General features: G+C 47.9%; 1 protein-coding gene across 2 annotated transcripts; it reads left to right on the plus strand.

Annotated features, from left to right (window-relative positions):
* The first annotated feature begins 2,913 nt into the window (after positions 1-2,913).
* On the plus strand, positions 2,914-27,657 carry CCDC97 (coiled-coil domain containing 97). Of its 2 annotated transcripts, none has more exons than XM_063937833.1 (5): positions 2,914-3,126; positions 15,419-15,916; positions 24,622-24,870; positions 25,018-25,144; positions 27,035-27,657. In XM_063937833.1, exons 2-5 carry the CDS (start codon positions 15,493-15,495, stop codon positions 27,180-27,182), a joined length of 948 nt encoding a protein of 315 aa, XP_063793903.1. In that variant the 5' UTR covers positions 2,914-3,126; positions 15,419-15,492; the 3' UTR covers positions 27,183-27,657. The 2 variants fall into 2 exon arrangements, with proteins under 2 accessions (XP_063793903.1, XP_063793902.1); XM_063937832.1 differs by lacking the exon at positions 2,914-3,126 and adding an exon at positions 7,612-7,795.
* The last annotated feature ends 44,432 nt before the right edge of the window (positions 27,658-72,089 follow it).

Consider the following 72,089-nt stretch of genomic DNA (forward strand, 5'->3'; position numbering starts at 1 on the left):
CTCTTCCTCAAAGCAGGTGTGGATATGGGCCTGAGATTAGGTTCCGTAAAGGTCCAGATTTCGGCCTTATCCATTTTCTTCCAGAAACAGTTGGCTGCCCTCCCTGAGGTTCAGACCTTTTTGAAGGGAATTCTGCACATCCAGCCTCCCTTTGTGCCGCCTACGGCGCCCTGGGATCTTAACATGGTGTTGCAGTTCCTCCAGTCGGACTGGTTTGAGCCTCTACAGGAGGTTGAGGTCAAGTTTCTCACGTGGAAGGTTGTCACTTTGTTAGCCTTGGCTTTGCTAGACGTGTGTCGGAGTTGGGGGCTTTATCATGTAAAAGCCCATACTTGATCTTCCATGAAGATAGAGCTGAGCTTCGGACACGTCCGCAGTTCCTTCCGATGGTTGTGTTGGCATTTCATATCAACCAGCCTATCGTGGTGCCAGTTGCTACTGACACCACAGTTTCATCAAAGTCCTTGGATGTTGTAAGGGCTCTGAAAATCTATGTGAACAGGACTGCTCGTCACAGAAAATCGGACTCTGTTTCTCCTGTATGATCCCAAGAAACTTGGGTGTCCTGCTTCTAAGCAGACAGTCTCTCGCTGGATCAGGTTCACTATCCATCATGTGTATTCTATGGCAGGATTTCCGTGTCCTACGTCTGTTAAAGCCCACTCTACTCGTAAGGTGGGTTCTTCCTGGGCGGCTTTACAGCTTTGCCGAGCGGCTACTTGGTCTGGGTCAAACACGTTTGCAAAGTTCTACAAGTTCGATACTTTGGCCTCTGATGATCTGAAGTTCAGTCAATCAGTTCTGCAGGAGCCTCCGCGCTCTCCCTCCCGTTCTGGGAGCTTTGGTACATCCCCATGGTACTAATGTGGACCCCGGCATCCTCTAGGACGTAAGAGAAAATAGGATTTTAATTACCTACCGGTAAATCCTTTTCTCGTAGTCCGTAGAGGATGCTGGGCGCCCACCCAGCGCTTTGTGATCCTGCAGTGGTTACTTAGTTCAGTACTGCTTAATTCTTGGTTAAGTACTGATTTGTTACTTGGTAAGTAATATTGGCCCTCATTCCGAGTCGTTCGCTCGGTATTTTTCATCGCATCGCAGTGAAATTCCGCTTAGTGCGCATGCGCAATATTCGCACTGCGACTGCGCCAAGTATCTTTGCTATGAAGATAGTATTTTTACTCACGGCTTTTTCCTCGCTCCGGCGATCGTAATGTGATTGACAGGAAATGGGTGTTACTGGGCGGAAACACAGCGTTTTATGGGCGTGTGGCTGAAAACGCTACCGTTTCTGGAAAAAACGCAGGAGTGGCCGGAGAAACGGGGGAGTGGTTGGGCGAACGCTGGGTGTGTTTGTGACGTCAAACCAGGAACGACAAGCACTGAACTGATCGCACTGGCAGAGTAAGTGTGGAGCTACTCTAAAACTGCTAAGTAGTTTGTGATCGCAATATTGCGAATACATCGGTCGCAATTTTAAGATGCTAAGATACACTCCCAGTAGGCGTAGGCTTAGCATGTGTAACTCTGCTAAAATCGCCTTGCGAGCGATCAACTCGGAATGAGGGCCATTGTTCAGCCGTTGCTGATGTTTCAACCTAGTTAGCTTGGTTTGCCTTGTGTGTGAGCTGGTGTGAATCTCGTCACTATCTGTGTAAAATCCTTCTCTCGAAGATGTCCGTCTCCTCTGCCTCAGTTTCTAGACTGAGTCTGGTAGGGGAGGCAAAGAGGAAGGAGCTAGCCCACACTCTCAAACTCTTAAAGTGCCAATGGCTCCTAGTGGACCCGTCTATACCCCATGGTACTAATGTGGACCCCAGCATCCCCTACGGACTACGAGAAAAGGATTTACAGGTAGGTAATTAAAATCCTATTTTAAGGCCCATACGCATTAGAAGGCTTGAAAGATGAACAATGTGGGAGATCAGCAATTTCCCTTGATCTCCCTGACAAACGAGATTGAGTATACACACTGATGGCCTGATTCAGACCTGATTGCTGCTGTGCATTTTCACACAGCGGTCGATTATCGATAGACTGCATATACACCGTAATGCGCACACACGTCGCAAAACAACAGGCATTGCCGAACAGCGACAGGATGGTGCGAAAATTTCAATCGCACAGCCATTCGCATGCTGATTGACAGGAAGAGGGCGTTTGTGGGTGGTAACTGACCGTTTTCTGAGAGAGTTTGCAGGGTGGGTGTCTGACATCAATTCCGGGAACAAAAACACTGAAGTGATCGCAAGGACTGAGTAAGTCCAGACCTACTCTGAAACTGCACAAAATGTTTTTGCAGAGCTCCGCAGCAAAGACGTTCGCACACTTGCAAAGAGAAAATACACACCCCTGTGGGCGGCGACTATGCGTTTGCACGGCTGCTAAAAGTAGCTAGCGTGCGATCAACTCGGAATGAGGGCCCATGTTCTTAAATAAGCACGATTGGAATAACAACACACAGCTGCTCGGAGATGCTGAGCAGGAGAATAAGAATGTGTGTGCAATTACTGCTATGTTGTGTACGGCTGTGCATCCAGCCATTATGACTTCTGTCAGTTATCTTAAACAGTTTTTATATATGATTATAATATAACATTACTTGAAGACATTTTCAGGCAGATAAATGTCAGTACATTTCCCAATGCTAAAGCCCTGTGACTACTGTGAAGCCAATTTCCTCAAATACTCCAGAAATCAAAAGTCCCACAGCACGCTGCCGTCGACCCACGAATAAAGCAAAATTAAAATCTAAAGTAAATGCAGAAGTCTTAGACCAGATTCAGTTTGCTACAAGCTTCTGTTATTGGGTTCAGTATGAATTCCCGGCGGATGGGGTGCTGGCGGTCAGAATCCCCACGCCAGCATTCCGATAGTTAAAATCCCGATGGGGGAGGTAAGACTGTTCCCCCCTCTACCCTACCCCTTACTTTCTGCAGCCTCACCCTAACCTCCCCGCAGAGGTCCCTAACCCCCGGGCACCACAGATTAAACCCCCCACGGGTGGTGCCTAAACCTAACACACCCTCCCCCGGCCCTACCAACCAGCTATACTTAGTCGGGACGCGGGTTGTCAGGATTCCATCTGCCGTCATCTTAACCGCGTGTTGTACAATGTATATTACGGTAAGCAAGAGATTGGTTATATTTGCTTGCACCTCTGTGGGGGGTGTTAGTAAAAACGATGTGGGGGAATTCAATTGCCAGCAAATCCATTTGCCCAGCTGAATGACCACACTGTACGGCAGCCGATCTCGCACAAATATGTTTGCTGCCTCATAGGGTTGCAAGCACTTTTGTGCAAATGTAGCATTCAGCCAGCCGGGTGAAGGGTGTGAGATAGGCTGCCGTTGCCCGCACTTAAATGCCTCAACAATGGCAATTTGCACCCTTCGCCAAGAACTGAATGTTCCAATGTCCCCCAATGTTTCTTACCTGCAAATTCCTGTGCAGTGATTTACAGAACCTCCTGGCTAATTGAGTCTTTCTGGTTGTTGCATTTGCATTTTAGGATGATCTACAGTGTACCTCACAGAGCTATAGCTAAGGGCGGTTCCAACGGGAAATAAATAGAGTCCTATATATTGAGTCATATTTTTACTCTTTATGTATGTTTTTAAATTCAGATCTAAATTGCCCCACAAATTCCTCTGAAATGGCACTACAAGTACCTGCACGCCCTGTCAGCTACTGATCCCATCCATACCACACCAGCAGTTGCAGCCCTTTGTTGCACTTGGTGCTGATCAGGATCTATGTTGTGCATCACTGATGCTCTGGCTCAGTGGTAGGCAATGTGTGGGACTAGACATCCCAGCATGCCCTGCCACATGTTAGGACATGCTAATACTTGCAGGGCATATGGGAATGTGTACTTTCACAGCAGCAGGAGTGCCAGACGTTGCCTATGGGTGTTCCAGTTAGTAACGTCCTAAAGCTGGTTTCCAGAGTCTGACAACTAAATGGAAACATGCGCTGGTCGCTATGTGCAATGGCCCTCATTCCGAGTTGATCGCTCGCTAGCTGCTTTTAGCAGCAGTGCAAACGCTAAGCCGCCGCCCTCTGGGAGTGTATCTTAGCATAGCAGAAGTGCGAACGAAAGGATCGCAGAGTGGCTACAAAAAAAGATTGTGCAGTTTCAGAGTAGCTCGAGACTTACTCCTACCTAGCGATCACTTCAGACCGTTTAGTTCCTGTTTTGACGTCACAAACACGCCCTGCGTTCGGCCAGCCACGCCTACTTTTCCCCAGCCACTCCTGAGTTTGTATTTGTGACACCTGCGTTTTTACACACACTCCCCGAAAACGGTCAGTTACCACCCAGAAACACCCACTGCCTGTCAATCACTCTGCGGCCAGCAGTGCGACTTAAAAGCGTCGTTAGACCTTGTGTAAAACTGCATCGGCTTTTGTGAAAGTATGTTGCGCGTGCGCAGTGCGCACCATACGCATGCACAGAAGTGCCGATTTTTAGCCTGATCGCTGCGCTGCGAACAACGGCAGCTAGCGATCAACTCGGAATGACCCCCAATGTCTTTTAGGAAATCAGAATGCACTCCTGTTATCATTTGTCCGACTCAGACCTCAACCATCAGCAGGGGTGTATCTTCCTATTGGCCAGGATGGCACTTGCCAGGGGTGCCAGTCGAGGAGGGGCGCCATCCAGAGGTGCCACCCGCAGGCAGTAGGTACTGTAGATTCACTTTTAGAGGTAGTAGCTATCCCCCCACCCCAGTGTAGTTCCTCACCAGCATGGATGCCCAGTAACGATCACAGCATGCAGCAGCAGCAGCTGGGAGGTGTAGTTTACAGTATGTAGAGTTTCTTGTCTGTATTGTGTTGTGGTGCTGGACCCTGGTGCCAATTACAATGGCTGTTGCTGCATTCTTTGATCATTAATGGGCATCCCTGCTGTTGAGGAACTATATGGGGGTGGGGGGATAGCTGCCACCTCTAAAAGTGACTCTACCTAAAAAAGCTGCCTTTAATAGTAAAATCAACATGGGGAATATGTGTGTCTGGCACTGTGGGGGCACATGTGTATCTGGCACTGTGGGGGCATACGTGTATCTGGCACTGTAGGGGCATACGTGTATCTGGCACTGTGGGGGCATTTGAGTGTCCAACACTGTGGGGGCATATGAGTGTCTGGTACTGTGGGAGCATACTGTATGTGTGTCTGGCACTGTGGGGGCACATGTGTATCTGGCACTGTGGGGGCATACGTGTATCTGGCACTGTAGGGGCATACGTGTATCTGGCACTGTGGGAGCATTTGAGTGTCCAACACTGTGGGGGCATATGAGTGTCTGGTACTGTGGGAGCATACTGTATGTGTATCTGGCACTGTGGGGGCATATGTGTATCTGGCACTATACTCGGAGGCATTATGTGTATTTGGCACTGCACTACTGTGGTCATTATGTGTAACTGGCACTATACTGGGGGACATTATGTGCATCTGACACTATACTTGGGACATTATGTGTAAGGAGAACTACTGTGGGTATTGTGTGTAAGGCTGCTAATTGTGTGTGTGCATGTGTAGGGGGTGTGATTATATATTTATAGTTTGATATCATAATATAAAATTGAGGCCATGCCCACTTTCCCAGGAGCATGCACGCCTCCCCATATATATGGGCACTACTGTGTGGCATAATGTGTATAAGGGGTAGTACTCAGTGGAGTATCTATAATGGGTGCAGTGTGTGCGGTGCACACGGGCCCCTGAGTCCTGGGGGGCCCACACCGCACACACTGCACCCATTTCTCCTATACTTACCTTTCCAGAGTCCATCGGTGACTGTGTGTGGGCCCCCTCCTCTCCTGTAGCCGTCACCACCGCTGCTAGCGAGCTGAGCACTAGAGACTCTGGCACAGTCTACAGTCTACAGCGCATGCATAGGACTTCAAAAAAATGGTGCGGTGGCCATTTTTCTGAGTCCTGCGCATGCGCTGTAGACTCTGGCACTGTGCCAGAGTCTACGGCGCTCAGAGCGCTAGCAGCAGCAGTGACGGCTACGAGAGAGGAGGGGGCCCAAACATGGAGTCTGCACATGGGTCCCCTCCTCTCTAGAGATGCCCCTGGTACTACTGTGTAGCATAACGTGAATAATGTACTGTACATTACTGTGCTGTGTAATGTGAGTAAGACACACTATTGTGGTGTCATTTGAATTGGGATACTATTGAGTGGCCACGCCCCTTTTTTTGCACACGTGCCTTCCCTGTTTCAAATATGGGGGGGCACCAATCCTTTACTTTGCCAGGGGCGCTCGGACCCCTAAATACACCCCTGACCATCAGATTCAAGTGTGAGATCAATTAAATTCTCCGCAATCTGCACTATGATGTGCACATTGCCATGAATATATAGGATTTGAAGTCTGGGTCAGCAAGACGCTGACAACGTGGCCGATTGCTGGCAACTTGTGGTCAAGCGCTTTTGCTTGAATTGTCGGGGTCGCTGCAGGGAGCAGTGGTGGTCCGGTGTTCCGGAATTTGGTCTGGTCTACAACTGAAAAGTAACAAGAGAATACATCTCAACTGGCCCTCACTGGCAATGCAGACCTCCCAACATGACCGTCTCCAGGAGAGAGACAATGCTCTGCTCCTGAACTTTTCTGCTCCTGAACGGCAATATGCCGTGTCGAAACGGGTCAGTGTGCGATGTGAAAGCACCTTTGCCGAATTAGCGGGTCGCCCGACCCGGTAATTCAACCCGGTTAAAAAGAAGGGTTATTATTACCGGGTTGAATACCGGGTCAGGTGCAGTGTGAATGGGAGCCGTTTCAATGCGACACGGCTCCCATTCACAGCATAGGGAGAGCCGGCGCAGGAGATGAGCTTATCTCCCAGCGCCGCCTCCACCCCCGCCCCTGCTGCGCCCCCCGCTGCTATGGCAACCGACCCAGTATATTGCCGTGTCGGAAAGCCAGCAGAGGAGAGCAAATGCCGGATCCCACCCGGTAAGGACACGTTTCTCTTACTGGGTAGGATCCGCCATTTGCGATCTGAAAGCAGCATAAGAGGGAAGTCCAGGAGCAGAGCATTGTATCCCTCCTGGAGAGGGTCATGTTGGGAGGTATGAGCAATGGCAGCCCCAATGCGCACCATACAATATTTTTTCTCTGCACGTTAGTTGTACCCGCTGGGCTCTATACATTGATATTTATGGAAATGAGGTGCAAAGACTAATTTAGAACCGGATTCAATGTATATGATATGATTGGGATAGCAGTGCCCAAATATCTATAGATGCCAATCTCATATATGTGGTGCTTGGGTGCGCCGACCCAACAGCCAATTGCCCTGAAAATCTTTTTCAATTGTTTATTTTTAATTTCTACACATTTAATTTTCACTCTACAAATAGGGTGATTACTAACCAGGCCAACTCACTGGTGCAGTCATACTGTGACAGCTGCCAATTATACGATTCTGACATTTGCTTTGGCCTTTGTATAAACATAGCCAAGATCACGTGGTTCATAATACAATAAGGTTCCTAGTTTTATAAATGAGTCTGACGTCACGCGAGAGGCTTGGGAGTACCAATATGGCCACGGACTACTTCCGGTAAGGCAGAGACAGCGTAACGTGCGTAGCAAGGAGGACGTGGTGGTGTAGCAAGATGGCCGCTCGAGACCTTCCTGTTGTGAAGAGAACACAGCTGACTTGTTTTAAAGGTAGAGAAAGATGGCGGCGCCCTGCGTGGTCTCCCAGGAGTCGCCTGGGAGATCAGCGTTAGAAGCAGCAGCTGCTGAGAGTGAGGAGAGGAGCAAGGGAAACCGTAAGTGATCATCTCTGATCAGTGTCTGTGTGTATGGTGCCCACGGTAACCCCTCTCCTGTCATGTATGCTGAATCCAATGCTTGCTCAGTGTCTGCCTTATACCTGTGACTGTGTACAGGGGCATGTGTCTATGTCTGTCAGTTATTTCTGTGTATCTGTAGTAGCATTTCTATAGGCCCATCCGGGATGAAACTGGCAATATACATATACGCAATTGGTCTCTCTGCTTGTCTGCTATTTATGTGTAGTGTTCCTTCTAGGCTGTTTCAGCAGGGTGCTGCACCCTGCCCATTTTTGAAATGTGAAAAAGCACCCTGCCCTTTTTCAGTGCACCCTGCAGGATCATAAATCGCCCCCTTGTCTACAGAATGCAACAGTCAGAGTGCATGTTACAATGTAGTTTTCTACTCCTTGTCCACCTCTGATATTGGAATACAATTTCTATTCGTAGTAAAATGGATGGCAGAGGAGAGACTGTAAATGGCATCACTGCTGTGGCTGCCTGCATAACACAGCACTCTGATATAGAGGGAAAGAACAGGGTAAGCAGTGAGCATGTACTGCTTACAGTGTTTCCCTAGTAGAAGAACAGACTTATTTTGTACCTATACTGTATATTTTAACCCTCTGCTTAACTTTTCTGTTTTATAACACACAGGGATTATAACTACTTCATCAGTGGAGGAGACATTTATATTATATATAACAAGTTACGCAATCTATGTTGCATTTACTGTGATTTTTAAACAAACTATCCGTGCTCTTCTAAAGCATAGTGGATACATTTAGGGAGATGAAAGCAAAAGCATATTTTTGATGTGCAAGTAAATTGTCTAACTAAACAATATTTCCCTTCAACACAATCAATGCAACACAAATGGCCTGAAAAGTGTGACTGTTTGGGTGAATCTCTCAGGAATAACCTCAGCACTCAATACGCTTTTCTCTCTGCACTTTTTGGCCTACATATTGATTTAATTTAATTGAGGTATAGGTCTGTATATTTTATTTCTAGAACGACATGGTACTAATACATATGACACAGACCTATAGACGTGGTACTATATAGATACACATATAGTGTTCATTCTAGGATTTTTTAGGGCAGGGTGCTGATCATTGAGGAGGGCACATTTTCATTTTGAAGGGCACATTTTTGATGTGACTGCGCACAAAGCATAGCGCTTATGTTTATATAGAGAGAGATATATATATATATATATATATATATATTTCTCTGACGTCCTAAGTGGATGCTGGGGACTCCGTCAGGACCATGGGGATTAGCGGCTCCGCAGGAGACAGGGCACAAAACTAAAGCTTTAGGATCAGGTGGTGTGTACTGGCTCCTCCCCCCATGACCCTCCTCCAAGCCTCAGTTAGGTTTTTGTGCCCGTCCGAGCAGGGTGCAATCTAGGTGGCTCTCTTAAGGAGCTGCTTAGAAAAAGTTTTTAGGTTTCTTATTTTCAGTGAGTCCTGCTGGCAACAGGCTCACTGCATCGAGGGACTTAGGGGAGAGAAGTTCAACTCACCTGCGTGCAGGATGGATTGGCTTCTTAGGCTACTGGACACCATTAGCTCCAGAGGGAGTCGGAACACAGGTCTCACCCTGGGGTTCGTCCCGGAGCCGCGCCGCCGACCCCCCTTGCAGATGCTGAAGATTGAAGGTCCAGAAACCGGCGGCAGAAGGCTTTTCAGTCTTCATGAAGGTAGCGCACAGCACTGCAGCTGTGCGCCATTGTTGTCACACACTTCACACCAACGGTCACGGAGGGTGCAGGGCGTTGCTGGGGGCGCCCTGGGCAGCAATGTATAATACCTTATTCTGGCTAAAAATACATCACATATAGCCCCTGGAGGCTATATGGATGTATTTAACCCCTGCCAGGTCTCAGAAAAACGGGAGAAGAAGCCCGCCGAAAAGGGGGCGGGGCCTATTCTCCTCAGCACACAGCGCCATTTTCCCTCACAGAAATGCTGGTGGGAAGGCTCCCAGGCTCTCCCCTGCACTGCACTACAGAAACAGGGTTAAAACAGAGAGGGGGGGCACTTATTTGGCGATATGTATATATATATTAAAATGCTATAAGGGAAAAACACTTATATAAAGGTTGTCCCTGTATAATATAGCGTTTTTGGTGTGTGCTGGCAAACTCTCCCTCTGTCTCCCCAAAGGGCTAGTGGGGTCCTGTCCTCTATCAGAGCATTCCCTGTGTGTGTGCTGTGTGTCGGTACTTGTGTGTCGACATGTATGAGGACGATGTTGGTGAGGAGGCGGAGCAATTGCCGGTAATGGTGATGTCACTCTCTAGGGAGTCGACACCGGAATGGATGGCTTATTTAAGGAATTACGTGATAATGTCAACACGCTGCAAGGTCGGTTGACGACATGAGACGGCCGGCAAACCAATTAGTACCTGTCCAGGCGTCTAAAACACCGTCAGGGGCGTTAAAACGTCCTTTTTACCTCAGTCGGTCGACACAGACACTGACTCCAGTGTCGACGGTGAAGAAACAAACGTATTTTCCTTTAGGGCCACACGTTACTTGTTAAGGGCAATGAAGGAGATGTTACATATTTCTGATACTACAAGTACCACAAAAAAGGGTATTATGTGGAGTGTGAAAAAACTACATGTGGTTTTTCCTGAATCAGATAAATTAAATGAAGTGTGTGATGATGCGTGGGTTTCCCCCGATAGAAAATTATTGGCGGTATACCCTTTCCCGCCAGAAGTTATGGCGCGTTGGGAAACACACCTTAGGGTGGATAAGGCGCTCACACGCTTATAAAAACAAGTGGCGTTACCGTCTCCAGATACGGACGCCCTCAAGGTTGAAAAATATCCTAAAAAGTATATACACACATACTGGTGTTATACTGCGACCAGCGATCGCCTCAGCCTGGATGGGCAGCGCTGGGGTGGCTTGGTCGGATTCCCTGACTGGAAATATTGATACCCTTGACAGGGACAGTATTTTATTGACTATAGAGCATTTAAAAGATGCATTTCTATATATGCGAAACTCTGGCATCAAGAGTAAGTGCGATGTCCATATCTGCCAGACGATGTTTATGGACACGACAGTGGTCAGGTGATGCAGATTCCAAACGGCACATGGAAGTATTGCCGTATAAAGGGGAGGAGTTATTTGGGGTCGGTCCATCGGACTTGGTGGCCACGGCAACAGCTAGAAAATCCACCTTTTTTACCCCAAGTCACATCTCAGCAGAAAAAGACATAGTCTTTTCAGCCTCAGTCCTTTCGTCCCCATAATATCTGCCCAGGGATAGAGGTAAGGGAAGAAGACTGCAGCAGGCAGCCCATTCCCAGGAACAGAAGCCTTCCACCGCTTCTGCCAAGTCCTCAGCATGACGCTGGGGCCGTACAAACAGGTGCGGTGGGGGGTCGTCTCAAGAGTTTCAGCACGCAGTGGGCTCACTCGCAAGTGGACCCCTGGATCCTACAAGTAGTATCCCAGGGGTACAGATTGGAAATTCGAGACGTCTCCCCCTCGCAAGTTCCTGAAGTTTGCTTTACCAACGTCTACCTCCGACAGGGAGGCAGTATTGGAAACAATTCACAAGCTGTATTCCCAGCAGGTGATAATCAAAGTACCCCTCCTACAACAAGTAAAGGGGTATTATTCCACACTATATTGTGGTACTGAAGCCAGACGGCTCGGTGAGACCTATTCTAAATGGAGTCACTCAGAGCAGTGATAGCGAACCAGGAAGAAGGGGACTATATGGTGTCCCTGGACATCAAGGATGCTTACCTCCATGTCCAAATTTGCCCTTCTCACAAAGGGTACCTCAGGTTCGTGGTACAAAACTGTCACTATCAGTTTCAGACGCTGCCGTTTGGATTGTCCACGGCACCCCGGGTCTTTACCAAGGTAATGGCCGAAATGATGATTCTTCTTCAAAGAAAAGGCGTCTTAATTATCCCTTACTTGGACGATCTCCTGATAAGGGCAAGGTCCAGAGAACAGTTGGAGGTCGGAGTAGCACTATCTCAAGTAGTTCTACGACAGCACGGGTGGATTCTAAATATTCCAAAATCGCAGCTGTCTCCGACGACACGTCTGCTGTCCCTAGGGATGATTCTGGACACAGTCCAGAAAAAGGTGTTTCTCCCGGAGGAGAAAGCCAGGGAGTTATCCGAGCTAGTCAGGAACCTCCAAAAACCAGGAAAAGTGTCAGTGCATCATTGCACAAGGGTCCTGGGAAAAATGGTGGCTTCTTACGAAGCGATTCCATTCGGCAGATTTCACGCAAGAACTTTTCAGTGGGATCTGCTGGACAAATGGTCCGGATCGCATCTTCAGATGCATCAGCGGATAACCCTGTCTCCAAGGACAAGGGTGTCTCTTCTGTGGTGGCTGCAGAGTGCTCATCTACTAAAGGGCCACAGTTATGCATTCAGGACTGGGTCCTGGTGACCACGGATTCCAGCTTGAAAGGCTGGGGAGCAGTCACACAGGGAAAAAATTTCCAGGGAGTGTGATCAAGTCTGGGGACTTCTCTCCGCATAAATATACTGGAGCTAAGAGCAATTTACAATGCTCTAAGCTTAGCAAGACCTCTGCTTCAAGGTCAGCCGGTATTGATCCAGTGGGACAACATCACGGCAGTCGCCCACGTAAACAGACAGGGCGGCACAAGAAGCAGGAGGACAATGGCAGAAACTGCAAGGATTCTTCGCTGGGCGGAAAATCATGTGATAGCACTGTCAGCAGTTTTCATTCCGGGAGTGGACAACTGGGAAGCAGACTTCCTCAGCACGACCTCCACCCGGGAGAGTGGGGACTTCATCGAAAAGTTTTTTCCACATGATTGTGCACCGTTGGGAAAGACCAAAGGTGGACATGATGGCGTCCCGCCTGAACAAAAAACTGGACAGGTATTGCGCCAGGTCAAGAGACCCTCAGGTAATAGCTGTGGACGTTCTGGTAACACCAGGGGTGTACCAGTCGGTGTATGTGTTCCCTCCTCTGCTTCTCATACCAAAGGTACTGAGAATTATAAGACGTAGAGGAGTAAGAACTATACTCGTGGCTCCGGATGGGCCAAGAAGGACTTGGTACCCGGAACTTCAAGAGATGCTCACAGAGGAATCAGGGCCTCTGCCGATAAGAAGGGACTTGTTTCAGCAAGTACCATGTCTGTTCCAAGACTTACCGCGGCTGCGTTTGACGGCATGGCGGTTGAACGCCGGATCCTAAGGGAAAAAGGCATTCCGGAAGAGGTCATTCCTACCCTGGTCAAAGCCAGGAAGGAGGTGACCGCACAACATTATCACCACATGTGGAGAAAATATGTTGCGTGGTGTGAGGCCAGGAAGGCCCCACGAAGAAATTTCAACTCGGTCGATTCCTGCATTTCCTGCAAACAGGAGTGTCTATGGGCCTCAAATTGGGGTCCATTAAGGTTCAAATTTCGGCCCTGTCGATTTTCTTCCAGAAAGAATTGGCTTCAGTTCCTGAAGTCCAGAAATTTGACAAGGGAGTACTGCATATACAACCCCCTTTTGTGCCTCCAGTGGCACTGTGGGATCTCAACGTAGTCCTGGGATTCCTCAAATCACGTTGGTTTAAACCGCTCAAATCTGTGGATTTGAAATATCTCACATGGAAAGTGACCATGATGTTGGCCCTGGCCTCGGCCAGGCGAGTGTCAGAATTGGCGGCTTTGTCTCACAAAAGCCCATATCTGATTGTCCATTCGGACAGGGCAGAGCTGCGGACTCGTCCCCAGTTTCTCCCTATGTTGGTGTCAGCGGTTCATCTGAACCAGCTTATTGTGGTACCTGCGGCTACTAGAGACTTGGAGGACTCCAAGTTGCTAGATGTTGTCAGGGCCCTGAAAATATAGATTTCCAGGACGGCTGGAGTCAGGAAAACTGACTTGCTGTTATCCTGTATGCACCCAAAAAACTGGGTGCTCTTGCTTCTAAGCAGACGATTGCTAGTTGAATGTGTAGTACAATTCAGCTTGCACATTCTGTGGCACGACTGCCACAGCCAAAATATATAAATGCCCATTCCACAAGGAAGGTGGGCTCATCTTGGGCGACTGCCCGAGGGGTCTCGGCTTTACAACTTTGCTGAGCTGCTACTTGGTCAGGGGCACACCCTGGCTGAGGAGGACCTGGAGTTCTCTCACTCGGTGCTGCAGAGTCATCCGCACTCTCCCGCCCGTTTGGGAGCTTTGGTATAATCCCCATGGTCCTGACGGAGTCCCCAGCATCCACTTAGGACGTCAGAGAAAATAAGATTTTACTTACCGATAAATCTATTTCTCGTAGTCCGTAGTGGATGCTGGGCGCCCATCCCAAGTGCGGATTGTCTGCAATACTTGTACATAGTTGTTGTTACAAAAAAATCGGGTTGTTATTGTTGTGAGCCGTCTGTTCAGAGGCTCCTACGTTTGTCATACTGTTAACTGGGTTCAGATCACAAGTTATACGGTGTGATTGGTGTGGCTGGTATGAGTCTAACCCGGGATTCAATATCCTTCCTTATTGTGTACGCTCGTCCGGGCACAGTATCCTAACTGAGGCTTGGAGGAGGGTCATGGGGGGAGGAGCCAGTACACACCACCTGATCCTAAAGCTTTAGTTTTGTGCCCTGTCTCCTGCGGAGCCGCTAATCCCCATGGTCCTGACGGAGTCCCCAGCATCCACTACGGACTACGAGAAATAGATTTATCGGTAAGTAAAATCTTATTTTTCCCTTTAATGTATAATTTACCGCTACATACATATAAGACACCCATGCAACACCCAACCCAACATCTGTACTGAGAAAAATACTATATTTGTCCAGTCTCCTTGAAAGAATGGCTATAGTATATACACATTATATATATATATATATATATATATATATATTAATGCACCAGCAGACTCTTCAGTCCCTGCACCTGTAGAACTTACAATCTAATTTAGCTCCCACAAGCACACCAACCAGGACCAATTTACAGTAGGTTTAAATGATGTATTGCTGCAAGCTTGCTTCCTTGATGGAGGCTTAAAGTACATTAAAATGTGTTATCTATGCTGTAACATTTTCAAAACTTGCTTTATACCATCGTTTCATTGAGCCAGAATCTCTCCTCCTTGTATTGTTTAGATCTAAACGCAGCCATTATAGTCCTCTAAAAAGCACATAGGCAGAAATGTCTCTGGTCCATGTTATATTTGGCCGGTTGAACTCTAAGGCAAGAATGAAAATGGGCAAGCAGACCTGTAGTCTATAATGTGTCTGTGTTGTCTCAAGGACCAGGATTTGGAGGTGTGTGGCCGGTTCTGGTGTCTCTGCTCTGGCTACAGTTTAATAGGTGTTTTCTGCCATTTTGGGAGTTTGATTTATTGGGTTTTTCATGACCACATGTTGCTTTTGCTCAGAGCAAAGTTATTAAGTTGCTCTCTTTTGCCAGTATGATGTAACAACCTTGCTGAAAAGCACAAAGGTTAAAAGAAAGATAGAATGTATGTAATAAACATTGCAGTAGGGAACACAGAGGAAAATAAATATTACAGTCACATGAAATCAAGTATAGTTCCTGTCTGCAATTATTTACTTGTAATAGGTGTACTTTCTATTTTATTATAAGATGAGCTTGCAGAATCTTGTGAGAAGGTCTTGGATGAAAACCCCGAAAGGGCCAACTCTGTATGTGGGGAGGAGATGGACACCTGTGGTGAAGATAGTAAACTGCTAGAGAAAACCTTAAAAGTGGTCAGGCGTTTGAGTAGCCGAGAAGACCCCATAAGCGTGGAACCTTCGCAGGTAACTGGCCCTCTTCTGGATATGTTCACCACCATAGCAGAGAGCCAAGTGCCCATCCGCAGCCAGCAGAAAGGAGACCCAGAGTTTAGCCAGGAGCAGAAGATGGCTATGCTTCTCGACTTGTACAAGTCTAAGCCTCTCATCTTTCTGGAGCGCTTTCGGAAAGTTCTAAAAGAGGAACACCTGGATTGCTTTACCCAACTTTCCGGTGACTACACCGCTGACTTCTACTTCAAGGAGATCCGCAAAGCCTCCCTCAAAAAGATGAATCACACGAGGGTCCGGAACAAGCGGTATGCCGCCCTCCAGCAGCTCATCTCGGGTAGGACTTGCTCATATGTTTGCATTCTTACATCTCCCGTCACACTTTACTGCATGATGTATGCTGAAGGTGCTTTACACGGCCTTTGCTTTGGAAGCAGGTCACGGTACATTTTATTTTCACAATTTAGAATTATTTACCCTTACCATGTAGAAAATCAGATAGTCCAACTAAGCAGTCAACCACCTCATTCATGCTTCCTTTACTGTCCTGCATCACTGAGTCAGGTGGGGTGGAGGGCAAGAGTAGCTTACTGTAGAATCCTAATACTTATGTCACAAATTGCATGGCAGCGAGATCCAGGTGCTCACACCCAGATCTGTAAGACAGGACAACTCTGTGTTGGGAACAGGCACCTTGGCAAGTCTTCACTTGCGGCCCCCAGCTTTGTGCAAATCATCTTTTTGTGTTAATCATTTGTTTTTTATTTCTCTAACGTCCTAAGTGGATGCTGGGGACTCCGTAAGGACCATGGGGAATAGCGGCTCCGCAGGAGACTGGGCACATCTAAAGAAAGCTTTAGGACTATCTGGTGTGCACTGGCTCCTCCCCCTATGACCCTCCATTAAGCCTCAGTTAGATCTCTGTGCCCGAACGAGAAGGGTGCACACTAGGGGCTCTCCTGAGCTTCTTAGTGAAAGTTTTAGTTTAGGTTTTTTATTTTCAGTGAGACCTGCTGGCAACAGGCTCACTGCATCGAGGGACTAAGGGGAGAAGAAGCGAACTCACCTGCGTGCAGAGTGGATTGGGCTTCTTAGGCTACTGGACATTAGCTCCAGAGGGACGATAACAGGCCCAGCCATGGATGGGTCCCAGAGCCGCGCCGCCGGCCCCCTTACAGAGCCAGAAGACAGAAGAGGTCCGGAAAATCGGCGGCAGAAGACATCCTGTCTTCACCAAGGTAGCGCACAGCACTGCAGCTGTGCGCCATTGCTCCTCAGCACACTTCAAACTTCGGTCACTGAGGGTGCAGGGCGCTAGGGGGGGGCGCCCTGAGCAGCAATAAAAACACCTTGGCTGGCGAAAATACATCACATATAGCCCCCAGGGCTATATGGATGAATTTTAACCCCTGCCAGAATCCATAAAAAAGCAGGAGAAAAGTCCGCGAAAAAGGGGCGGAGCCCATCTCAGCACACTGGCGCCATTTTCCCTCACAGCTCAGTTGGAGGGAAGCTCCCCTGGCTCTCCCCTGCAGTCACTACACTACAGAAAGGGTTAAAAAAGAGAGGGGGGCACTAATTAGGCGCAGTATTAACAATACAGCAGCTATAAGGGGAAAAACACTTATATAAGGTTATCCCTGTATATATATATATATATATATATATATATATATATATATATATAGCGCGCTTTGGTGTGTGCTGGCAAACTCTCCCTCTGTCTCCCCAAAGGGCTAGTGGGGTCCTGTCCTCTATCAGAGCATTCCCTGTGTGTGTGCTGTATGTCGGTACGTTTGTGTCGACATGTATAAGGAGAAAAATGATGTGGAGACGGAGCAGATTGCCTGTAATAGTGATGTCACCCCCTAGGGGGTCGACACCTGAGTGGATGAACTGTTGGAAGGAATTACGTGACAGTGTCAGCTCTGTATAAAAGACAGTGGTTGACATGAGACAGCCGGCTACTCAGCTTGTGCCTGTCCAGACGTCTCATAGGCCGTCAGGGGCTCTAAAGCGCCCGTTACCTCAGATGGCAGATATAGACGCCGACACGGATACTGACTCCAGTGTCGACGGTGAAGAGACAAATGTGACTTCCAGTAGGGCCACACGTTACATGATTGAGGCAATGAAAAATGTTTTACACATTTCTGATAATACGAGTACCACCAAAAAGGGGTATTATGTTCGGTGAGGAAAAACTACCTGTAGTTTTCCTGAATCTGAGAAATTAAATGAGGTGTGTGATGATGCGTGGTTTTCCCCCGATAACAACTGATAATTTCTAAAATGTTATTGGCATTATATCCTTTCCCGCCAGAGGTTAGGGTGCGTTGGGAAACACCCCCTAGGGTGGATAAAGCGCTCACACGCTTGTAAGGGCTCTACCCTCTCCTGAGATGGCCGCCCTTAAGGATCCTGCTGATAGAAAGCAGGAGGGTATCCTAAAATGTATTTACACACAAACTGGTGTTATACTGCGACCAGCAATCGCCTCAGCCTGGATGTGCAGTGCTGGGTTGGCGTGGTCGGATTCCCTGACTGAAAATATTGATACCCTAGATAGGGACAGTATATTTTTGCCTATAGAGCATTTAAAAGATGCATTTCTATATATGCGTGATGCACAGCGGAATATTTGCCGACTGGCATCAAGTCTAAGTGCGTTGTCCATTTCTACCAGTAGAGGGTTATGGACACGTCAGTGGTCAGGTGATGCGTATTCCAAACGGCATTTGGAAGTATTGCCTTAATAAGGGGAGGAGTTATTTGGGGTCGGTCTTTCAGACCTGGTGGCCACGGCAACAGCTGGGAAATCCACGTTTGTACCCCAGGTCGCCTCTCAACATGAGAAGACGCCGTATTATCAGGCGCAGTCTTTTCATGGACAAGCGGGCAAAATGTTCCTCATTTCTGCCCCGTGACAGAGGGAGAGGAAAAAGGCTGCAGAAATCAGCCAGTTCCCAGGAACAGAAACCCTCTCCCGCCTCTGCCAAGCCCTCAGTATGACGCTGGGGCTTTACAAGCAGAATCAGACACGGTGGGGGGCCCGTCTCAATGAATTTCAGCGCGCAGTGGGCTCACTCGCAAGTAGACCCCTGGATCCTTCAGGTGATATCTCAGGGGTACAAATTAGAAGTCGAGACGTCTCCCCCTCGCCGTTTTCCTAAAGTCGGCTTTACCGATGTCTCCTTCTGACAGGGAGACAGTTTTGGAAGCCATTCACAAGCTGTATTCCCAGCAGGTGATAATCAAGGTACCCCTCCTGCAACAGGGAACGGGGTATTATTCCACACTGTTGTGGTACCGAAGCCGGACGGCTCGGTGAGACCGATTCTAAATCTAAAATCTTTGAACACTTACATACAGAGGTTCAAATTCAAGATTGAGTCACTCAGAGCAGTGATTGCGAACCTGGAAGAAGGGGACTACATGATGTCTCGGGACATCAAGGATGCCTACCTTCATGTCAAAATTTACCCTTCTCACCAAGGGTACCTCAGGTTTATGGTACAGAACTGTCCCTATCAGTTCAGACGCTGCCGTATGGATGGTCCACGGCACCCCGGGTCTTTACCAAGGTAATGGCCGAAATGATGATATTCCTTCGAAGGAAGGGAGTTTTAGTTATCCCTTACTTGGACGATTCCCTGATAAGGGTAAGATCCAGGGAACAGTTGGAGGTCGGTGTAGCACTATCTCAGGTAGTGTTGCGGCAGCACGATTGGATTCTCAATATTCCAAAATCGCAGCTGGTTCCGACGACTTGTCTTCTGTTCCTAGGGATGATCCTGGACACAGTCCAGAAAAAGGTGTTTCTCCCGGAGGGGAAAGACAGGGAGTTATCCGAGCTAGTCAGGAACCTCCTAAAACCGAGCCAAGTCTCAGTGCATCAATGCACAAGGGTTCTGGGTAAAATGGTGGCTTCCTACGAAGCAATCCCATTCGGCAGATTCCACGCAAGAACTTTCCAGTGGGACCTGCTGGACAAATGGTCCGGGTCGCATCTTCAGATGCATCAGCGGATAACCCTGTCACCAAGGACAAGGGTGTCCCTTCTGTGGTGGTTGCAGAGTGCTCATCTTCTAGAGGGCCGCAGATTCGGCATTCAGGACTGGGTCCTGGTGACCACGGATGCCAGCCTGCGAGGCTGGGGAGCAGTCACACAGGGAAGGAATATCCAGGGCTTATGGTCAAGCCTGGAGACATCACTTCACATAAATATCCTGAAGCTAAGGGCAATTTACAATGCTCTAAGCTTAGCAAGACCTCTGCTTCAAGGTCAGCCGGTGTTGATCCAGTCGGACAACATCACGGCAGTCACCCACGTAAACAGACAGGGTGGCACAAGAAGCAGGAGGGCAATGGCAGAAGCTGCAAGGATTCTTCGCTGGGCGGAAAATCATGTGATAGCACTGTCAGCAGTATTCATTCCGGGAGTGGACAACTGGGAAGCAGACTTCCTCAGCACGACCTCCACCCGGGAGAGTGGGGACTTCACCCAGAAGTCTTCCACATGATTATAAACCGTTGGGAAAAACTCGACAGGTATTGCGCCAGGTCAAGGGACCCTCAGGCAATAGCTGTAGACACTCTGGTAACACCGTGGGTGTACCAGTCAGTGTATGTGTTCCCTCCTCTGCCTCTCATACCCAAGGTACTGAGATTGATAAGATGGAGAGGAGTAAGCACTATATTCGTGGCTCCGGATTGGCCAAGAAGGACTTGGTAACCGGAACATCAAGAGATGCTCACGGAGGATCCTTGGCCTCTACCTCTAAGAAGGGACCTGCTCCAACAAGGACCCTGTCTGTTCCAAGACTTACCGCGGCTGCGTTTGACGGCATGGCGGTTGAACGCCGGATCCTGAAGGAAAAAAGGCATTCCGGATGAAGTCATCCCTATCCTGATCAAAGCCAGGAAGGATGTAACCGCAAAACATTATGACCGCATTTGGCGAAAATATGTTGCGTGGTGCGAGGCCAGTAAGGTCCGACGGAGGAAATTCAACTGGGTCGATTCCTACATTTCCTGCAAACAGGAGTGTCTATGGGCCTGAAATTGGGGTCCATTAAGGTTCAAATTTCGGCCCTGTCAATTTTCTTCCAAAAAGAACTAGCTTCAGTCCCTGAAGTTCAGACGTTTGTAAAAGGGGTACTGCATATACAGCCTCCTTTTGTGCCTCCAGTGGCACTTTGGGATCTCAATGTAGTTTTTTGGGTTCCAAAAGTCACATTGGTTTGAACCACTTAAATCTGTGGAGTTAAAATATCTCACATGGAAAGTGGTCATGCTGTTGGCCCTGGCCTGGGCCAGGCGCGTGTCAGAATTGGCGGCTTTATCCTGTAAAAGCCCTTATCTGATTTTCCATTCGGACAGGGCGGAATTGAGGACTCGTCCTCAGTTTCTCCCTAAGGTGGTTTCAGCGTTTCACCTGAACCAACCTATTGTGGTGCCTGCGGCTACTAGGGACTTGGAGGACTCCAAGTTGCTAGACGTTGTCAGGGCCCTGAAAATATATGTTTCCAGGACGGCTGGAGTCAGAAAATCTGACTCGCTGTTTATCCTGTATGCACCCAACAAGCTGGGTGCTCCTGCTTCTAAGCAGACTATTGCTCGTTGGATTTGTAGTACAATTCAGCTTGCACATTCTGTGGCAGGCCTGCCACAGCCAAAAATCTGTAAATGCCCACTCCACAAGGAAGGTGGGCTCATCTTGGGCGGCTGCCCGAGGGGTCTCGGCTTTACAACTTTGCCGAGCAGCTACTTGGTCAGGAGCAAATACGTTTGTAAAATTCTACAAAATTGATACCCTGGCTGAGGAGGACCTGGAGTTCTCTCAATTGGTGCTGCAGAGTCATCCGCACTCTCCCGCCCGTTTGGGAGCTTTGGTATAATCCCCATGGTCCTTACGGAGTCCCCAGCATCCACTTAGGACGTTAGAGAAAATAAGAATTTACTTACCGATAATTCTATTTCTCGTAGTCCGTAGTGGATGCTGGGCGCCATCCCAAGTGCGGATTGTCTGCAATACTGGTACATAGTTATTGTTACCAAAAAATCGGGTTATTGCTGTAGTGAGCCATCTTTTCTAGAGGCTCCTCTGTTATCATGCTGTTAACTGGGTTCAGATCACAAGTTGTACGGTGTGATTGGTGTGGCTGGTAAGAGTCTTACCCGGGATTCAAAATCCTTCCTTATTGTGTACGCTCGTCCGGGCACAGTATCCTAACTGAGGCTTGGAGGAGGGTCATAGGGGGAGGAGCCAGTGCACACCAGATAGTCCTAAAGCTTTCTTTAGATGTGCCCAGTCTCCTGCGGAGCCGCTATTCCCCATGGTCCTTACGGAGTCCCCAGCATCCACTACGGACTACGAGAAATAGAATTATTGGTAAGTAAATTCTTATTTTTTTGTCATGACACCTCTTTTGTGGTTATTTAATGTAGTGTTCATTTTAGCACCCTGAGCCTGTCACAACCCATGCAGTTCCTCTTTCCTGCCTGGTTTATTGCTCTTTGCTCTGGTGCTTCTAGCACGCTCTATCTCTGCACTGATGTACAGACCAGAGTGTGCTGGAAGCCCCAGAGCAGAGCGCGACACCCCAGGTAATAAAGACGAACTGCAGGGGGTGTGGATTAACAGATCGACAGTCAAAAGGTCAACAGTTAATAGGTAGACACCATATGGTGGAGAGTACAAAAGGTCAACATGAAAATGGTCAACACGGAAAAGGTTGACACACCTTTTTCTTTTTGGGTGTTATTTTGTGTGTTTAACCATATATGACCCAAATTATTAGGAACGCCTCCCTTTGCGGGCTCCGCTTCACCCACCTCAAGTTTACTGAAGGTAATAGTTTGTGACATGGGCCCTCATTCCGAGTTGTTCGCTCGCAAGCTGCTTTTAGCAGCTTTGCACACGCTAAGCCGCCGCCTACTGGGAGTGAATCTTAGCTTATCAAAATTGCGAACGAAAGATCAGCAGAATTGCGAATAGACACTTCTTAGCAGTTTCTGAGTAGCTCCAGACTTACTCGGCATCTGCGATCAGTTCAGTGCTTGTCGTTCCTGGTTTGACGTCACAAACACTCCCAGCGTTCGCCCAGACACTCCTCCGTTTCTCCAGCCACTCCCGCGTTTTTCCCAGAAACGGTAGCGTTTTTTCGCACACACCCATAAAACGGCCAGTTTCCGCCCAGAAACACCCACTTCCTGTCAATCACATTACGATCACCAGAAGGAAAAAAAAAAACTCGTAATGCCGTGAGTAAAATACCTAACTGCATAGCAAATTTACTTGGCGCAGTCGCACTGCGGACATTGCGCATGCGCATTAGCGACTAATCGCTCCGTTGCGAGAAAAAAATAACGAGCGAACAACTCTGAATGACCCCCATGGATAGTAAATTCAGCAAAAGTTGTAAAAACCTGGAAAAAATAAATGTTGACCCTTTGAACCTGTCGACCTAATGTACCTGTGAAGCTTTTGTACTGTCTGTCTTTTGTACCTGTAGACCTATTGACTGTCGACCATGTGGTGTTGACTACTGTATATGTAGATTGATCATCCACCACCTGGTGCAGGGTGCTTGAATGAACGCCATAATCGCATGCACTGGTCACCCTATTGCTGCCCGTGAGCTATGGTAGGGACGGTATGTTTTGCAGTGGTGATGAATTGCAAAGCTGGAATTGGTAGGGATGTTTTTTTTTCAATGAGAAATGATAGTTTGTATCAAATTACATTTTGCAATAGGAAGGTGAGCTGTCTGGCCATCAGTGCTAATAAGCAGGCTTATTGTGAGAGGTCCGTTCTCCACTTGTAATAATCTCACACATCTGTGTGCAGCATGTATGTCTCTTACTGACATTTCTCTGATAGGAGAATGAGGAATGCAACAAATCACTTGCTTGCGCCCATGTACCACACTTTGTAGATATTCATTGTATTATTCTTATTTTGCACCAACACATTATATAGGACTGTACAGAGGGGCCTGATGCAGAGATGGATGCAGTGCTGATGTTTCCACAGTTGAGTGATTTTTAATTTTTTTTTCCAGCTACTGCGCATGCATGAAAATTCATATAAACCCAAACTGTGCACGCCAAGTCCTGGAACCCCTTTACTGTGCACGCGCGCCGAGTCCTGGAACCCCTTTACTGTGCACGCGCGCCGAGTCCTGGAACCCCTTTACTGTGCACGCGCACCGAGTCCTGGAACCCCTTTACTGTGCACGCGCGCCGAGTCCTGGAACCCCTTTACTGTGCACGCGCGCCGAGTCCTGGAACCCCTTTACCGTGCACGCGCGCCGAGTCCTGGAACCCCTTTACCGTGCACGCGCGCCGAGTCCTGGAACCCCTTTACTGTGCACGCGCGCCGAGTCCTGGAACCCCTTTACTGTGCACGCGCGCCGAGTCCTGGAACCCCTTTACTGTGCACGCGCGCCGAGTCCTGGAACCCCTTTACTGTGCACGCGCGCCGAGTCCTGGAACCCCCAATCTGCATCTCAGTTGCACAGATTACGGAGCCTTAAGTGAACATCTCAGCGATGATGCACTCTGTTGCACTGTGGAGCACAAAGGGAAGGCCGAGAGTAGCATTTGCATGTTTATGCAACCACTATTGAGAGAACGGCTGCATTCTCAACCATCTCTGAATCACACCCAGAGTACGTTCATTCACTGCCGTCCTTACTCCCTGCATACAGTTTCCCTACCACATGGACACACAAATGAATGCTGGTCATTTTGGAACCTAAGTCCCCATTACTATGAATATACCAGAAATGCAAAAGTTTTCTGCAGCAGTTTTCCCTCTCTTTCCTGTTAGCTCCAGTATGCAAATAAGATTAAGGAATTGAGTTTAGCAACATTCCAGTAGTATAAAAAGAGACCTCACCATACAGCACTCTGGGCAAATCCACACTGAATGTTTTATCTAGGGATGTTGGTTCCACAATAATGTGCTGGTTGCTCACAGTCAGTCATTAATGTGAATTGTCCAGGAACTGAAGCTTGTGTGTGTTCTTCTTCTAGCTGGGGAATATTTCAGTGACGAGCAGATGCGGGCACGGGACCCTCTCATGTATGAGCATTACGTGGGCCAGTACCTGAGCGAGGAGGAGATCATGTCGCAGAACAGTCGAGATCTGGCTCAGGCCAGCTGCTTATCAGATGTGCTCCTCAACTCCTGCCAGGAGCAGTCTTTACAGGAGAGGCTGGAAGCCCAGCGAGACCTGGAGGAGAGCTGCATGGAGGAAGAGGAGGATGACAGTGAGGAGGAAGGTGGGGTTTCTCAGGTCGACTCCTTTTGCTTCATCTTTGTCAAATTTCCCACCTAAGGGCAGACCTCTGGCTCTGATTCATCCAAAGAGTTCCAGCAGGTCACCAGCTGGTCTCCTCCCAACCTCACCAACCTCTTCTCTCCCGCAGAGTCTGAGCTGCAGTCAGATGAGGAGCGGGAAGTGGACAGCGAGGAACGGGTCCTAATGCGGGAAGAACTCATCAGCCGCATGCATCAGAGGTTTTTGGATGGAAATGATAAAAATTTCGACTACAAGTAAGAAAGCTCCTGAGTAGTCTCCCTTACTACATACAGGCATATATCAGTCTGTATCATATCCAGTAAGCCCGGCATGTTAATGTATCCAATATGTAATATTTGTACATAAAAGTTGCCGTATATTGACGCACACTGAGTAGTGTGACAGTGTATTCAGAATTGCTGTTTGCAGTATGAGCATCTGCTGTAATAGCAGCAGTGTCCGGCTGTAGCCGGCCACAAACGTTGCTGCTGATATTGCACAGTGAGGTGCCGAACTGAGTACAGGGCTTAATAATAACCAGGTTAAAGTGATGAGGTGGTTATCGAGCATTGAGTATGACCTCTATCAGTTCTGCATGGTCTTCTTTAGTATATGTCTGTCTATATTGGCTCTCGCAGTGATCCTGGAGCTTAGTCAGAATGGTAGGTCCATCTCATATAGCCGGAGTGGTATATTTTGCTGACAAGTCGACATAGGCATAATATCGACATGCAGCATGTCACTATTGACCAGTTTGGCATTCATCATGTTGACACTGATGGATGCAACATGATTAGAATGTCGGCAAATGTTCCTGGTGGTCCAGTGGTGAATTACTTGGTTTAGCTGCCCCAGCGGTGGATTCCGGGTCTGGTGTTCAGCTGTTGAGAACTTCTGGCATTGAGTATCCCTATCCCTAACCTAACCATCCCCCAAGTGCAGTGATGGCTAATCTTGACACTCCTCCAGCTGTTGTTGAACTATACATCCCAGCATGCCCTGCATCAGTTTTAGCATGGCCAAATAGCAAAACTGTAGCAGGGCATGCTGGGATGTGTAGTTCAACAACAGCTGGAGTGTCAAGGTTAGCCATCACTGCCCTAGTGCCTAACCCTAACGTTCCCCTCCCGCAGCCCAACCCCAGTTCTCCCCCTAGTGCCTAACCCTAACATTCCCCTCCCGCAGCCCAACCCCAGTTCTCCCCCTAGTGCCTAACCCTAACATTCCCCTCCCGCAGCCTAACCCCAGTTCTCCCCCTAGTGCCTAACCCCAGTTCTCCCCCTAGTGCCTAACCCTAACATTCCCCTCCCGCAGCCCAACCCCAGTTCTCCCCCTAGTGCCTAACCCTAACATTCCCCTCCCGCAGCCCAACCCCAGTTCTCCCCCTAGTGCCTAACCCTAACATTCCCCTCCCACAGCCTAACCCCAGTTCTCCATCTAGTGCCTAACCCTAACCCTCCAATCCCTGCAGAATGTTCACATCTACATTCTACATATGCCGACCTGTTCAGTGTCGACATTCCAACCATGTCAATTACATAACTGTATGATGTTGTAAAAGTCAACATTATAGCTGCATCCCATATAGACAGCATTAGAGTGCTCCATTGTTTTGTTTTCTTTTGCTAGAACTGAAGGGGTTACAGTCTAGTAATATACACAGTCCCTGCAGCCTTTACTCTTCTGTACCTGAGATAAAGTATCGTATAGTCAGTACTGGCACATACATCCTTCCATGAATGGCCACAATCTGGCTCCGATCCATAATCTACTGTGCGCTCACCGACGCCCATAGCGACGACGCTGCCCCCAGGTCAACGCAACCTTCATTTACATTAATATCACTTTTTCAACATAATACAATTATTTGATCTGCAGTCTGGTTCTGTTCTGACTCATTTCAGTAAATGAGATGGGAGCGTGTATTATCAACTTCTGTAGTAACCCATATTAAAGACCGCAGTGTTTATATCATTGTTCTTTTGGTGTAGTAGCCCCACTACAACTGTCCTCTAATTATAAAAGTATCACATACAAATGAATTAAGCACAAGGAATCGGACGTGAGGAAATGTTTGCCTGAAGAGCGTACAATCTAGATGTCTCATTATAACCCACTGTATGTACTGCCCATTTCTCTGCTAGGGAAGTCGATGATAACCCGGATTTTGATAACTTGGACATTGTCACTCGCGATGCGGAGGAAAAATACTTTGACGACGACGATGATGATGATGAAATGGAAAGAGATGAGGAAGAGGGTAAGGAGAATGGACAGGACAGCAGTGAGTGACCACGTCATGCATCTTCAGAACCTTATAACAAGGACAGGACTTACATTCCTATATATGATTTATTAGCAAATCCACTCCAGGCAGTGGTTTTGCTTCATCAGGGCGCCTTAGTAAAATGAAGCTGTGCGCTGTGTTGGCCAGTAGAGGGCAGCACATTTCCATTGATGATTCATGAGTATATCATATAAAGGAAAATATGTTAAAGCCTACATGTGTTACATGTACAAAGTACGTTATGACTTTGGTGAGCACCCAAATACACTTAAGGACATTTTCAGACCAAAAGAGAATTGTGTGTTACATGGAAGAAGGGGACAAGTGTAATGGAGGATCTGCTCTTCATAGAGAGACCGTCTAGGATAAAACTAGAATCTATTGGTTATTCTGTGTTTGTGTTTATCTTTTAGTGTAGAATAACTTTTTCTACCGAAGAAGAAAGTTCAAAGAAAATAAAAACTGATTTGCTATTTGAAATGTTGACTGTCTGCTTTTATTGCCATTTTCTAGTTTGTTTTTTTTGTTTTGTTTTTTAAACTGTACCTGTCATCGGTGAAGGTAGCAATTTGGTTTTGGACAATATCTAAAGGTGTGTACACATGGTGAGATCCTTGCTATGTTTGATTTTGACTATGCGATTTCCCTTGAATTCCCCCAGAGGCCAGATAGCACAGATAGTACAGATTTTGTCTATGTGCGATTTTGACTGCCAATTTTGACTATACTTTGTACCAGATAGTACACTAGATAGCCAAGATTGACTTGCCTGCCCTGTCTATCTAGCCTTACGATACCGACCCCTCGGGAGCGCGCATCGTTATCGAATCTGTATTGCAAGCTACCTAACACCTTGAGATATGCACTAACTTTTCATAAGATTTTGTCTGCATAGTCAAAATCTTACAGATTTATCTCACCGTGTGTACACACCTTAAGACTGTTGCATATTGTTAAACTATGGGAACTAGTAACATCGCCTGAGGCATATGCGTACAAGGAACGCCGATTCAGCCAAGGAAATGGCTGCAGTGTGAGTTAGCACAAGAGGTATGAGCAATGATTAAGATTTCACAGTTGCCTTTAACAGCTGGGGGGCCAGCATTCGGGTTGCTAGTGACAACTGCTCCGAAGCATAGTGCCGTTTTTATAAGCTTGCTTTTGCTTAAGGTAAAAGGTATGAGGAATATATACTCCTTTACATCGGGCGCTGGAATTTTTAAGAATTTAAAAAGCACACCTGATTGACAATTAGATAATATAGTAGCAGCTCCTAGAAGGCACCTGGATGCCTAATACAAAGATATAGCAGTTAATGTTCTATAGAAAACATTAAAGGAGCGCTGTTTACAGATAAAAAGTAATTTAATAATAAATATGGTGGAAAAGACCACCTAATAATAAAAATGAAGTTAGAAAAAAAACACAGTGCAAATACAGTTGCATAAACAATAATCACATACACAATTGGCGATATGTTAGCTGTGATCGGCCTGAGCGCCAATTATAATTGATGTTACAGTCCACAGTAGTATGTTAGGCTGGTGTCATCCGTACTGATAAGAGGCATATGAAAGAAATGTCTCGACAGGTTAAGAAAAACTGCTAATAATTGTAGGCAATGGGGTTTTATTGTTTGCTATATATCACCCCTCACATTCAGGACCATTCTCACCCGTAGTTGTGAATGCTGATTCCCGTCAGAAGCAATTAGCGGAGGTGGCTCTCGGCAGCCGATAGCGGCTATATCAGATTATCCGGCAGAGAGAATCGTGGTTGTTGCATAACACCTCAGCAAAACGGGGCTTTTCAAGCACAGCAGGGAGAGTGTAGTTGCGGTGTGTCCAGTTAATGGAGGTGGTGAGAATGCATCTCAATCTCTCAATAGCAGTAACGGATGGTCCATAAGAATCTCCAGCGGTGGACAGGTTACAATGGTGACCCTCTACGCGTTTCTCCGCCCACAATACCGGCGGTTTCTTCAGGAAGTGTAACCTGTCCACCGCTGGAGATTCTTATGGACCATCCGTTACTGCTATTGAGAGATTGAGATGCATTCTCACCACCTCCATTAACTGGACACACCGCAACTACACTCTCCCTGCTGTGCTTGAAAAGCCCCGTTTTGCTGAGGTGTTATGCAACAACCACGATTCTCTCTGCCGGATAATCTGATATAGCCGCTGTCGGCTGCCGAGAGCCACCTCCGCTAATTGCTACTGACGGGAATCAGCATTCACAACTACGGGTGAGAATGGTCCTGAATGTGAGGGGTGATATATAGCAAACAATAAAACCCCATTGCCTACAATTATTAGCAGTTTTTCTTAACCTGTCGAGACATTTCTTTCATATGCCTCTTATCAGTACGGATGACACCAGCCTAACATACTACTGTGGACTGTAACATCAATTATAATTGGCGCTCAGGCCGATCACAGCTAACATATCGCCAATTGTGTATGTGATTATTGTTTATGCAACTGTATTTGCACTGTGTTTTTTTTTCTAACTTCATTTTTATTATTAGGTGGTCTTTTCCACCATATTTATTATTAAATTACTTTTTATCTGTAAACAGCGCTCCTTTAATGTTTTCTATAGAACATTAACTGCTATACTTTTGCTTAAGGTGAGTGGTTTGAGGGTATAACTGCAAATTCAGAATCGTTTCATGGGTAAAATAAATATATCCGACATATATCCTTTTCCGGCTGTATTACAGTTGATATTCGTGCACTCGCTGCTATATATTTTTGTTTTTAGAAAAAAATTCTACTGCTTTTTTTGTTTTTTTTTGTTTCTTGCAGCAAAGAGCAGTCCCTAATGATTGCTCTTTGTGGCTTTGTTGCACAGTGGAATCCATCTAGCATTGATGCAGTCTAATACCAGTGACACAGCTGTCTGCAGGTTGTACATGTTGCTGCACTTTAGTGATTTATACTTATGGCTCCAACTGTTGTCTGAAGGGACATATGGGGATGATTATTGGGTCTCCACACACACTTCCTAAGGTCAGGGGCAGACCCATCATTTTCTGTTTTTGTGAGATTGATGCCTTTTAGCAGGAAACAGCAGAGCTTTTAAGCAATAAACTTTCTGCATTTCCATCTTTGGTCACTAAACAGACTGCTTGAACATAGTTATAGTCTGGCTGTCTTTGACTATTAGCTTTTGATATCCATTTCTGGAATACTATGTATTATTTTTATTCATATACATCTGTTATCCCAGCTAATATATACTACATTTCCCATGCCTGTCTATCCTGTGTCATGTCCAGAGGGTCCAGTGATGTCTATATCCAGGTTACTGGGTGAATCAATTAACATTCTGCAACTTGTCTTTTTACCCCTAGGTGGCAGTACAACCAATCACTTTGTGACCATTGTAGTTTGGTAATATATACCTTACTTGTATCCATCTTACTCTGGTGTCTGTTAGCTGGATATCTTGACATGACTACATTTATCATTATCACAACACACAGTTGTCATGACAGTGTTAGAGGCTATTTGTTAAATCTCAGCATCTTTGACCTCAGCCCCTCCTCCTGCTGAGCATCTAATGTGTTTGAAGTTTTGTCTTTTCTCTTACGTCCTAGAGGATACTGGGAATCCATTTAGTTCCATGGGGTATAGACTGGTCCACTAGGAGCCATGGGCACTTTAAGAAATTGATAGTGTGCGCTGGCTCCTCCCTCTATGCCCCTCCTACCAGACTCAGTTTAGAAAATATGCCCGGAGGAGCCGGTCACGTCTCTAGAAGCTCCTGAAGAGTTTTCTGCATTTATTTTCTGAGTGTTATTTTCAGGCAGGACTGGATGGCACCAGACTACCTCCTTCGTGGGACTTAGGGTGGCAACGGCCCAACCTCTCTCGGGGTTAATAGTCCCATTCCCCGCTGACAGGACACTAGCTCCTGAGGGAACTATTCGCAAGCCCCACCACGGCGAGCGTACATTCCCGCAGCATGCAGCCACCCCTTACAGAGCCAGAAGAATGAAGAATGGTGAGTACTAAGCCGGAGTCCCAGTTAGCGGGTTGTCGGCCAATATGGCGGCATGAGGGTATGGAGAGGAACGGATTCTAGACGGGGCAGACTGTGTCTCCTGCTGTGTACGGACACAGACGCTGAACAGCGGACACAGTACCCAGACTAGGAGCATAGCCATAAAAGGAGTCTGTCTCCATTTTATGCACATGGACACATACAGCCAGTATAAAAAAGTGCGGGAAGACCGTGTGCCATTGAAGGGTCTATGAGCGGATCCAGCAGCTCACTATCACCATTTTCCCTCTGCAGCTGACAGACGCTGACCGACAGGGACGTGCAGCTCCTCCGGGGAAACTCTAGATGACCTCAGTGGTACCAGGGGGTCTTAGCAGGGGGGAGCGATTATTCGTGTACTAAGTCCCTAATCTAGGTACTTAGTCTGCGACCCGGCTAAGTTTGGTATTAGCGTTAAGGGCGCTGTGTGCTGGTTCCATACTCCCTCTGTGTCTCCCTGGAAGGGCTCTTTGTGAGGTTAATTGTGCATTTAATCTTTTCCTGTGTGTGTGTGTGTGTGTGTGCTGTCACTGTTACAGTATGTCAGGCAAAGAGTGTGTGTCATGTAAGGCACAGTGTTCCTCTTCCCCAGGGGGTTCACTAGTGTGTACTCAATGTAGTGTCCCTTCCCAGGCTAGTGGGGCAGAACCAGCATGGCTGGACTCCATTAGGGGAATGATTTCCACAATCTCTACTACGTTATCTCGAAATGAGACAGACGCAATACTTAAGACAATCTATGACTGAGTTTCTGAAACGAGACTCAGTACCCAAACCAGCATCTCGGTCCCCTGCCATTTGTCCGCAAAAACGCACTTTGGCCCATATCCTGCAGTCTGACTCGGATGATGAGGGGGTCAGAAATGGAGGAGGGTGAGGTGAGGGAGGGTACTCTGGCGCAGGGACTAGAGGCTCTTATAGAGGCTATCGGAGAAGTTCTGATTATCCCTGATAAGGTGACAGAGGAGTGTGAGGAATCTTATTTTAATATAAAAAGGAAATCCTCAGCCACTTTTCCTGTGTCAAAGGAACTAAATACCCTGTTTAAAGAACCGTGGGTTAATCCTGATAGAAAATTTCATATCCCTACACAATTGTAATCATCCTTTCCTTTTTCCTTCTGAGGATAGGAAAAATATACGTTATGGTAAGAACTTACCGTTGATAACGGTATTTCTCCTAAGTCCACTGGTTCCACAGGATAACAATGGGATATGATGAAGCGACAGCGGATTTGCACCAATCGGTCAAAGCTTTTCCGGCCTCCCAGCATGCAACGGGCCCGTCCATATATCCGCGCCTCCTTGCTCAGGCAAATCAGTTGTATTCCAAAGCTTAAGGCAGGACCATCATAGATAGCCCTAATCAGGCGATAAGAACACACATGCACACCCTTCCATACAAGAATGAAGAGGTTAGTGAGTAAAAGGATCCTCAAATCAGGTGCATCAGGGTGGGATCCCTGTGGATCCTGTGGACTTAGGAGAAATACAGTTATCAACGGTAAGTTCTTACCATAACGTATATTTCTCTGGCAGGGTCCACAGGTTATCCACAGGATAACAATGGGATTTCCCAAAGCAATTTAGTGGTGGGGACGCTCCTGATTGGACAGGAGAATCCTTCGCCGAATTCAGCGTCATGAGAGGCAAAGGTATCCAAGGCATAATGTCTAATGAATGTATTAATGGAAGACCATGTGGCTGCCTTACATATCTGTTCTGCTGAAGCACCACGTTGTGCTGCCCAAGATGGACCTACCTTATGAGTAGAGTGAGCGGAGACATTGGGGGTCATTCCGAGTTGTTTGCTCGTTATTTTTTTTCGCTACGGAGCGATTAGTCGCAAACTGCGCATGCGCAATGTTCGCAGTGCGCCTGCGCCAAGTAAATTAGCACAAAAGTTTGGTATTTTACTCACGGCATAACGAAGATTTTTCATCGTTCTGGTGATCGGAGTGTGATTGACAGGAAGTGGGTGTTTCTGGGCGGATACTTGCCGTTTTATGGGAGTGTGCGGAAAAACGCTGGCATTTCTGGGAAAAACGCGGGAGTGTCTGAAGAAACGGGGGAGTGTCTGGGCGAACGCTGGGTGTGTTTGTGACGTCAAACCAGGAACGAAACTGACTGAACTGATCGCAGTGTAGGAGTAAGTCTCGAGCTACTCAAACTGCTAAGAAATTTCTATTCGCAATTCTGCTAATCTTTCGTTCGCAATTCTGCTAAATTAAGATACACTCCCAGAGGACGGCGGCTTAGCGTGTGCAATGCTGCTAAAAGCAGCTAGCGAGCGAACAACTCGGAATGAGGGCCATTAGCCGGAACCGGGAGGTCAGCCTGAGAATATGCTTCTGAAATCGTCATCCGAAGCCATCTTGCCAGCATCTGCTTATCAGCAGGCCATCCTCTTGTGAAATCCGTAGAGAATGAAGAGAGAATCTGTCTTTCTGATGGCACTGGTACGATCCACGTAGATCCTTAATGCACGGACCACGTCCAGCGATGCATCTCCCGCAGAAAGGCCCGGTACCTGGAAAGCCGGATCTACAATTTCTTCATTAAGGTGGAATTTAGACACCACCTTCAGAAGATACCCAGATCTAGTTCTGAGAACTGCTTTATAAAAGATCAGAAATGGGGAATGACATGATAATGCCCCTTAATCTGATACTCTTCTAGCTGACGCCATAGCCAGTAGAAAGAGAACTTTAGCTGTCAACCATTTAAGGTTCACTTTATTAATTGGTTCAAATGGGGCAACTTGAAGGGCTTTCAGGGCTAGACTTAAGTCCCAAGGTACTGTAGGAGGAACAAAAGGAGGTTGAATGTGCAGCATTCCCTGGAAAAAAGTACACACACCCCGTAAATTGGCAATTTTCTTTTGGAACCATACAGTCAATGCTGATACTTGCACTCTCAAGGAAGCCACCTTCAAACCTTTATCCATTCCTGGAAACTCTGAAAGATTTAGGGTCCATTTTCTGTTCACTGCACCAATGAATATAGGTTTGCCATATTCGGTGATAAAAGCGAGCTGACCTTGCTCTGAGCATAGTTTGAATTACCTGTTGTGAGAATCCTCTTGACTTCAGGATAGAGGTTTCAAGAGCCACGCTGTCAAAGACAGTCGATCCAGATGCCTGTGAAAACAAGGACCTTGCATCAGTAGATCTGAATGCTGAGGGAGCAGAAGTGGAACATACAGCGACATCCTCTGCAGATCTGTGTATTAATGTCTTCTGGGCCAAGCTGGAGCTATTAGTATCACTGCACCTTTTCCTTGCTTTATCTTTCTCACCACCCTGGGTAATAGGGTGATTGGAGGAAACACATAAACCAGATGAAAATCCCATCTCACCGACAGGGCATCCACAAAGATAGCTCTGGGATCCTTTTGTTCTTGACCCGTATGTGAGCACTTTGTTGTTCAGACGGGATGCCATGAGATCTATCTCTGGCAACCCCCACTTGTCTACTAGAGTCTGGAAGAACGCCGGGTGTAGAGCCCATTCGCTTGCCTGAATGGATTGTCGACTAAGAGTCCGCTTCCCACTTTAGGACTCCCGGAACGAACACTGCGGACAAGGCTGGATGATGAAGTTCTGCCCACTTTAGTATGTGACTTGCCTCCTTCATCGCTTTTCGGCTGCGAGTTCCTCCTTGATGGTTGAGGTACGCTACTGCCGTCGCATTGTCCGAGCGGATCTGGACTGGTTTTCCCCGAAGAATGTCCTTTGCCTGAATCAGTGCCATGTATATGGCCCGAAGTTCCAATATGTTTATTGGCAGGTAACTTTCTTCCTTGGTCCATTGCCCCTGAAAACACAACCTTCCTGACACTGCTCCCCAGCCCTGGAGACTGGCGTCTGTTGTCAGAATTTCCTAATCTGATATCCAAAAGGGTCTCCCCTTGTCCAGATGGGATGTCTGTAGCCACCAGGCTAATGACCATCCTACTTCTATCGTAAGAAACCGTCTGTTTTTTTTGTTTTGTTTTTTTATCGTCTGATGCAACCCGTTCCATTTGGCAAGAATCAGACGCTGCAGAGGCCTCGAGTGGAATTGTGCATACTCCACCATGTCGAATGTTGACACCATCAAACCCATCACGCGCATTGCTGTATGAATGGATACCTTTTGACTGTGTAACAAGTCCTGAATCCTTGACTGAACCTTGGATATCTTGTTCAGAGGTAAAATTACTCTCGGAAGACTTGAATCCAGTACAGCCCCCAAGTGAGTCATCTGTTGTGACAGAACCAGAGACTATTTTGCCCAATTTATGAGCCACCCGTGGTTCTGCGGACACGTTTTTGTCTGTTGCAGATGAAATAAGAGCAACTCCTGCGTCTGTGCCAGGATTAAAAGTTCGTTGAGGTATATTCTTATCCCCTGCTGGCGGAGATAAGTTGCCATTACCACCATAATCTTGGTAAATACTCTGGGAACTGTGGCTAACCCAAAAGGTAGGACCTGAAACTGAAAATGCTTTTGGAGGATAGCGAACCTGAGATAGCACTTATGGGAAAGTGCTATAGGAACATATATAGACAGGTAATTGTACTGCGCTCAGTCCTATGTTCATCTGTAGAAGATGAAAGTTTATATACTGATAGTGTTCTGTGTAGTTGATAAGGGTAGTAGTAATAAACGATAACTGAAAGGAGATTTTGTGTCTGTGTGTACCGTTTGCCTTGTAAGTTTAATGAACAACAGACTTGAATTAAGAAATTAATAGGACTTTATTCTAATCATAAACTGACCTCCGTTATGGTGCGTTTTAGTAACAGAAAAAAATGAAAACATAAAAATAAAAAAAATATTATAAATGATAAATATTGATGCAAATTTCTAAAATGAAAAAACAAAGATAAATCAAGAATAAAAAACAGGTCAAAAATAGAAAAAAATAAAATAAAAAAAGCAATGGTGCTTGAGCAAATGCTCACAGTCCGGAATGATGGGGTAGTGTGGATTTTCCAAAAAAAAAAAAAAAAAAAAGGTCTATTAAACGTTGGTATCCAAAGTTCAGATGCAGTTCATACAATTTGCGGCGTCCCGCATAAACTTTCTCAGAGCGCTCGAGGGAGTGGATGATATCAGGGTACGTGATAGTCTATGAGGTTAGTGCAGTGCTGGATATTGTGAGCTGGCAAGGAGTGGATGAGTTAAAGCTCCGGGCTAGTTCGTCCACCTCTCCCCTGGTCCCGAGAGTCGCGCCCGTGTTCAGGCGTTCCCCTGGTACCTGATCGGTTCGAGGGACGAACAGTGCCTAGGGTTTGGGTAATCACGACCAGCGCTCTCCGGAGCGTCTGCTCGTGAAATCCCTCACCGCGTACGGAGACTCACCTGCTGCCGCTTCCTGCCGTCCACCGTGTCTCTGCACTGGCTCCCGTCCTCCTTTACAGCGTCCTCCTGGTTGCTAGGTGACGTCCTGTTGCTTTCGTTCTTCGGGGTCACGTGACCGGGATGTCCCGTCTTCCGCTCGTAGCTCTCTGTTAAATGTAGGTCCTGTTTAGCAGGGTGTATTAGTGGCTCCAACGCGTTTCAACCCCATAGGGGTCTTCCCAGAGGAAGAGGACTAATACACCCTGCTAAACAGGACCTACATTTAACAGAGAGCTACGAGCGGAAGACGGGACATCCCGGTCACGTGACCCCGAAGAACGAAAGCAACAGGACGTCACCTAGCAACCAGGAGGACGCTGTAAAGGAGGACGGGAGCCAGTGCAGAGACACGGTGGACGGCAGGAAGCGGCAGCAGGTGAGTCTCCGTACGCGGTGAGGGATTTCACGAGCAGACGCTCCGGAGAGCGCTGGTCGTGATTACCCAAACCCTAGGCACTGTTCGTCCCTCGAACCGATCAGGTACCAGGGGAACGCCTGAACACGGGCGCGACTCTCGGGACCAGGGGAGAGGTGGACGAACTAGCCCGGAGCTTTAACTCATCCACTCCTTGCCAGCTCACAATATCCAGCACTGCACTAACCTCATAGACTATCACGTACCCTGATATCATCCACTCCCTCGAGCGCTCTGAGAAAGTTTATGCGGGACGCCGCAAATTGTATGAACTGCATCTGAACTTTGGATACCAACGTTTAATAGACCTTTTTTTTTTTTGGGAAAATCCACACTACCCCATCATTCCGGACTGTGAGCATTTGCTCAAGCACCATTGTTTTTTTTATTTTATTTTTTTCTATTTTTGACCTGTTTTTTATTCTTGATTTATCTTTGTTTTTTCATTTTAGAAATTTGCATCAATATTTATCATTTATAATATTTTTTTTATTTTTATGTTTTCATTTTTTTCTGTTACTAAAACGCACCATAACGGAGGTCAGTTTATGATTAGAATAAAGTCCTATTAATTTCTTCATTCAAGTCTGTTGTTCATTAAACTTACAAGGCAAACGGTACACACAGACACAAAATCTCCTTTCAGTTATCGTTTATTACTACTACCCTTATCAACTACACAGAACACTATCAGTATATAAACTTTCATCTTCTACAGATGAACATAGGACTGAGCGCAGTACAATTACCTGTCTATAGATTTACGTACGTAGGTGGTCACCTATTTAGTACGGCAGCTTGTCCGAAGCAGAGAGGACTCAGTGCGCAGATAAAAAAAAACCCAATTTTTGCTATAGGAACATGTAGGTAAGCATTCTGTATATCCAGGGATACCATATAATCCCCTGGCTCCATGGCCAAAATGATGGAACGTAACATCTCCATGTGAAACCGAGGTACCCAAATGTATTTGTTCAGTACTTCGAGATTTGAGAATGGGCAGAAATGACCCATTTGGCTTCTGAACTAAAAACAGGTTGGAGTTAAAACCCTGTCCTCGTTGTGCAGGAGGAACGGGAATGACTACTCCTGACTGATGCAATTTCTGAACTTCTAACAAAGCCCTGGCCTTCGTCTCTACCCAAGACGCGCTGGTACAAAAAAACCTTCGAGGAGGGTGCTTCTTGAAGGCAAAGCATAAACTAGAGATGCCGCTTCCTGCACCCAGGCATCTATTGTAGACTGCTGCCAGATCTGTGCAAACTAAATAAGTTGGCCCCCCACCCTGGGGTTCCCCAGGTGGAGGCCCGCACCATCCGGCTGATAGCTTATTATCTGTTTTCCCAACCGGTCCTCTGGTAGCCTAATGCTTTTTAGCCTTACCAGACTTGTTGTATTGGGGCTGCTTGCCATCACTTCTTCCTTTTAGCTTTTCCTTGAGACCAAAAGGGACGAAAAGCTGGAACTTTAGATTTGAAATTGTATGTGGAAGGAAACTTGACCTTCTTGGAGTCTGCCTCTGACTCTAGAATATCTGTCAATTCTTTACCAAAAAGAATATCTCCAGAAAAGGGCAAAGATTCCAAAACCTTCTTAGATTCTGAATAAGCTTTCCACATACGTAGCCAAACTGCTCTGCGAAAAGCTATTGTTGAAGCTGATGCCCTGGAGGCAATAGTACCCATATCCAATGCTGCTTGTTCCAGGAACATTGAAGCCTGTTTTATATGAGTTTTATATGGGTTTTTTGCTTTCTAGAAGCTATAGAAAAATCCCCCTCCAATGCATCATCCCAGGCAGCCACTGCCTTTGCCATCCAAGCTGAAGCCATGGCTGGCCTTATGACTGCCCCAGACAGGGATAAAATTGTTTTTAGAAAACCATCCACTCTCCTATCCGTGACCTCATTTAATGATGTTGAAGGCAAAGGTAATGTAGATTTTCGAACTAATCTAATCACATGCGTATCTACTTTAGGAGCCACCTCCCTTTTTAAACAATCCCCAGCTGGAAGAGGATAATTGGAATTCCATTTCTTAGGAATTCTAAACCTTATGGGGCGTAGCCCAAGCCTCTTCCATAATTTCCGTCAGCTGATCTGACCCTGGAAACTCAGTCTTAACTTTTTTGGGACATTTAAACACAGGTGCCTTGGTTTTTAACACAGGCTCTGCTGAATCCTCTAAGGATAGAATGGCTTTCATTGCTTTAATTAACTCAGCTATATCCACTGAGCTGAGACCTTCCTCCTCCTCTTCATATGCCGAAGTGGAATTAAGTGAGCTTTCATCTTCCGATGAATCCTCATCTGAGTTATGTGTAGCCTGTGAGGGTGAAGATTTACTTACCACCGGCTTATCAGCTTGTTTCTTTTGAGAAGCTGCTGCTGGAAGTGATACACCATAGGTGGGGAGCTGCATGTAAGGGTTAATAGTGTAACCTATCCCAGGTACAGGAGTTGCAGAAGTTATCCATTCAGCTATACTGGATAAAGTCTGTGCAAACATAGCCCAAGGTGGATCCATCTGCACCTAAATCTACCTTGTATTTTTCATTAACCCCTGGTGAAAGCTAAAACAATTTGCACACAAACCATCCTGAACCAGATCCTGAGAGGATAACACAGCTTTGCAAGACCAACATTATATGAGTGTTGGTGTTGCTGTGAGTGTACCCTCTTCATTTTTGCCACTCTTAGACATAAGTGTTCAACACTTCCACAGTGTACTACACAATTTGTGACTGTAATCACTTTAAATTTCTTAAAGTGATATACAATCCGACTCTACCTATGCACCAGCATTGAGGATCGGAATAAACACACCGACAGAACTATAGTAAAGTCAGCAATCATACTATACATTAGTATAATAAGCAATATGAGCACATCATCAACTACCACTACATTTTAAGTATGTAGGAAAACATATTACTGCATCATGTTTAAACTAGTGATGAGCGGATTCGGTTTTACTCTGTTCTCAAAACCGAATCTTATTGGCTCACTGATGTCACGTGTTTTGGATAGCCAATAAGATTCGGTTTTGAGAACAGAGTAAAACCGAATCCGCTCATCACTAGTTTAAACAGATCTAACGTATTCAGACCAAATGCGAAAAACAGTAAATGTATACAGACTCATATGCAATAGGCACTTATCTAACTATTCGTACTCAAAGGGTAGATAGAGACTTAGTACTGTATAACCTGTACTCAGTAGAGTGGGATACAGGGAGACTCACCTCGCTTCCAGGAATGATCAATACGTTAGTGAACGCTGAGTGGATCCAGATGCGAGTAGTGTACACTACCGCTCCATGAACCTGTAATGAACACAGACGCTCAGTGAACACGGACTCACCAGTCACATAGCCGCCTATGCTGCGACTGGGTCCCCTTCATGTACAGCATCTGAGACGGAAGCGGGAAACAGTTCATGGCGGGAGACTCGGTGGAAACTGGTCATGAACTGGGGGAGTGGCGACCAGGAGCGCGTCTGACTCCCCACTGCTGACATCAACCCTAGGGATCGCGGCCTCATACTATTCCTGGAGCCTCTGATCTCTAAGGCCTAGCGCTGGTGCACCCGAGGTGGCAGCCGCGTCAGCGACTGTTTTTGGTGGTCTCCTCCCAAAACAGTGCGCCTGTGTCCGTATTCCCCTTCTAAGTGGAATTGATGCCTTACCTTTTCCCTGTGCTCCGGCCACAGCCTGGTAATGTCTGCTGGACCTGCTAGTATATCCGAAACAGACGCCTGCCGAAACAGCACTGTACTCGTGGTTAAGCGTTGTCGCGACCCGGTGGAGAGTTGTTGGAGCGACTTTCTAAGGTATATATAAGACGCTGTTTAGAAAGATCACTCAGAAAAATAGTAAGAGTATAAAAATAAAATAAGAAAGCTTAGGGCTGTTAAAAATCAGCAACCCTTTGACCATGGTCTGGTTGCTGCTGCACCAAACAAAAAACTGATTTGCCTGAGCAAGGAGGCGGGGATATATGGACAGGCCCGTTGCATGCTGGGAGGCTGGAAAAGCTTTGACTGGTGCAAATCCGCTGTCGCTTCATCATATCCCATTGTTATCCTGTGGATAACCTGTGGACCCTGCCGGAGAAAAAATGGGAAAATCCACCGATTAGTGGATGCATCAGTATCCAGGCTCGCACGACAAATTGTATTGCCTGTCCCGGGTGCAGCCTCCTTAAAAGACACGGCTGATCGTAAAGTTGAGACTACGCTCACTACGCTCAAATCCTTCTATACAGCTGCTGGGGTGGCTCAGAGACCCACTATAGCATGTGGGTGGATTACAAGAGCCATTGCTAAATGGTCGGGTAACCTGATTAAAGGGTTAGATACCTTGCCTCATCAGGAGCTTATCTTGTTCCTGCAGCATATACAGGACTCTGCAAACTTTTTTGTGGAAGCCATAAAAGAAATAGGCTTGCTTAATGCATGCACTACAGCTATGGCAGTGGCTGCACGCAGGGGTCTATGGCTACGCCAGTGGACTGCGGATGCGGACTCCAGGAAGGGCGTGTAAGGCCTCCCTTTCACAGGCGAGGCCTTATTTGGAGATGAACTAGACAAATGGATCTCCAAAGCTACTGTGGGTAAGTCCACATACCTTCCTTCTGCAGCTCCCCCAGCTAGGGAAGGCCTACACTGGTCCCACTTTACAGTCCTTTCGGACTGCCAAGTTTAGGGGCAAACCCAGAGGTGGTTCTACCGCCACCAGAGGCGCTAGAGGTAAACCACGCAAACCAGCAACTGCCGGTTCACAGGAATAGGACCCAAGCTCTGCTTCCTCAAAACCTTCAGCATGACACTGGACCGCGATGCCTGGGAGACTGGCAGGTGAGAGCCTGGCTAAAGTTCTTCAGTCACATCTGGACCATATCGTGCCAGGGTCCCTGGGTCATAGACCTTATATCCCAGGGCTACAGACTGGAGTTCCAGGAGTTCCCACAAGAGGCAAGTATAACTTAACAGGAAGCCATTCAAAAACTGATACAGACCCAGGTCATTGTTCTAGTTCCACCTCATCTGCAAAACAAGGGGTACTATTCCAACTTGTTTGTAGTACTGAAACCGGATGGTTTGGAGAGGCAGATTCTGAACCTCAAGTCATTGAACCCGTACTTACGAGTGTTCCAATTTAAGATGGAGTCTCTGAGAGCGGTGATCTTCGGTCTGGAGGAGGGGGAATTCTTAGTGTCTCTGGATATCAAGGACGCGCACCTTCACATTCCGATCTGGCTGCCTCATCAGGCTTATCTACAGTTTGCACTGCAGGACTGTAACTATCAGTTCCAGGCCCTGCCATTTGGTCTCTCCACGGCACCGAGTGTGTTCACTAAAGTGATGGCAGAGATGTTTCTACTCCACAACCAGGGAGTGAACATAATTCCGTACCTGGACGATCTTCTGATAAAGGCACCGTCCAGGGAGCAGTTGTTGGACAGCATTGGTCTCTTAACCAGACTACTCTTGGATCACGTGTGGATGCTGAACCTACCAAAATTTCACCTAGAAGCGACACAGAGGCTTCCTTTCCTGGGAATGATACTAGGCACAGAGTTTGAGAGTGTTCCTTCCCTTGGACAAGGCTATGGTAATCCAGTCGATGGCTCGGGCTGTCCTGAAGCCAACCCGAGTCTCGGTGCATCTGTGCATTCGCCTTCTGGGGAAATTGGTGGCCTCTTACGAGGTGCTTCAGTACGGAAGGTTTTATGCAAGGCCCTTCCAGATAGATCTATTGGACAAATGGTCCGGGTCGCATCTTCACATGCACCAGAGGATCCATCTTTCGCCAAAAGCCAGGATATCCCTTCTGTGGTGGCTACAGACTTCTCACCTAGTCGAAGGTTTGGGATTCAGAATTTGATTCTGCTAACCACAGACGCAAGCCTCAGAGGTTGGGGAGCAGTCACCCAGGGGGTGCAGTTTCATGTTAGATGGTCAAGTCAGGAAGTTGTCCTTCCAATAAATATCCTGGAACTCGGGGCTATCTACAACGCCCTTCTGCAGGCCTCATCTCCACTTCGGAATCAGGCCATTCAAATCCAGTCGGACAATGTGACTGCGGTAACGTACATAAACCCCCAGGGCGGAACAAAAAGCAGAGCCGCAATGTCAGAGGTGTCAAGAATTCTCCTCTGGGTGGGAAAACACTTTGTGGCGTTATCGGCAGTCTTCATTCTGGGAGTAGACAACTGGGAAGCAGATTTCCTTAGCGCAGACAACCTACACCCTGGGGACTGGAGCCTTCACCTGGAGGTGTTCCGGTGGTTGACACGTCGTGGGGATATCCACAGATCGACATGATGGCCTCTTGACTCAACAAGAAACTCAAGCGGTATTGTTCCAGGTCGAGAGACCCACAAGCAGCAGCAGTAGACGCTCTGACAACTCTGTGGGTCTACCAGCTGGTGTACGTTTATCCTCCACTTCCTCTGATCCCAAGAATTCTAAAAAGGATAAAAACGGGAAAGGTTCAAGCAATCCTCATTGTTCCAGACTAGCCTCGAAGGGCATGGTACGCGGATCTTCTCGAGATGCTGATTGAAGATCCGTGGTCTCTACTTCTTTGCGAGGAGCTTCTGCAACAGGGCCCATTCGTCTTTCAAGACTTAACCACGGCTACATATAACGGCATGGAAGTTGAAGCTGATTCTAGCCAGGAGAGGGATTCCTGACAAGGACATCCCGACTATGATGCAAGCCAGGAAGGAGGTAACGTCTAAACATTACCACCGTATATGGAAGAAATACTTCTCTTGGTGCGAGAGCAGACCATATTCTGCAGTGGACTTTCATGTGGGACGTTTCCTGCTTTTTCTGCAGCCCGGGAGTGGATGTGGGCCTACATCTAGGCTCCAGGTTTTGGACTTGTCTGTTTACTTTCAGAAACAATTGGCTTCTCTCCCTGAGGTCCAGATGTTCTTGAAAGGTGTTCTGCACATCCAACCTCCCTTTGTGCCCCCCACGGCACCTTGGTATCTCAATTTGGTGCTGCAGTTCCTCCAGTCGGACTGGTTTGAACCGTTACAGGAGGTAGATGTAAAGTACCTTATGTGGAAGACCGTCACACTGCTGGCCTTGGCTTCAGCAAGACGTGTGTCGGAGTTAGGGGCGTTGTCTTGCAAGAGCCCCTACTTAATTTTCCACGAGAACAGAGCTGAACTCAGGACTCCTCTGCAATTTCTTCCTAAGGTGGCATCCGCATTTCACATCAACCAACCTATTGTGGTTCCAGTTGTTACGGACACCTCGGCTACTTCAAAGTCTTTGGATGTTGTAAGGGCTTTGAAAGTGTATGTAAAGAGCATGGCTCGTCACAGGAAATCGGACTCGCTATTCGTGCTCTATGATCCCAATAAAATTGGGTGTCCTGCTTCAAAGCAGTCAGTTGCACGCTAGATCAGGCTCACTATCCAGCATGCTTATTCCACGGCAGGCTTGCCGGTTCCAAAAGCTGTACAGGCCCACTGTACTAGGTTGGTGCGTTCTTCTTGGGCGGCTGCCCTTTACAGCTCTGCCGAGCAGCTACTTGGTCAGGTTTTGAACACGTTTGCTAAGTTTTACATGTTCGATACTTTGACCAACCTGAAGGTCTTCAGAGGCCAATCAGTTCTGCAGGAACCTCAGCACTCTCCCACCCGGTTTGGGAGCTTTGGTACTTCCCCATGGTACTAAATGGATTCCCAGTATTCCCTAGGACGTAAGAGAAAATAGTATTTCTCTAACGTCCTAGTGGATGCTGGGGACTCAGTAAGGACCATGGGGAATAGACTGGCTCCGCAGGAGATAGGGCACTTTAAGAAAGAATTTGGATACTGGTGTGCTCTGGCTCCTCCCTCTATGTCCCTCCTCCAGACCTTAGTTTGAATCTGTGCCCGGACGAGCTGGGTGCTGTTTAGTGAGCTCTCCTGAGCTTGCTATAAGAAAGTATTTTGTTAGGTTTTTTTATTTTCAGGGAGCTCTGCTGGCAACAGACTCTCTGCATCATGGGACTGAGGGGAGAGAAGCAGCCCTACTCTCTGAAGATAGGTCCTGCTTCTTAGGCTACTGGACACCATTAGCTCCAGAGGGATCGTACACAGGATCTCACCCTTTGTCGTCCGATCCCGGAGCCGCGCCGCTGTCCCCCTCGCAGAGCCGGAAGACAGAAGCCGGGTGTAAGAAGCAAGAAGACTTCAAAATCGGCGGCAGAAGACTCCAGTCATCAAACTGAGGTAGCGCACAGCACTGCAGCTGTGCGCCATTGCTCCCACACTAAACCCACATACTCCGGTCACTGTAGGGTGCAGGGCGCAGGGGGGGGCGCCCTGGGCAGCAATTAGGACCTCTTGGCAAAAGTTGGGCATATATACAGTTGGGCACTGTATATATGCATGAGCCCCACCATAATTTTACACAGAAACGCGGGACAAAAGCCCGCCGCTGAGGGGGCGGGGCTTTTTCCTCAGCACTCATCAGCGCCATTTTCTCTCCACAGCTCCGCTGAGAGGAAGCTCCCCAGGCTCTCTCCTGCAGATTCACGGTAGAAGAGGGTAAAAAGAGAGGGGGGGGGCGCATAAATTAGGCGCAAAAACATTCTATACAGCAGCTACTGGGTTAACACTAAGTTACTGTGTGATTCCTGGGACATATAGCGCAGGGGTGTGTGCTGGCATACTCTCTCTCTCTGTCTCTCCAAAGGGCCTTGTGGGGGAACTGTCTTCAAAAAGAGCATCCCCTGTGTGTGTGGTGTGTCGGTACGCTTGTGTCGACATGTTTGACGAGGAAGGCTATGTGGAAGCAGAGCGGGAGTAAATGAATGAGGTGTCTCCACCGACGGCGCCGACACCTGATTGGATGGATATGTGGAAGGTTTTAAATGATAATGTTAATTCCTTGCATAAAAGGTTGGTTAAAGCTGAAACCTTAGGACAGTCGGGGTCTCAGCCCATGCCTGATCCTATGTCGCAGAGGCCGTCAGGGTCTCAGAAGCGCCCACTATCCCAAATTGTTGACACAGATACCGACACGGATTCTGACTCCAGTGTCGACTATGATGATGCAAAGTTACAGCCTAAATTGGCTAAAGCTATACGTTATATGATTATAGCAATGAAGGAGGTGTTGCACATCACAGAGGAAACCCCAGTCCCTGACAAGAGGGTTCATATGTATGGGGAAAAAAGGCAGGTGGTGACCTTTCCCCCTTCACATGAGCTAAATGAGTTATGTGAAAAAGCTTGGGAATCTCCTGATAAAAAACTGCAGATTTCCAAACTGATGCTTATGGCGTATCCTTTCCCGCCAACGGACAGGCTACGCTGGGAATCCTCCCATAGGGTGGACAAAGCTCTAACACGCTTATCCAAGAAGGTGGCCCTACCGTCACAGGATACGGCCACCCTAAAAGATGCTGCGGATAGAAAGCAAGAGGGTACCCTGAAGTCCATTTATACACATTCAGGTACCTTACTAAGGCCGGCAATTGCGTCGGCCTGGGTGTGTAGTGCTGTAGCAGCATGGACGGATACCTTGTCTGAGGATCTGGATACCTTGGACAAGGATACTATATTAATGACCCTGGGGCATATAAAAGACGCTGTCCTGTATATGAGAGATGCTCAAAGAGACATTAGCCTACTGGGCTCTAGAATAAATGCAATGTCGATTTCTGCCAGAAGGGTCCTGTGGATTCGGCAATGGACAGGCGATGCCAACTCAAAAAGGCACATGGAGGTTTTACCTTACAAGGGGGAGGAATTGTTTGGGGAGGGTCTCTCGGACCTGGTCTCCACAGCTACTGCTGGAAAGTAAAATTTTTTGCCATATGTTCCCTCAGAACCTAAGAAAGCACCGTATTACCAATTGCAGTCCTTTCGTTCACAAAAAGGCAAGAAAGTCCGAGGTGCGTTGCCAGAGGCAGGGGCAGAGGAAAGAAGCTGCACAACACAGCTAGTTCCCAGGAACAGAAGTCCTCCCCGGCTTCCACTAAATCCACCGCATGATGCTGGGGCTCCACAGGCGGAGCTAGGCCCGGTGGGGGCGCGTCTCCGAAATTTCAGCCACAAGTGGGTTCACTCCCAGGTGGATCCCTGGGCAATAGAGATTGTGTCTCAGGGATACAAGCTGGAATTCGAGGAGATGCCCCCTCACCGATACCCCAAATCGGCCCTGCCAGCTTCCCCCTTAGAGAGGGAAATAGTGTTAGCTGCAATTCACAAATTGTATCTTCAGCAGGTGGTGGTCAAGGTTCCCCTCCTTCAACAAGGAAAAGGTTATTATTCGACCATGTTTGTGGTACCGAAACCGGACGGTTCGGTCAGACCCATATTGAATTTAAAATCCCTGAACATATACCTAAAAAGGTTCAAGTTCAAGATGGAATCGCTCAGAGCGGTCATCGCAAGCCTGTAAGGGGGGGATTTTATGGTGTCTCTGGACATAAAGGATGCATACCTTCATGTCCCCATTTATCCACCTCATCAGGCGTACCTCAGATTTGAGGTACAGGATTGTCAATACCAATTCCAGACGTTGCCGTTTGGTCTCTCCACGGTACCAAGAATATTTACCAAGGTAATGGCGGAAATGATGGTGCTCCTGCGAAAGCAGGGGGTCACAATTATCCCATACTTGGACGATCTCCTCATAAAGGCGAGGTCCAGAGAGCAGTTGCTGATCAGCGTAGCACGCTCTCGGGAAGTGTTACAACAGCACGGCTGGATTCTAAATATTCCGAAGTCGCAGTTGATTCCTACGACTCGTCTGCCCTTCCTGGGCATTATTCTGGACACAGACCAGAAGAGGGTTTATCTCCTGATGGAGAAGGCTCAGGAGCTCATGACATTGGTCAGAGACCTATTAAAACCAAAACAGGTGTCGGTGCATCACTGCACGCGAGTCCTGTGAAAGATGGTGGCATCATACGAGGCCATTCCCTTCGGCAGGTTCCATGCGAGGACCTTTCAATGGGATCTGTTGGACAAGTGGTCCGGATCACATCTTCAGATGCACCGGCTGATCACCCTATCCCCCAGGGCCAGGGTGTCTCTCTTGTGGTGGCTACAGAGTGCTCATCTTCTCGAGGGACGCAGATTTGGCATTCAGGACTGGGTCCTGGTGACCACGGATGCAAGCCCCGAGGGTGGGGGGCAGTCACACAGGGAAGAAATTTCCAAGGTCTGTGGTCAAGTCAGGAGACTTGCCTTCACATCAATATCCTGGAACTAAGGGCCATATACAACGCCCTACGTCAAGCGGAGACCCTGCTTCGCGACCAACCGGTTCTGATTCAGTCAGACAACATCACCGCAGTGGCTCATGTAAACCGCCAAGGCGGCATAAGGAGCAGGGTGGCGATGGCGGAAGCCACCAGAATTCTTCGCTGGGCGGAGAATCACGTAAGCGCACTGTCAGCAGTGTTCATTCCGGGAGAGGACAACTGGGATGCAGACTTCCTCAGCAGGCACGACCTCCACCCGGGAGAGTGGGGACTTTATGAAGAAGTCTTCACGCAGATTGCAAGTCGGTGGGAACTGCCACAGGTGGACATGATGGCATCCCGCCTCAACAAAAAGCTACAGAGGTATTGCGCCAGGTCAAGAGACCCTCAGGCGATAGCTGTAGACGCACTAGTGACACCGTGGGTGTTCCAGTCGGTTTATGTATTTCCTCCTCTTCCTCTCATACCCAAGGTGCTGAGAATCATAAGAAAAAGAGGAGTGAGAACAATACTCATTGTTCCGGATTGGCCAAGAAGGACTTGGTATCCAGATCTGCAAGAAATGCGCACAGAGGACCCATGGCCTCTGCCTCTAAGACAGGACTTGTTGCAACAGGGGCCCTGTCTGTTCCAAGACTTACCGCGGCTGCGTTTGACAGCATGGCGGTTGAACGCCGCATCCTAGCATAAAAAGGCATTCCGGATAAAGTTATTCCTACGCTGATAAAGCCTAGGAAGGACGTGACGGCTAAACATTATCACCGTATACGGCGAAAATATGTTGCTTGGTGTGAGGCCAGGAATGCCCCCACGGAGGAATTCCAGCTGGGCCGTTTCCTTCACTTCCTACAGGCGGGAGTGACTTTGGGCCTAAAATTGGGTTCCATTAAGGTCCAGATTTCGGCACTGTCTATTTTCTTTCAAAAAGAACTGGCTTCTCTGCCTGAAGTGCAGACGTTTGTAAAGGGAGTGCTGCATATTCAGCCTCCTTTTGTGCCTCCAGTGGCACCTTGGGATCTGAACGTGGTGTTGAGATTCCTGAAGTCACACTGGTTTGAACCACTTAAAACCGTGGAGTTAAAATATCTCACGTGGAAGGTGGTCATGCTATTAGCCTTGGCTTCGGCTAGGCGTGTGTCAGAATTAGCGGCTTTATCACATAAAAGCCCCTATCTGGTTTTCCATATGGACAGAGCAGAATTGAGGACCCGTCCACAATTTCTGCCTAAGGTGGTGTCATCTTTTCATATGAACCAACCTATTGTGGTGCCTGTGGCTACTCGTGACTTGGAGGATTCCGAGTTACTAGATGTGGTCAGGGCTTTGAAGGTTTATGTAGCCAGAACGGCTAGAGTCAGGAAAACTGAGTCGCTGTTTATCCTGTATGCACCCAACAAGCTGGGTGCTCCTGCTTCAAAGCAGACTATTGCTCGCTGGATCTGTAGCACGATTCAGCAGGCTCATTCTGCGGCAGGATTGCCGCTGCCAAAATCAGTAAAGGCCCACTCCACAAGGAAGGTGGTGGGCTCTTCTTGGGCGGCTGCCCGAGGGGTCTCGGCATTACAGCTTTGCCGAGCAGCTACTTGGTCAGGTTCAAACACTTTTGCAAAGTTCTACAAGTTTTATACCCTGGCTGGGGAGGACCTTGTGTTTGCTCATTCGGTGCTGCAGAGTCATCCGCACTCTCCCGCCCGTTTGGGAGCTTTGGTATAATCCCCATGATGGTCCTTACGGAGTCCCCAGCATCCACTAGGACGTTAGAGAAAATAAGATTTTACTTACCGGTAAATCTATTTCTCGTAGTCCGTAGTGGATGCTGGGCGCCCGTCCCAAGTGCGGACTTCTTCTGCAATACTTGTATATAGTTATTGCTTGCATAAGGGTTATGTGATGGTGCATCAGGGTTGATCTGATGCTCTGTTGTTGTTCATACTGTTAACTGGGTAAGTTTATCACAAGTTATACGGTGTGATTGGTGTGGCTGGTATGAGTCTTGCCCTGGATTCCAAAATCCTTTCCTTGTACTGTCAGCTCTTCCGGGCACAGTTTCTCTAACTGAGGTCTGGAGGAGGGACATAGAGGGAGGAGCCAGAGCACACCAGTATCCAAATTCTTTCTTAAAGTGCCCTGTCTCCTGCGGAGCCCGTCTATTCCCCATGGTCCTTACGGAGTCCCCACCATCCACTACGGACTACGAGAAATAGATTTACCGGTTAGTAAAATCTTATTTTTAATTACCTACTGGTAAATCCTTTTCTCGTAGTCCATAGGGAATACTGGGCACCCGCCCGGTGCTTCATTCTTCCTGCACTGTTACTTAGTTAAGTATTCTGGTTTGTTCAGCTATTGCTGTTCCTGTTTCAAGTTTGGTTAGTGTGGCTTTCCTCTTGTTCTGTGTGTGCTGGTTCGTAATCTCACCACTTTCTTTATCTATCCTTCTCTCAAAGTATGTCCGTCTCCTCGGGCACAGTTTCTAGACATATTTTCTAAACGGAGTCTGGTAGGAGGGGCATAGAGGGAGGAGTCGGCGCACACTATGAATTTCTTGGCCCATGGCTCCTAGTGGACCCATCTATTCCCCATGGTACTAAATGGATTCCCAGTATCCCCTATGGACTACGAAAAAAGGATTTACCGGTAGGTAACTAAAATCCTTTTTCTCTTACGTCCTAGAGGATGCTGGGAACTCCGTAAGGACCATGGGGTATAGACGGGCTCCGCAGGAGACATGGGCACTATAAAGAACTTTAGAATGGGTGTGCACTGGCTCCTCCCTCTATGCCCCTCCTCCAGACCTCAGTTAGTTCCTGTGCCCAGAGGAGACTGGGTGCATTACAGGGAGCTCTCCTGAGTTTCTCTGAAAAAAGAATTTTGTTAGGTTTTTTTATTTTCAGGGAGCACTGCTGGCAACAGGCTCCCTGCATCGTGGGACTGAGGAGAGAGAAGCAGACCTACTTAACTGATAGGCTCTGCTTCTTAGGCTACTGGACACCATTAGCTCCAGAGGGAGTCGGAACGCAGGTCTCACCCTCGCCGTTCGTCCCAGAGCCGCGCCGCCGTCCTCCTCACAGAGCCGTAAGACAGAAGCCGGGTGAGTATAAGAAGAAAGAAGACTTCAAAGGCGGCAGAAGACTTCAGATCTTCCCTGAGGTAACACACACACACTGCAGGCACTGATGGGTGCAGGGCGCAGGGGGGGCGCCCTGGGCAGCAATATAAACCTCTAGGACTGGCAAATACACATATATAGGCTGCGGAGGCAGTAGATATAAAAATCCCCCGCCAGTATTACAAAATTGAGCGGGACCGAAGCCCGCCGCTGGAGGGGGCGGAGCTTGATTCCACAGCATTAACCAGCGCCATTTTCTCCACAGAGCACTGCAGAGAAGCTGGCTCCCCGGACTCTCCCCTGCTGAACACAGTGACACAGGGCAGAAAAGGGGGGGGGGGGGGGGGCGCATTTGTAAGGCGCAGTGAGTGTATTATACAGATTATTATATATAAAAGCGCTATATTATCTGGGAATTTGTTTCCAGTGTCAGTTGGCGCTGAGTGTGTGCTGGCATACTCTCTCTCTGTCTCTCCAAAGGGCCTTATTGGGGGAACTGTCTCCATATAAATATATCCCTGTGGGGGTGTTGGTACGAGTGTGTCAGCATGTCTGAAGCGGAAGGCTCATCTAAGGAGGTGGTGGAGCAGATGATTGTGGTGTCTCCGTCAGCAACGCAGACACCTGATTGGTTGGACATGTGGAATGTTTTAAATGCAAATGTGACCTTATTACTTAAGAGGATGGACAAAGCAGAGTCCAGGGAAAAAGCAGGGAGTCAATCCATGGCTTTGACGGTGTCACAGGGCCCTTCAGGGTCTCAAAAACGTTCTCTATCCCAAATAGCAGACACTGATACTGACACGGATTCTGACTCCAGTGTCGACTACGATGATGCAAGGTTACACCCAAGGGTGGCCAAAAGTATTCATTATATGATTATTGCAATAAAAGATGTTTTGCATATCACAGATGACCCCTCTGTCCCTGACACGAGGGTGAGCATGTATAAGGAAAAGAAACCTGAGGTAACCTTTCCCCCATCTCATGAGCTGAACGAGTTATTTGAAAAAGCTTAGAAAACTCCAGACAAAAAACTGCAGATTCCCAAGAGGATTCTTATGGCGTATCCTTTCCCTACACAGGACAGGGTACGGTGGGAATCTTTGCCCATGGTGGACAAGGCTTTATCGCGCTTGTCCAAGAAGGTGGCGCTACCGTCTCCAGACACGGCAGCCCTCAAGGATCCTGCTGATCGCAGACAGGAAACTACCTTAAAATCTATTTATACGCATACGGGTGCTTTACTCAGACCGGCAATAGCATCGGCATGGGTATGTAGCGCAGTTGCAGCTTGGACAGATACCTTGTCAGCTGCCATTGATACCCTAGATAGGGATACCATTTTATTGACCTTAGGTCACATTAAAGACGCAGTCTTATATATGAAAGATGCTCAAAGAGACGTTGGGCTGCTAGGTTCGAGAGCCAACGCCATGGCGATTTCTGCTAGGCGAGCCCTGTGGACCCGCCAATGGACGGGTGATGCCGACTCAAAGAGGCATATGGAGGTTTTACCTTACAAGGGTGAAGTTTTATTTGGGGAAGGTCTCGCGGACCTGGTTTCCACAGCTACCGCGGGTAAATCTACTTTTTTGCCTTTTGTTCCCCCACAGAAAAAGAAAACTCCACAATATCAGATGCAGTCCTTTCGGTCGCATAAGTCCAGAAGAGGTCGGGGCTCATCCTTCCTCGCCAGAGGTAAGGGTAGAGGGAAAAGAACGCCTGCTGCGGCTAGTTCCCAGGAGCAGAAGTCCTCCTCGGCTTCTACTAAATCCACCGCATGACGCTGGGGCTCCACTGAGGGAGTCCGCACCGGGTGGGGGCAGGGCACGTCTTCGACTCTTCAGCCAGGTCTGGCTTCTGTCAGACGTGGGTCCTTGGGTGATGGAAATTGTATCCCAAGGCTACAAACTGGAATTCGAAGAGGTGCCCCCTCGCCGATTTTTCAAGTCGGCCTTGCCAGCTTCTCCCCCAGAGTGGGCAGTAGTGTTAGCTGCAATTCAAAAGCTGTGTCAACAACAAGTGATTATCAAGGTTCCCCTAGTCCAACAGGGGGAAGGGTACTATTCAACCCTGTTCGTGGTCCCGAAGCCGGATGGCTCGGTCAGACCCATTTTAAATCTAAAATCCCTAAACCTGTACTTGAAAAAGTTCAAATTCAAGATGGAATCGCTCCGGGCAGTGATCTCCAGCCTGGAAGGGGGGGATTTTATGGTGTCACTGGACATGAAGGATGCCTACCTTCATGTCCCCATATTTCCTCCTCATCAGGAGTACCTGAGATTCGCTGTACAGGACTGTCATTACCAGTTTCAGACGTTGCCGTTTGGGCTTTCCACGGCCCCGAGGATTTTCACCAAGGTGATGGCGGAGATGATGGTGCTTCTGCGCAGGCAGGGAGTCACAATTATCCCGTACTTGGACGATCTCATGATAAAAGCGAGATCGAGAGATCAATTGCTGAAAAGCGTGTCGCTTTCCCTGAGAGTGCTACAACAGCACGGTTGGATTCTAAATCTGCCAAAGTCACAATTTATTCCAACGACTCGACTATCATTCCTAGGCATGATTCTGGACATGGAACAGAAGAGGGTTTTTCTCCCAATGGAAAAAGCCCGGGACCTCCAGAACATGGTCAGAGACCTGCTAAAACCAAAAAGAGTGTCTGTTCATCAATGCACTTGAGTTCTGGGGAAAATGGTGGAAGCCTACGAGGCCATCCCCTTCGGCAGGTTTCATGCAAGGACATTTCAGTGGGACCTTCTGGACAAGTGGTCGGGGTCCCATCTACAAATACATCAGAAGATAAGCCTGTCCCCCAGGGCCAGGGTGTCTCTACTGTGGTGGCTGCAGAGTGCTCACCTTCTAGAGGGTCGCAGGTTCGGCATTCAAGACTGGGTTCTGATAACCACGGACGCGAGCCTCTGAGGATGGGGAGCAGTCACACAAGGAAGACATTTTCAGGGACTATGGTCAAGCCAGGAGGCTTGTCTACACATCAACGTACTGGAATTGAGGGCCATATACAACGGCCTACGACAAGCGGAGAATCTTCTTCGCGACCTACCGGTTCTGGTTCAATCAGACAACGTCACAGCAGTGGCTCATGTAAACCGCCAAGGCGGGACAAGGAGCAGAGTGGCAATGGCGGAAGCCACCAGGATTCTTCGCTGGGCGGAAAATCACGTAAGCGCTCTGTCAGCAGTCTTCATTCCGGGAGTGGACAACTGGGAAGCAGACTTACTCAGCAGGCACGATCTCCATCCAGGAGAGTGGGGACTTCATCAAGAAGTTTTTGCAGAGATAACAAGTCTTTGGGGAATTCCTCAAATGATGGCATCACGCCTCAACAAGAAGCTTCGGAGGTATTGTGCCAGGTCAAGGGATCCTCAGGCAGTAGCGGTGGACGCCCTGGTGACACCATGGGTGTTTCAGTCGGTCTATGTGTTCCCTTCTCTTCCTCTCATCTCAAAAATATTGAGAATCATAAGACGAAAAAGAGTGCAGACAATACTCATTGTCCCAGGTTGGCCTCGAAGGGCCTGGTACTCAGATCTTCAGGAAAAGCTCACAGAAGATCCGTGGCCTCTTCCTCTCAGGGAGGACCTGTTACAGCAGGGGCCCTGCGTGTTCCAAGACTTATAGCGGTTACGTTTGACGGCATGGCGGTTGAACACCGAATCCTAGCTGGGAAAGGTAATCCGGAAGAAGTCATCCCTACGCTGATAAAGGCTACGAAAGAGGTGACGACGAAACATTATCACCGTATCTGGAGGAACTATGTTTCTTGGTGTGAAGCCAAGAATGCTCCTACGGAGGATTTCCATCTGGGCCGTTTTCTCCACTTTTTACAGACAGGAGTGGATATGGGCCTGAAGTTAGGCTCCATTAAGATACAGATTTCGGCCCTATCTATATTCTTTCAGAAGGAATTGGCTTCTCTCCCAGAAGTCCAGACTTTTGTAAAGGGAGTGCTGCACATCCAGCCTACTTTTGTGCCCCCAGTGGCACCATGGGACCTTAACGTGGTATTACGGTTCCTAAAATCTCACTGGTTTGAACCGCTTCAGACGGTTGAATTAAAATTTCTCACTTGGAAGGTGGTCATGTTGTTGGCCTTGGCATCTGCGAGGCGGGTGTCCGAATTGGCGGCCTTGTCTCACAAGAGCCCCTATCTGATTTTCCATGTGGATAGAGCGGAGTTGAGGACTTGTCCTCAATTTTTGCCCAAGGTGGTTTCATCATTTCATATGAACCAACCTATTGTGGTGCCTGTGGCTACGGGTGACTTGGAGGACTCCAAGTCCCTGGATGTAGTCAGGGCCTTAAAAATCTATGTAGCCAGGACGGCTCGGGTTAGGAAAACAGAAACACTGTTTGTCCTGTATGCAGCCAACAACGTTGGTGCTCCTGCTTCGAAGCAGACTATTGCTCGCTGGATCTGTAACACGATTCAGCAGGCTCATTCTATGGCAGGATTGCCGTTACCAAATTCGGTAAAGGCCTATTCCACTAGGAAGGTGGGCTCTTCTTGGGCGGCTGGCCGAGGCGTCTCTGCTTTACAGCTTTGCCGAGCAGCTACCTGGTCGGGTTCAAACACTTTTGCAAAGTTCTATAAGTTTGATACCCTGGCTGATGAGGACCTTGCGTTTGCTCAGTCGGTGCTGCAGAGTCGTCCGCACTCTCCCGCCCGGTCTGGAGCTTTGGTATAAACCCCATGGTTCTTACGGAGTCCCCAGCATCCTCTAGGACGTAAGAGAAAATAAGATTTTAAACCTACCTGTAAATCTTTTTCTCTGACGTCCTAAGTGGATGCTGGGACTCCGTAAGGACCATGGGGAATAGCGGCTCCGCAGGAGACTGGGCACAACTAAAGAAAGCTTTAGGACTACCTGGTGTCCACTGGCTCCTCCCACTATGACCCTCCTCCAGACCTCGGTTAGAATCTTGTGCCCGGCTGAGCTGGATGCACACTAGGGGCTCTCCTGAGCTCCTAGAAAGAAAGTATATTTTAGGTTTTTTATTTTACAGTGAGATCTGCTGGCAACAGACTCACTGCAGCGAGGGACTAAGGGGAGAAGAAGCGAACCTACCTAACTTACGGTAGTTTGGGCTTCTTAGGCTACTGGACACCATTAGCTCCAGAGGGATCGACCGCAGGACCCGACCTTGGTGTTCGTTCCCGGAGCCGCGCCGCCGGCCCCCTTACAGAGCAAGAAGCAAGAAGTGTTCCGGAAAATCGGCGGCAGAAGACTTCTGTCTTCAACAAGGTAGCGCACAGCACTGCAGCTGTGCGCCATTGCTCCTCATGCACACCTCACACTCCGGTCACTGATGGGTGCAGGGCGCTGGGGGGGGGCGCCCTGAGGGCAATATAAGACACCTTGGCTAGCAAATCTACACCATATATAGTCAGGAAGGCTATATAGGTGTAAAAATACCCCTGCCAGAATTCCAGAAAAAGTGGGAGAAGTCCGCCGGAAAAAGGGCGGGGCCATCTCCCTCAGCACACTGGCACCATTTTTTCTTCACAGTGCAGCTGGAAGACAGCTCCCCAGGCTCTCCCCTGTAGTTTTCAGGCTCAAAGGGTTAAAAAGAGAGGGGGGGCACTAAATTTAGGCGCAATATGTGTATACAAGCAGCTATTGGGGGAAAAATCACTCAGTTATAGTGTTAATCCCTGCATTATATAGCGCTCTGGTTTGTGCTGGCATACTCTCTCTGTCTCCCCAAAGGACTTTGTGGGGTCCTGTCCTCAGTCAGAGCATTCCCTGTGTGTGTGTGCGGTGTGTCGGTACGGCTGTGTCGACATGTTACATAGTAACATAGTATCTGAGGTTGAAAAAAGACAATTGTCCATCGAGTTCAACCTATTTGTGGTGTCCTCTGCATGATGATTTGACTAAATAGTAACTATAATGCATGACTATGCACCATACCCCTGGATATCCTTATCCAATAGGAATTTATCTAACCCATTCTTAAAGGTGTTGACAGATTCCGCCATTACAACTCCCTCGGGCAGGGAATTCCAAACACGTATTGTCCTTACCGTGAAAAAGCCTTTACGCCGTATTGTGCGGAATCTCCTCTCCTCTAACCTGAGCGAGTGTCCACGAGTCCTCTGTGTTGATCTAACCAAAAACAGGTCCCGCGCAAGCTCTGAGTATTGTCCCCTTATATATTTGTAGATGTTGATCATATCCCCTCTTAGTCTCCGCTTTTCCAATGTAAACATGCCTAGTCTTTCAAGCCTTTCCTTGTATTCCATCATCTCCATGCCCTTAATTAGTTTGGTCGCCCTCCTTTGTACCTTTTCAAGCTCCAGGATATCCTTTTTGTAGTACGGTGCCCAGAACTGTACACCGTATTCAAGGTGTGGCCTCACTAGTGATTTATATAATGGGAGTATAATACTCTCGTCCCTAGCATCAATACCCCGTTTTATGCATGCTAATATCTTATTAGCCTTCTTTGCTGCAGTCCTACTTTGGGTACTACTGCTTAGCTTGCTATCTATGAGGACACCTAAGTCCTTTTCCAGTACAGAATCCCCTAGTTTTACCCCATTTAGTAGGTAGGTGTAATTTTTGTTCTTGTTACCACAGTGCATTACCTTACACTTGTCTGTGTTGAAGCGCATTCTCCATTTGGCTGCCCATGCTTCTAATTTAACTAAGTCGTTCTGAAGAGACTCGGCATCCTCCTCTGTATTTATAGCCTTACACAATTTGGTATCATCTGCAAAAATTGACACCATGCTCTCTAGACCTTCTGTTAGGTCGTTAATGAAAATATTGAACAATAGCGGTCCTAATACTGAGCCTTGCGGCACACCACTTAGCACTTCAGTCCAAGTTGAAAAATATCCATTAACCACAACGCGCTGCTTCCTATTATCTAACCAGTTTTTGACCCAAGTGCATATTGTGCTTCCTAGCCCTGATTCTTGTAGCTTGTATATAAGTCTCATGTGTGGTACAGTATCAAACGCTTTGGCAAAGTCTAAAAAGATTACATCCACGTCTTTACCCTGATCTAGGTTTGCGCTTACTGTTTCATAAAAGCCAAGTAAGTTGGTTTGACAGGATCTGTCCTTCATAAACCCATGTTGATTCCTTTTAATGACCTTATTGGTTTCAAGGAACTTCTGAATACTATCTCTTAGAATACCTTCCAATACTTTCCCCACTATAGATGTAAGACTAACTGGTCTATAATTACCTGGTTCAGCTTTACTTCCCTTTTTGAATATAGGCACTACTTCCGCTATACGCCAGTCTTTGGGAACCATACCTGATATAACTGAATCCTCAAAGATCAGAGATAGCGGTTTTGCCAGTTCAGAGTGAAGCTCCATTAGAACCCTTGGATGAATACCATCGGGCCCTGGTGATTTATTAATCTTTAAATGTTTTAATCGGTGACAGACTACTTCCTCGCTTAAATAAGTACCTATCAGTGTGATATTGTCCTTATTGAGATTGTGTGTCAGTCCCTGAATTGGGTCCTCTCTAGTGAATACTGTTGGAAAAAACTCATTTAGTGTGTTCGCTATGTCATTATCATTTTTGCTTAAGACTCCCAACGTGTCCTTCAAAGGGCCTATACTCTCCTTTTTTAATCTCTTGCTATTGATGTATTTAAAGAATTTTTTGGGATTTGCTTTGCTTTCCTTTGCTACTAGTTTTTCAGTTTCTACTTTAGCCGCTCTTATTTCCTTTTTGCAATTTTTGTTACATTCCTTATAGTGCTGAAATGACTCTGCTTCCCCGTCAGATTTGTATTTTTTAAATGCTCGCCTTTTCTTGCCCATAAGTTCCTTAATCTTTTTGTTAAGCCACATCGGTTTGATTTTTATTCCCTTTTTTGCTACTCATAGGAATATATTTGAGTGTATTTTTAGCTAGCAGGAATTTTAGTACCTCCCATTTCTCCGTAGTATTTTTTCCTAAAAACAAACCTTCCCATTCAATATCCCTGAAAAATACCCTCATCATTTCAAAATTTGCTTTGCTAAAATTTAAAGTCCTAGTTGAGCCAGTATAGGGCTGTTTGTAGAAACTGATATTGAATGTGACCATATTATGGTCGCTGTTTCCTATGGGTTCCCCTACTATAATACCCGATACCAAATCCTGATTGTTTGTTAATACCAGGTCTAAGATTGCATTGTACCTAGTTGGTTCCTCAATTAGTTGGACTAGGTAGTTATCATTTAGTGTGTTTAAAAACATACTGCCCCTAGCAGTATCACATGAATCGTTTTTCCAGTTTATCTCTGGATAGTTAAAATCTCCCATCACTACTATGTCTCCTACTCCTGCTGCTTTTTCAATTTGCTTTAGTAACAATTCATCATCAGATGCGTTGATACCAGGCGGCCTATAGCATACACCCAATACTAACTTTTTTGTTCCTTTTTCCCCGCATGCAATTTCTACCCATAGTGTCTCAACAGTGTCTACAGTACCCTCCTGAGTATCTTCCCATATATTAGGTTTTAAAAACGGCTTTACGTACAGACACACCCCTCCACCCTTTTTATTTAGTCTGTCTCTCCTAAACAGTGTATAGCCCTCTAGATTGACTGTCCAGTCATGAGATTCATCCCACCAAGTTTCAGTAATGCCTATAATATCATACTGTTTGCTTGCTGCAAGTATTTCTAGTTCACCCTTTTTACCAGTAATGCTTCTGGCGTTTACATACATACAACTAAGATAAGTATTTTCCCTTGCATTAGGGACATCTTTCACCTTATGTGGCAAGGATGACCTGTAATCGTCATTGGTTAGTGCTTTGGTAAAATCCCTTTTAGTACCCATGTTAATAACCTTACTGCCTGCTCTTACCCTCCCCCCAACTTCTCCCCCATTTTGTTTACTACCGCCATCCCCACTATTCTCACTGCATGACCCGTAGTTTTTAGCTAAACCCTCCCCCCAGGCTCCTAGTTTAAAATCTCCTCCAACCTTCTAACCATCCTTCCCCCCAGCACCGCTGCCCCCTCCTCAGTCAGGTGCAATCCGTCACGACAAAAGAGATGGCGTCTGACTGAGAAGTCCGCCCAGTGTTCCAGGAACACAAACCCCTCTTTCCTGCACCAATCCCTAAGCCACACATTTAACTTCCTAATCTCCCTCTGCCTCCCTGGACTAGCGCGTGGCACGGGTAATAATTCCGAGAATATTACCTTAGATGTCCTTGCCTTCAGTTTCTTTCCTAAGTCCCTATAATCTTTCTTAAGGACATCCCACCTTCCGCTAACTTTGTCATTGGTGCCAACGTGCACCAAGACCGCCGGGTCTTTGCCAGCCCCTCCCAACAATCTATCTACCCGGTCCGCGATGTGCCGTACCCGAGCACCCGGGAGACAACAGACTGTACGGCGATCACGGTCCCGGTAGCAGATTGCCCTATCTGCCTTCCTGATGATAGAATCCCCTACCACCACCATTTGACTAGGTACCTCTCTATCTTTTATCCCAACCGCGCCAGAGGGACCGCACCTCTGGATGCTAGAGGGAGCAGTCTCCTCCGGCACCGTCATTTCTTCGCTATCATCCTCCGATTCCTCGTCCAATCGGGCAAATTTGTTCGGGTTTGATAGTTCGGAGATGTCGTGCCTCCCCCTCTTATTCTTCCTTCTAACTGTGACCCAACTGGCTACCTGATCATCATCCTCTTCTACCAGTGACCCCTCCCGCAACTCCTCCACCGTTCTGTCTAAACTACGCTCGAGATTGTGAATCTCCCTCAGTCGCGTAACCGTTTGCTCTAGATCAGTTACCTGGGCTTCCAGGGCAACAGTTCGCACACACCTCGTGCAGATGTATTCACACTGGGCCGGTAGCTCCAGGTGTGCATACATCTTGCACGACATGCACTGAGTGAGGTCCTCAATCACAGCCCCTCCCATATTGTTTGCAAGGTCTAACTCCTTGTTACACTCAAAGAAAAAGCAGCAAAAATAAAAAATAGAAGACAAGCAATATCACTTATACAATAATTAAGCTGGCTTATACTTATCTATCTTTGTGCGGTTCTTGGTCCTTCACTTTTATGCAGCCGTAGTGCTCTCACCTGCGGCACCTATACTCCACTTAGCAGTTGCAGTTGTACCAGCTCACTGCTCCTCCTTTTCACTCGGCTTCCAGCTCCTGCTAAGAAAAAAAAAAAAAATGCCCCTCACACCCGCACAATCACAGCCCCTCTGCTACTCCAAGTAAGAGACCCTCTCACTCACTCACAAGGTCAGCCCCTTGCAGTCTCACCAGAAGTTTAATGGTACTGTAAATGTGTGTTCCTGATTGTGTATTAAAAAACTCACCTTTATCTGTATTCTAACTCACCTTTTATACTGTTTCCAACTCACTTAGAAATCCCAGCAGCACTTTGAAGAGACCAGCCCCACAGAGCTGTTGGATGAGGAAGGTTACGTGGAGGCGGAGCAGAGGCCGATAAATGGGATGTCGCCCCCTGTGGGGCCGACACCAGAGTGGATGGATAGGTGGAAGGTATTAACCGACAATGTCAACTCCTTACATAAAAGGCTGGATGACGTAACAGCTGTGGGACAGCCGGCTTCTCAGCCCGCGCTTGCCCAGGCGTCTCAAAGGCCATCAGGGGCTCAAAAAACGCCCGTTACCTCAGATGGCAGACACAGATGTCGACACGGAGTCTGACTCCAGTGTCGACGAGGTTGAGACATATACACAATCCACTAGGAACATCCGTTGCATGATCTCGGCAATGAAAAATGTGTTACACATTTCTGACATGAACCCAAGTACCACATAAAAGGGTTTTATGTTTGGGGAGAAAAAGCAGCCAGTGTTTTGTTCCCCCATCAGATGAGTGAATGAAGTGTGTAAAGAGCGTGGGTTCCCCCGATAAGAAAATGGTAATTTCTAAAAAGTTACTGCTGGCGTACCCTTTCCCGCCAGAGGATAGGTCACGTTGGGGGATATCCCCTAGGGTGGATAAGGCGCTCACACGTTTGTCAAAAAAGGTGGCACTGCCGTCTTGGGATACGGCCACTTTGAAGGAGCCTGCTGATAAAAAGCAGGAGACTATCCTGAAGTCTGTATATACACACTCAGGTACTATACTGAGACCTGCTTTTGCCTCAGCATAAATAGTGCTGCTGCAGCGTGATCTGATACCCTGTCAGATAATATTAATACCCTAGACAGGGATAATATTTTGCTAACATAGAGCATATTAAAGACGTCGTCTTATATATGAAGGATGCACAGAGGGATATTTGCCGGCTGGCATCCAGAATTAATGCAATGTCCATTCTGCCAGGAGGGTATTAGAGACCCGGCAGTGGACAGGTGATGCTGCCTTTAAAAGGCACATGGAGATTCTGCCTTATAAGGGTGAGGAATTGTTTGGGGATGGTCTCTGGGACCTCGTATCCACAGCAACAGCTGGGAAGAAAAATTTTTACCTCAGGTTTCCTCACAGCCTAAGAAAGCACCGTATTTTCAGATACAGTCCTTTCGGCTTCAGAAAAGCAAGCGGGTCAAAGGCGCTTCCTTTCTGCACAGAGACAAGGGAAGAAGGAAAAAGCTGCACCAGACAGCCAGTTCCCAGGATCAAAAATCTTCCCCCGCTTCCTCTGAGTCCACCGCATGACGCTGGGGCTCCACAGGTGGAGACAGGTGCGGTGGGGGCGCATCTCGGGAACTTCAGGGACCAGTGGGCTTGCCCGCAGGTGGATCCCTAGGTTCTGCAAGTAGCATCACAGGGATACAGGCTGGAGTTCGAGGCGACTCCCCCTCGCCGTTACCTCACATCAGCCTTGCCTGCTGCCCTCGGAGAAAGGGAGGTAGTACTGGCGGCAATTCACAAGCTGTACTTCCAGCAGGTGAAATCAAGGTACCCCTCCTTCAACAAGGCCGGGGTTACTATTCCAAAATGTTGTGGTACCGAAGCCAGACGGTTCGGTGAGACCCATTCTAAAATTGAAATCCTTGAACACTTATATACGAAGGTTCAAGTTCAAAATGGAATCGCTCAGGGCGATTATTGCAAGCCTGGAGAATTTCATGGTATCACTGGACATCAAGGATGCTTACCTGCATGTCCCTATTTACCCTCTTCACCAGGAGTACCTCAAAATTGTGGTACAGGATTGTCATTACCAATTCCAGACGTTGCCGTTGGTCTGTCCCCGGCACCGAGGTATTTACCAAGGTAATGGCCGAAATAATTATCCCGTACTTGGACGATCTCCTTATAAAGGCGAGGTCCAGGGAGCAGTTGTTCGGCGGAGTAGCACGATCTCGGGAAGTGCTACAACAGCACGGCTAGATTCTGAATATTCCAAAGTCGCAGCTGGTTCCTACGACGCGTCTACTGTTCCTGGGTATGGTTCTGGACACAGAACAGGATAAAAAGGGTTTCTCCCGGAGGAGAAGTCTAAGGAGTTGTCGTCTCTAGACAGAGACCTCCTAATACTTATACAGGTGTCGGTGCATCAATGCACGCGAGCCCTGGGAAGGATGGTAGCTTCTTACGAAGAAATTCCATTCGCCAGGTCCCATGCAAGGATTTTCCAGTGGGATCTGTTGGACAAGTGGTCCGGGTCGCATCTTCAGATGCATCGGCGGATAACCCGGTCTCCAAGGGCCAGGGTGTCGCTGTTGTGGTGGCTGCAGAGTGCTCATCTTCTAGGGGGCCGCAGATTCGGCATACAGGACTGGGTCCTGGTGACCACGGATGCCAGCCTTCGAGGCTGGGGGGCAGTCACACAGGGAAGAAACTTCCAAGGCTATGGAAAAGTCAGGAGACTTCCCTACACATAAATATTCTGGAACTAAGGGCCATTTACAATGCCCTAAGTCAGGCTAGATCCCCTGCTTCAACACTGGCCGGTGCTGATCCAGTCAGACAACATCACGGCGGTCGCTCATGTAAACCGACAGGGCGGCACAAGAAGCAGGATGGCGATGGCAGAAGCCACAAGGATTCTCCGATGGGCGGAAAATCATGTGTAAGCACTGTCAGCAGTGTTCATTCCCGGAGTGGACAACTGAGAAGCAGACTTTCTCAGAAGACACGACCTCCACCCGGGAGAGTGGGGATTTCATCAAGAAGTTTTCCAAATGATTGTACACCGTTGGGAAAGGCCACAGGTGGACATGATGGTGTCCCGCCTCAACAAAAAGCTACAAAGATATTGCGCCAGGTCAAGGGACCCTCAGGCGATAGCTGTGGACGCTCTGGTAACACCGTGGGTGTACCAGTCGGTGTATGTGTTCCCTTCTCTGCCTCTCTTACCCAGGGTAATGAGAATAATAAGAAGGAGAGGAGTAAGAACTATACTCATTGTTCCGGGTTGGCCAAGAAGAGCTTGGTAACCAGAACTCCAAGAAATGATCTCAGAGGACCCATGGCCTCTGCCGCTCAGACAGGACCTGCTGCAGCAGGGGGCCTGTCTGTTCCAAGACGTACCGTGGCTGCGTTTGACGGCATGGCGGTTGAACGCCGGATCCTGAAGGTAAAGGGCATTCAGGAGGAAGTTATCCCTACGCTATTTAAAGCTAGGAAAGAAGTGAACGCAAACCATTATCACCGCATATGGTGGAAATATGTTGCGTGCTGTGAGGCCAGGAAGGCCCCAAAGGAGAAATTTCAGCTAGGTCGATTTCTGCACTTCCTCCAGTCAGAGGTGACTATGGGCCTAAAATTGGGTTCCATGAAGGTCCAGATTTCGGCTCTATCGATTTTCTTCCAAAATAGAACTGACTTCACTGCCTGAAGTTCGGACTTTTGTTAAGGGAGTGCTGCATAGTCAGCCCCCGTTTGTGCCTCAAGTGGCACCGTGGGATCTCAACGTGGTGTTGGATTTCCTGAAGTCGCATTGGGTTGAGCCACTTAAATCCGTGGAGCTACAATACCTCACGTGGAAAGTGGTCATGCTGTGGGCCGTGGCGTCGGCCAGGCGTGTATCAGAATTGGCGGCTTTGTCATACAAAAGCCCTTATCTGTATTTTATATGGATAAGGCGGAATTGAGGACTCGTTCCCAATTCCTTCCTAAGGTGGTATCAGTTTTTCATGTGAACCAACCTATTGTGGTGCCTGCGGCTACTTGGGACTTGGAGGATTCCAAGTTACTGGACGTAGTCAGGGCCCTGAAAAGTATATGTTTCCAGGACGGCTGGAGTCAGGAAAACTGACTCGCTATTTATCCTGTATGCACCCAACAAGCTGGGTACTCCTGCTTCTAAGCAGACTATTGCTCGCTGGATCTGTAGCACGATTCAACTTGCACATGCTGCGGCTGGACTGCCGCACCCTAAATCTGTAAAAGCCCATTCCACGAGGAAAGTGGTCTCTTCTTGGGCGGCTGCCCGAGGGGTCTCGGCTTTACAACTTTGCCGAGCTGTTACTTGGTCGGGGTCAAACACTCTTGCAAGAGTCTACAAGTTTGACACCCTGGCTGAGGAGGACCTAGAGTTTGCCCATTCGGTGCTGCAGAGTCAGCCGCACTCTCCCGCCCGTTTGGGAGCTTTGGTATAATCCCCATGGTCCTTACGGAGTCCCAGCATCCACTTAGGACGTCAGAGAAAATAAGATTTTACTCACCGGTAAATCTATTTCTCGTAGTCCGTAGTGGATGCTGGGCGCCCATCCCAAGTGCGGATTGTCTGCAATACTTGTTTATAGTTATTGCCTAACTAAAGGGTTATTGTTGAGCCATCTGTTGAGAGGCTCAGTTATATTTCATACTGTTAACTGGGTATAGTATCACGAGTTATACGGTGTGATTGGTGTGGCTGGTATGAGTCTTACCCGGGATTCAAAATCCTTCCTTATTGTGTCAGCTCTTCCGGGCACAGTATCCTAACTGAGGTCTGGAGGAGGGTCATAGAGGGAGGAGCCAGTGCACACCAGGTAGTACCAAATCTTTCTTTTAGTGTGCCCAGTCTCCTGCGGAGCCGCTAATCCCCATGGTCCTTACGGAGTCCCAGCATCCACTACGGACTACGAGAAATAGATTTACCGGTGAGTAAAATCTTATTTTTTTATTTTTCCTGCAATATTCAAGGCTAGGCTCCTGTTAGCGTTAACAGTTACCTTGATAGGTTGGGTGGATGTTGCGGAGCGGAGTGTACTCCTATTACCTTGCGAAGTTGCATTCTCAGAAAAATGGAGGAGACTGCCTGTGCCATAACACTGTACTCCCACATAAATCCACTAACTTGTCCCTAACAAAACATACCCTGCCTTCCTATCCACACAAACTGCATGTAGTCACTCTGATGTGTGTACACTTATCGACCCTAAATGGTTATTTTATTGTTATCTTTTTTTAATATTTCAAAACCAAAAACAAATACAGGACTGACGGATGTTTGTATGCATTTATTTTCAACAATTCCAATAAAGTTGACCGATTCTAATCACTCTTAAGGTTGGTACAAACTAGGCGATGTGCTCGGTAAGCGGGTATACACACTGTGCCATATAGCTAGCGATATTGCACAGTGATGTCATGCCGCGGCCGGCCGGAGCATGCAGCTTTGGACGATGAGTCCAAATTGAGCGACATGAATGGCCGAGACAGAGGTTTGTTTACGACCCGCGGGGCTGAGCATCGCTCATCGTCGGCTGCATACACACTGGGCAGTATAACCTATATCGCTCAGGAGGTGGAAAATGAGCGATATAGTTTACTATATCGCTAAGTGTGTATGCACCTTTTAAAGGGGTATCCAGTTAGCCCCAATGTCGTTTTGGCGGATGAAAACGGCCGGATATCGCGATTAATGGCCAATATCCATTACCGCGGTAACCAATTAGAGGCCGTTTTGAACGTCCTAAATTGGACTCGCGATCACGTGAAAACGGGTGGTCTTCTGTATGCTGAATGACGGGATCCCGGCGCACAGTATACCGGCGCCGGAATCCCGACACCCCTGGAGAGAGAATAAAATAGTGTGGCATGCGCGTAGCGCGCCACCGAGCCCGCAAGGGGCTCCTTTGCGCTCGCCACGCTGTTGGTATGCCGGCGGTCGGGCTCCCGGCGTCGGGAGCCCGAGCGCCGGCATACCGTACGACACCTCCGTGAAAACACATGGGATCAGGGATAAGTCCCCAATCCTATGTGTTATCGCGGCTTCGGCAGGGCACTTATCACGGATTATGCTTCGAGTGCCAGCATCGGGGGTAGCAGCGCGCTGCATCGGGGCTAATAGGATAACCGTGCGGTTAACGGGCATACTTATCAGTATTTTAGTAGCACCTAAATGTACTAATGGGCCGTTTTAGGGGAAATTGCCAAATTCTCCAAGCCCTTAAAATTTTATTTGTCTTGTAAGCAGATTGGGCTTCGGAAAATGCGGTCTGGACGACTTTACTACTACTACTACTACTACTGAGATAGCATAATCCAGGCTTCCCTCTTGTTCACATACCCCTGCATAACCTTCTCTGCCTGCTGGCTTGTATCTGGCCTCTGTGATATGTGTCTGCTAGACACACAGGCTGATCACTGTTCAAAAAAACAAAACAAACCCTCACTCACCTGCACCTAGGGACCGTTGATCAGTGAGCCCCGGTCATTTGTTCCAGTGTTTCTGCTGTGACCCCCGTCATCTGATCTGCAAAGTGATCTTAGATGCTGCAAAGTGCTGTCATTTCTGCTCAATTGACTGATCAGTGGTCACAGCAGCAGCAGCACTGGGGATCAGATAATCGAAGCTCTCCGATCAACAGTCCCTAGGTGCAGTTAAGTGTCCTCTTTGAGGGAAGGGGGGGGGGGGAGGGGTAGCCGGTGACGTGCATGCGCTGTTAGTTTCTCAGTATCTTTCTTCAAAAATACCCTGAGCAGCATGGCAACAGGATTTGAAGGGACAGAGCTTTCTCGCCTGAGATGCATTGTGATAAATATGCCCTAAGTGTGTATCCTCCTTTTCTCTTACGTCCTAGAGGATGCTGGGGTCCACATTAGTACCATGGGGGTATAGATGGGTTCACCAGGGGCCATGGGCACTATAAGAGTTTGATAGTGTGGGCTGGCTCCTCCCTCTATGCCCCTCCTACCAGACTCAGTTTAGAAAATGTACCAGGATGAGCCGGTCACAGCTAGGGGAGCTCCATAGGAGTTTTTCTAGCTTTATTATTTCTCTGACGTCCTAGTGGATGCTGGGGACTCCGTAAGGACCATGGGGAATAGACGGCTCCGCAGGAGACTGGGCACACTAAAAGAAAGATTTGGTACTACCTGGTGTGCACTGGCTCCTCCCTCTATGCCCCTCCTCCAGACCTCAGTTAGATTTCTGTGCCCGGCCGAGCTGGATGCACACTAGGGGCTCTCCTGAGCCCCTAGAAAGAAAGTATATATTAGGTTTTTTATTTTACAGTGAGACCTGCTGGCAACAGGCTCACTGCAACGAGGGACTAAGGGGAGAAGAAGCGAACTTACCTGCTTGCAGCTGGCTTGGGCTTCTTAGGCTACTGGACACCATTAGCTCCAGAGGGATCGACCGCAGAACCCGTCCTTGGTGTTCGTTCCCGGAGCCGCGCCGCCGCCCCCCTTACAGAGCCAGAAGCAAGAAGATGGTCCGGAAAATCGGCGGCAGAAGACTTCAGTCTTCACTAAGGTAGCGCACAGCACTGCAGCTGTGCGCCATTGCTCCTCATACACACTTCACACTCCGGTCACTGAGGGTGCAGGGCGCTGGGGGGGGGCGCCCTGAGCAGCAATAATATCACCTTGGCTGGCAAAATAACCACAATATATAGCCCCAGGGGCTATATATGTGGTAATTACCCCTGCCAGAATACAGAAAAAAGCGGGAGAAAAGTCAGCCGAAAAAGGGGCGGCGCCATCTCCCTCAGCACACTGGCGCCATTATTCCCTCACAGTTCCGCTGGAAGGAAGCTCCCTGACTCTCCCCTGCAGTCTACACTACAGAAAAGGGTAAAAAAGAGAGGGGGGGCACAGATTTGAGGCACAGTAAATATTATAGCAGCTATAGGGGACATAATTCAGTTAGTCCCTGCATTATATAGCGCTCTGGTGTGTGCTGGCATACTCTATCTCTGTCTCCCCAAAGGGCTTTTGTGGGGTCCTGTCTCCTTTAAGAGCATTCCCTGTGTGTGTGCGCGGTGTGTCGGTACGGCTGTGTCGACATGTTTGATGAGGAGACTTATGTGGAGGCGGAGCAGATGCCTATAAATGTGATGTCACCCCCTGCGGGGCAGACACCTGAGTGGATGGACTTATGGAAGGAATTACGTGCAAGTGTCGACTCCTTACATAAAAAATTTGACGACATGCCAAATGCGGGACAGCCGGCTTCTCAGCCCGTGCCTGCCCAGGCAATTCAAAGGCTATCAGGGGCTCTAAAACGCCCACTACCTCAGATGGCAGACACAGATGTCGACACGGATACTGATACCAGTGTCGACGATGAGTCAAATTTAATGTCCACTAGGGCCATTCGTGGCATGATTGAGGCAAACCCAGGTACCTCAAAAAAAGGGTATTATGTTTGGGGAGAAAAAACTACCAATAGTTTTTCCTCCATCTGAAGAATTAAATGAAGTGTGTGAAGAAGCGTGGGCTTTCCCTGATAAGAAATTGGTGATTTCAAAAAAATTACTAATGGCGTTCCCTTTCTCGCCAGAGGATAGGTCACGTTGGGAAACTCCCCCTAGGGTGGATAAAGCGCTCACACGTTTGTCTAAAAAGGTGGCACTACCGTCTCCGGATACGGCCGCCCTAAAGGAAGCTGCTGATAGAACGCAGGAGGCTATCCTAAAGTCTATATATACACACACTGGTGTTATACTGAGACCAGCTATTGCTTTAGCGTGGATGTGCAGTGCTGCTGCTGCTTGGTCAGATTTCCTGTCAGAAAATATTGACACCCTGGACAGGGACACTATATTGCTTACCGTAGAGCATATAAAAGACTCAGTCTTGTACATGAGAGATGCACAGAGGGAGATCTGCCGGCTGGCATCTAGAATAAGTGCATTGTCCATTTCTGCTAGGAGAGGCTTATGGACTCGGCAGTGGACAGGGGATGCAGATTCTAAAAGGCACATGGAAGTTTTGCCTTATAAGGGTGAGGAGTTATTCGGGGACGGTCTCTCAGACCTTGTTTCCACAGCAACAGCTGGGAAGTCAGCATTTTTACCCCATGTCCCCTCACAGCCTAAGAAAGCGCCGTACTATTAGGTGCAGTCCTTTCGACCCCAGAAAAGCAGGCGGGGAAAAGGCGGGTCCTTTCTGTCTAGAGGCAGAGGAAGGGGAAAAAAGCTGCACCACGCAGCAGGTTCCCAGGAACAAAAGTCCTCCCCCGCTTCTTCCAAATCCGCCGCATGACGGTGGGGCTCCACAGGCGGAGCCAGGTACGGTGGGGGGCCGCCTCAAAAATTTCAGCGATCAGTGGGTTCGCTCACGGGTGGATCCCTGGATCCTTCAAGTAGTATCTCAGGGGTACAAGCTGGAATTCGAGGCGACTCCCCCCCCGCCGTTTCCTCAAATCGGCCTTACCGACAATTCCCTCGAGCAGGGAGGCTGTACTAGAGGCAATTCACAAGCTGTATTCCCAGCAGGTGATAGTCAAAGTACCCCTACTTCAACAAGGACGGGGTTACTATTCCACACTGTTTGCGGTACCGAAACCGGACGGTTCGGTGAGACCCATTTTAAATTTGAAATCCTTGAACACATACATAAAAAATTCAAAGTTCAAGATGGAATCGCTCAGGGCGGTTATTGCAAGCCTGGACGAGGGGGATTACATGGTATCCCTGGACATCAAGGATGCTTACCTGCATGTCCCAATTTACCTTCCTCACCAGGAGTACCTCAGATTTGTGGTACAGGATTGCCATTACCAATTCCAGACACTACCGTTTGGACTGTCCACGGCACCGAGGGTGTTTACCAAGGTAATGGCAGAAATGATGATACTCCTTCGAAAAAAGGGAGTTTCAATTATCCCGTACTTGGACGATCTCCTAATAAAGGCGAGGTCCAGGGAGCAGTTACTGGTCGGAGTAGCACTATCTCGGGAAGTGCTACAACAGCATGGCTGGATTCTAAACATCCCAAAGTCACAACTCGTTCCTTCCACACGATTACTGTTCCTGGGGATGATTCTGGACACAGAACAGAAAAAAGTGTTTCTCCCGCAGGAGAAAGCCAAGGAGCTGTCATCTCTAGTCAGAGACCTCCTAAAACCAAAACGGGTATCTGTGCATCACTGCACACGAGTCCTGGGAAAAATGGTGGCTTCGTACGAAGCAATTCCATTCGGCAGGTTCCATGCAAGGACCTTCCAGTGGGACCTCTTGGACAAGTGGTCGGGATCGCATCTTCAGATGCATCATCTGATAACTGTCTCCAAAGACCAGGGTGTCTCTACTGTGGTGGCTGCAGAGTGCTCATCTTCTAGTGGGCCGCAGATTCGGCATACAGGACTGGATCCTGGTGACCACGGATGCCAGCCTTCGGGGCTGGGGCGCAGTCACACAGGGAAGAAATTTCCAGGGACTTTGGTCAAGTCAGGAGTCGTCCCTACACATAAACATTCTGGAACTGAAGGCCATTTACAATGCCCTAAGTCAGGCGAGGCCCCTGCTTCAAAACCAGCCGGTTCTGATTCAATCAGACAACATCACGGCAGTCGCCCATGTAAACCGACAGGGCGGCACAAGAAGCAGGGTGGCCATGGCAGAAGCCACAAG

Source organism: Pseudophryne corroboree, chromosome 8, assembly GCF_028390025.1.
Source record: "Pseudophryne corroboree isolate aPseCor3 chromosome 8, aPseCor3.hap2, whole genome shotgun sequence".
Lineage (NCBI taxonomy): Eukaryota > Metazoa > Chordata > Amphibia > Anura > Myobatrachidae > Pseudophryne > Pseudophryne corroboree.

Coding starts and splice junctions, on each gene's coding strand:
- CCDC97 (XM_063937832.1), top strand. CDS start 7,702: ATGGCGGCGCCCTGCGTGGTCTCCCAGGAGTCGCCTGGGAGATCAGCG. Junction 7,796..15,418: donor GGAGAGGAGCAAGGGAAACC/GTAAGTGATCAT, acceptor TTTTATTATAAG/ATGAGCTTGCAGAATCTTGT. Junction 25,145..27,034: donor GATAAAAATTTCGACTACAA/GTAAGAAAGCTC, acceptor TTTCTCTGCTAG/GGAAGTCGATGATAACCCGG.